We start from the raw sequence: 71868 nt of genomic DNA on the forward strand, positions 1-71868 counted from the left end.
GATTACCATTCTGTTTGAGTAACATCTAGCAGATGTTTCAAAAGTATTTCTGGAGTTCTGATAATCTTCTACTACTTCTATTATTACTAAACATGTAAAACAAAATTCTAAGTCTTACAGCATGGCCAATTGTGAATTCCAGTTTTTTCTTTAAAGTGTCTAGTCCTCATGATTGCTGAGAACAGACGGAATATATGAAGGTAATGCTTGGTTAAAAGAAGCATTTGGAATGGACAGTGGCAAGGAAATGGGAGACCATGTCTCTCCCCCCCCCCATTTCTCATTTCTTTAGGCTGCAATCCTATATCCACTTACCTGGAAGCAAGACCTATGGTACAAAATTGGAATTACCTCTGACACATATAGGCAACCGAATACACCTGACTTGTAGACGATTGCACCTTTAGCTCCTAAATCTTGTCACTGATATCTGCTGTCCTTGCACATGCATTTATTGCCTTCTATGACTCATACTTTAAAAAAAATCCATTCAGCAAAAACATTTCCCCCATCAGAATATTGTATGCAAATAATATACTTATCTGCAATCCTCGTAATTTTGGGTAGTCTATTCTGAGCCAATATTTGGATTCACTTGCAGGGTGGCACAGGAGTGGTTGACTTGTTATATACGGCATGCGTAGTTCAGGATCATTTTATATCGGTGGTACCCAGGGCTAGCTTGAGATAGGGTGAACAAGGATCTACATCAGGAACCAGGAGGAAGCGAAGATCTACACTGGGAATAAGGGGGGAATAAAGATTGACTTTGAGGTCTGCTACCCCTGTGGATCCTGCAGCCAGATGTGTTCACCTCACCAGGCCTCATGTATGGGCTGACCCTGATGCCACCCAACCCCCAACTCTGGACGACCTTTTCCAGCTGTTTTCTGTAGATGCTAAATAGCATGGGAGACAGCATGAAACCATGAGAGATGCTGAAGTTCAATGGGCCAAACCACAGCGCCCAGCACCACCTTCCAAGAAAGCCCTACATGGTTAGGGCTCATCTGCCCCCACATTAATAAAAAGTTAGTGCCTACTTTCTTGCCTTTTTCAGGATAGTCAACTAGTGGGCCTAATGGTAACTTTTCAAACAAGATAGTGCCATCTCCTGGCCAAATGTGATTATTCACAGAAAGTACCACCTGTCCTAGGAATAAATGTAAGAGCGAGCCTTTGGGTTGCATTCAACTTACACTCAGGGTACACCTATTGAAATTAACAACCGCGGGACTACTCTGTGTAAAAGCTAGTTGACTGCAACCCTTTGAGAATATTTAAATTATAGTAGTTTAAACACATCAAAAACGTTGATTTTTTTTTAAAAATAAATTTATTAAAGATTTTATTGGTTTACAAAATTATGTGCATTGTCCGAGGATTCAAAAAACAATTGGAGAATTTTGGGTTGAGATGGATCTCCAGTAGTACCATCGATAATGAATTGAGAGAATATTTGCACCAATTTGAACAATCCTTTGCAGAAATTTAAATTAAGCACTTAAAAAACCACACTAACAAGGCTACCCTTAAAAAATACCGTACTTTTCTGTGTATAAGACTAGGTTTCTTTGCTTAAAAATTATGTGAAAAACTGTGGGTTGTCTTATACACAGATAGTGAATGGTGGGGATTTCCTAAATTGGAGTCCCTAAAACTAGGGACTTATACCCGGAAAAATACAGTATATATTATGAAGGTGCACATTGACATTATTTCTCAATTAAATTAATTAGATGTGCCTTCCACTAACATTGTTGTTCTGTACAAATATTACCATCTTAGGATTCATCATATACTCTTTTGTCTTTGCTGGCCTGTTGCTTGAAATGTCAGATTTGGCCATGGTGACACCATGCCTGAGTGGCATCCCAGTTGGACTAACATAATGCACTTCTTGGCTGCCTTTTAAAAGTGTTCAGAAGCTTCAGCTGGTCCTGATGGCTGACTGGGCCTGGTTACAGGGAGCATGTTACTCCTGTTAAAACTCCACTGGCTACAACTGGTCTATTTCCTGGCACAATTCAAAGCGCTGATTATTATGACATATAAAGCCCTATATGGCTTGGGTCCAGGTAACCCAAGCAATTTATCTCCCTTTACGAACCTTGCCCGGGTGCTAAAGATCCTTGGTTGAGCACCTTTCTTCCTTCCCATCACCATCAGAGGCCCAGTTGGTGGTGTAATGAGACAGCTTTTTCTGCTGCTGCCTGCTACCATATGGCGTGGAACTGCCTCCAAGAGAGGTTACATTAGCTCCCTTTTTGTCCTCTTTCCACAGCTTCCTATACTGCAATAGGTGCAGACAATCTTTATTGAGCTGCGATCAGGGCAATCAGTACTTTAATGCTGCTTCTAAATGTATTCTATTGTATTTTGTTTTGAACTAGCTTGTTTTTATTACTCTGTACTTTATACCAATGCTTTTAAAACGTTGTACGTCACCTTGAATTCCAACCTGGGAGAAAGGTGGGATATAAATAGATTAAATAAATAATATCAATTGAGAAAAGCATTTCACCTTTCCTCTTTAGTATGTCAGCATGACTGGATGGAAATAAATGGAGACAAACATGAAACATGTTCTGAGGAACTGCTCCATTATTATCATCTTCAACCATTTTGACTCACATTTAAGAGAGAGGTTTTGTCTTGAATCTACAGGACCCTGAACTCTTAATATACTACTCAGCTATAGTTCACAGCTGGTAAGTGTTCTGAGGAGAACATAGGCTATAAAATGCCTGCTTGTTTGTTTTTAAGGCAAACACATTGCAAATAATATTCAGTAATATACTATATTCAGCAGCAGATGATTATGTTTTCTGCTTTGTTCTTGAAGACGTTCAAATACATAATTAAGACTTTAACATGATCTAGCCTAATGAATATGTCTCAGTTCAGTTATAATATTTTGAAGCTTCATGGCAGCTCCTTTCCTTCCACATGAGGTACATTTTTATTTATTATATACAGTTGTGGAAGTGGGATGACAGGGAAATGGGGGAGGCTCTTTTTGGACACAGGTCCTGAGAGATCTACATTGGCTCCCAGTACTTTTCCGAGCACAATTCAAAGTGTTGGTGCTGACCTTTAAAGCCCTAAACGACCTCGGTCCTGTATACCTGAAGGAGCGTCTTCACCCCCATCGTTCAGCCCGGACACTGAGATCCAGCGCCAAGGGCCTTCTGTCAGTTCCCTCACTGTGAGAAGCAAAGCTACAGGGAACCAGGCAGAGGGCCTTCTCGGTAGTGGCACCCGTCTTGTGGAACCCCCTCCCATCAGAGGTCAAAGAAATAAGCAACTACTTGACATTCAGAAAATACCTGAAGGCAGCCCTGTTTAGGAAAGTTTTTAATGTGACATTTTAATGTATTTTAATATTTGTTGGAAGCCGCCCAGAGTGGCTTGGGGGACCTAGCCAGATGGGCGGGGTACAAATAAAATAATAATAATAATAAATGAGATTGTATAAATTTAACAAGTACATATAATAAAAATAAATACAGCATTTTGTGCAAGGTCATAGAGTTATGGCCGGGCATGGATTTGAACATACTGTATGTCAATAGCCAGAAGTACAGAACCATGTTAAGCCAGTTCCCACCCACGCCCAGCAATCACAACAATATTAAAATAAGCCCAATTCTCCTATGTTTCCTGGTAAGACTTCCTTCCAAGTATTAGCTATGATGGGTAAATGGAACAATCAAAGGCAGTGAGGTGTTTGGTGGAATGAATAGATAGGGAAGGTTGTTGCCCTCAGGCTTTGCATATGGGGTTCCTGGGGGCATCTGGTTAGATAGCCTAAATAGATCTTTGGCTATTAGGACTTTTCTGGTGTATGTCCAAGAACTGGATACAGTCAACATGCAGCAACCAGTGTAAGGCCTACCAGGAGCGGGCAGACTTCAGGCTGGTGGGATCTACTCTGTGTGTGTCTGTGTTTATAGAACCCTGAAGTCCACCAACAGGTGCAAAACATTATTATTTTATTTTTATAATCATTAATTTATTAATTGCCTTATACACAATTGTCTCAAGGCAATTTTACACATGTGAAATCCAGCACATGCTCAGCCCAAGAATTTCTTTTCAATACCAGAATGGAGCTCACACAGCTCCTTCACACAAATATCGCCTCCTAGTTTTACCCCAAATTTGAGAATAAACGCAGGAGAGGCCTGCGTTTCGCCTAGAAAAGAGAAGCCTGCTTGAGAGAAGGTATGATATGACATCTTCAAATATCTATCACATGGAAGATGGGAGCATGCTTGGTTTCTTCTGCTCCTGAGGGTAGGACCCAAACCAACTGGCTTCAAGTTACAAAAAAGGAGATTCCAACTAACTTTTTGACAGCAAGAGCTGTTCCACAGTGGGATGGGCTCCCTCAAACTCGGGAGGGTTTTAAAGCAGAGGTTGGATGGCAGCCCCTGTTTAGGGGAGTTTTTAATGGTATTTTATTGTGTTTTCAATTTTCTGTTGGGAGCCTGTTGTGTACCTAGTCCCCGGATATAACAGAGCCGGCCAGAGAAGCTTTGGCAAACCGTCGTCGTCGTTGTTGTTGTTGTTGTCGTCGTCGTCGTCATCTGCCATGGATGTTTTAGTCGAGACTCCCGCGTTGCAGAGGGATGGACTAGATGACCCTTCCAAGTCTACAATTCTGATCCCGGCGCAGAGCTGTCAACCTTCCCTTTTTTGCATTGGGAAACGGCCATAGCTGTCAACTTTCCATTATTATTATTTTTTGCAATGGGAAAGGGCACTGGAATAAGGGAATTTCCCGCAAAAAAGGGAAAGTTGACAGCTCTGTCCCGACCAGCAGCCACTTCCCACCCGCCCTTGGCGGTGGCCACGGGCGCAATCCTGTTCCTGCCTTAAAACGAAACTCTGCAGAGGTGCTTTAGGGCCGCGGGATAACTCGGGGCTCCCGCCGCTCTCCAACCCAGCCTGGGACGGAGGCGCCGCGGACCCTGCCCGGGAGAGAGGCTTCCTGCTGCCTCCGAGGAGCCGAGCAAGGGAGGAAGGAAGGAGAGGGCGCTTCTTCCCGCCCCCGGATCCGCTCCCCGCTGGCAGAGGCGCTGCTGGGCGGACGAGAACAGCGCGCAGTCCTGGCCCAGGAAGGAGCCTCGCCGTCCCTTCCCCGCCCGGGGCCAGGCGGAGCCAGCAGCGGAGGCAGCAGCAGGAGGAGGAGCAGCGGGTGAGAGGTCGGCCAGCTCCGGTCGCCCATAGAGACGGCGGAGTCCCGAGTTGCGAGGGCGGCGGCGGCCGGAGAAGGGGCTGAGGCGTCGAGGCGCACGGTAAGGAGGGCAGGCGCGGCGCGGAGTCGCCGCCGCCGGAGGGAGCGGGAGAGAAGGGAGGAGGGCCTCCCCGGGCCACAGGCAGCGCTGGTCTTTCCTGCTTCTTTCTCTGCCCGGGCACTGTCCCCGCCTCCCGCCATTGCAGCCGCCGGGACGAGGACTGCCCCCTCCGCTGCATTTCCTCGGCCGCCCGAGGCGCGCAGACCCGTCGTCGTCGGGAGCGGGAGAGCCTTCGGCTTGCTGCCCCCGCCGCCTCTTCCTGGCCACGGTGCGGTGCGGTGCGCTGAGCGAGGCGTGGCTGCCGCGGGCGGGCGGGCGGGCGCCTCCTGGGCTCGTTAGGCCACTGTTTCCACGCCACCAGCGCCAGGTCGTGGGGAGAGGGTAGGTCGGCTCCTTTTTTTTCGAAACGAGGTGTGCTAGGGAGTCCGCACCCGGAGGGTGGCTCTTGTCCCGTGTTAGAGAACATGGAGGGTGGTTCTGTGTGTGTGCGAACGTCGGAAGAGTTTTCAGGCTGAAGGTCCGTCTTGTTTCAAAAGTGGCCTGTTTCCAAAATGGCTAGCCAGATGTTTCTGGGAAGCCCCCAAGCAAGGACCAGAGTGCTAATCTAGTAACTTGCCTATAGATTCTAGTTGATTCTAGGGTTGTTGTTGTTCAGTCATTCAGTGTGTCCTACTCTTCGTGACCCCATGGACCAGAGCACGCCAGGCATCCCTATCCTCCACTGCGTCCCGCAGTTTGGCCAAACTCATGCTAGTCACTTCGAGAACACTGTCCAACCATCTCATCCTCTGTCGTCCCCTTCTCCTTGTGCCCTCCATCTTTCCCAACATCAGGGTCTTTTCCAGGGAGTCTTCTCTTCTCATGAGGTGGCCAACGATTCTCCTCATGAGGTGGCCAAAGATTCTAGGGTACACAACACCACCACCACCACCACAATATTGATAAAGAATCGCATCAACATACCTGTCTTAACAGTAAAACATGTTTCAGGACCTCTAAACCTGGAGCTTCCATTTAGCTATTATGACTGTTATGGTAGTGTTGAACCGCCTATCGTGTGTTTCTAGAATCCCCATTTAAAACCATCTTGAGTTATCTGCTGTTGTCACATCTTGTTGGCTCTGATGGGAAGCAGGGCAATGTGAGGTTGCCCCTTGGGTTGCTGGATGGGTCTGTCTTCCAGAATTGCACAGAGGCCAAAGTAGATATGATGGACAGGTCCAGCCTTCTCCAACCTGGTGCCTTCCAGATGTTTTGGACTACAACTCCCGTCAGTTGGAATAGAGTACCAACCAGAAAAGCATTGTTGAGTTCTCTCACCGTGCGCGTTATCTGCTTTCATTGCTGAGTTTCAGTTACCAATGAGACCTCACAGTAGGGTTAGAAACAGTATCAGTGCCTCAAACAGCAGGCAAGCACTGCATACAGGGCTGCTATCTTATTATGCTGCAGATCGGCTTTTGTTTGATGATGGATATTCGGCACTGATAAATATTTATTGGCTAGAAGATAATGTGGCTGGCTGTAATGTTTAATAAAATGTTGGTCACCTACATAACCATACTGCATCGCTGGTGCTCCTTGCCAACCATTATGGCTTAATGATGCTAATTATTCCCTTTTAGTTCTGTGGCTTTCTTAGTACAGTGTGGCTGCTCCTGGTTTCCAGCGTGTCCAAAAGATGATGAATGGTGCTGGCCTGCGCAACACTCCCAGCTCATTTTTGCTGATGGTGGGTGCTGAGCTACATTGTGGTGACTGCCATGGAGAAAGGGTCACTAAAGCAGGGGGCCCTCCAAGATGTTGGACTCTAGTTCCCATCAGCCCCAGCCGGCATGGGCAGTGGTCAAAGATGATGGTAGCTGTCGCCCAATCCGCCTGGAAGGTGAGCGGATCCCCACCGCTGCACCAAAGACACGTAGTCAGCATTTACTTAGTGGTGTTTGAAATCTGCATTTCCGTAAGAAACATGCCGTTCTTCTGTTGGGAGTTTCAGAATGGTAGAATTTGTAAACGAAAGCAAGAAATTAATGCACAGTTGTGCAGAAGTGGCTCACCAGGTGGGGGAGAGCTGCTGGACTTTCCAGGATGTAGGTCGCTGTTGCTTACCAAGAGGGGCAGGGGGGACAAAGTGGCAAAGAAGTTGGTGTGCCATGCCTCCCTCCCTCCCAGTAAGCAGTAGCATCCAGCCTGCAGGGAAGCTAGTGCAACAACTCTGCCCCACCCAGTGAGCCACCTCTGCTTCCGTGGAAATAAAATACAAGGAAAACAAAGCAAGCTATGGGGTCTGGGGTGAGGTTTTCCATATTCTCCTGCTTCTTGAAGCTGCTTGTGTTTAGTTTCTACCAAACTCCCATGCTTTTGTGAAGGAGAACCTGATAAAACTGCTCCCATAAGTCATCCTGATGCTGTTGCAAGCAAAAGGAAAAGAGTGGTAGTTGTTCTAGCCTGAACTTAGTGTAACTATTGACTGTGAGCTCCTAGAACAATAATAAGCACCATATAGCTGGTGTCTGCTGGATATTAAGTGCAATTTTGTTCCGAAGGAAACAGCATGAAAGGGAAGTGTCCACAAAATGTTGGCTGGGCTTACTAACCAGCCGTACTTCATAGTTGTTACTGACTCTCTCCATCCCCTTAGCCTTCTGCATATGCTAGAGAGCTTGGGAAAGGAAGAGGGCATCTCATATCACACTGGGAGTGGGCTTTAATCTTGCATCCACAGTATGCTTCTGTTTGCTCCAAAGTTCAGTGCAATGTGAAAGAAACACCCCTCCCTGACTGCAGTGTGTGTGTGTGTTGTCGTCGTGGGGGCGGGAGTGTCTCTTAACACTCCCCACAAGCACTGCACAGTGCGAAGGCCCCCTTCTTCCCTCTCAAGATGAGAGAAGCAGGAGAGGGTTTCTCAGGTTGCACTGAGTAGGGGCCCTTGACCCAGCAAGCTGGCAGGTGGATTTATGGACGCCTACTGATCGGAAAACCTAGTCACAAGAAAAATCTCACAGCGAGAACATAAGGGAGTTTATTTAACAAGTTCTGTCATGTTTAATGATAGTCTTACTTGCTATGGAGGTGAAACATAAAGCTTACTGGATAGTGAAACCTTACAGAGTGGGATTAAACTTTGCTTCTTCTTACACTTTAGCTGTTTCAGACCCAACATTTTCAATGCCGGAATCTTCCATTTTGTACACATTTGCTTCGTGTTCTTGTAATCTTCAACTCATTTTTACCTCTTTCCGCTTGAAAACGTCCCCCCTCCCTTAAAGCTTTCTCTCAGGCTGGGGAACCCTTTTCAGCCTGAGGGTCACATTTCCTCATGGGCACCGGGCTCACCTGCTAGCTGTGGGCAGGATCAGAGACAAAGAAAAGTGAGCTGAGCAATAGGTGTAACTCTTACAGTAACTTGTACTTTTAGCTACAACCCCCCCCCTAAGGTTTTTGCATAAACACTCCACATGCATTGTTTTTGTTCGTTATTTTGTTATGTATATTTTATACTGTAAACCGCTCTGTGAACCTCAGATGACTGGCGGTATAGAAATTTAATAAATATTAATAATAATATTTTTTCGATCCTCCAGTCAAGGCAGAGGCAGAAACACAGTTCAAGGACACATTCCAGTTGGCAAAAGCACTTGAGGAGAATGCAGAACAGGGATGTTAAGGAGCAGGGTCCTGAACAGGGATGTTAAGGAGCAGGGTCCTGGGATAGGGGGCATGGACTGGGAAGAGTTTTGAAAGCCAAGTAGAGAAGCTGCAGTGTGGTTCTCCCCACCCGGGCCTGCAGCTTTTATATTTTTATTAACTGTTGTCAAAGCTCCAGAAATGGAAAGATTTATGCAAGTACCAAATGAAGTTTGTCTCGGTTTTGGATAGCAAACTTTATGCCCTTAAACATAGTGAGATTCTGAATAAATGCCTGCCTCCTCTAGATAATAATGTTAAAATCATAACAAATGATTCACAAAATAGTGAGCAAGTTCTCCAGAACTCTTTATCAGGCTAGTTCTTAAGCAAAGCAGAAGGGGGGGGGGTGAAACGAAAACAGTACAAAAAAGTAGAGAGATGTTGTAGCCATGAAGTCTGTGTTTAGAGACTCTCTTCCAAGATGGAGATTGCAGAATAAATTGCTGTCTGCTAGGTGCTGCAAGTATCAGGTTTCGTCTAGGGTTCTGTGATAAAGAAGCAATGGGTGATCCCGGCTTCTGAAAACATTAATCCTGGCAGTTATCCAGAACTGTGTTGTGTCTTAAGCAACATGCGCAAGTTCTTGGTTAGGAACAAAGTTAAATATGTTCCAAAAAGAGGAAGATCCATAGCTCAGTGACAGTGCACATGTCCCCCCCCCCATCTAGGCCATCAAGGCAGCTGACAAGATAACTCAATAAAAGAATAGAGCTGAAACTAAAGAAGACCACAGCGGGGGGGGGGGGATCAGGAGTGGTTATATACAACATTTGTTCCAATATCCTACCCAAAACAGCTTTTTACTTTTCTAAAGTTTAGTTACAGTATATTATCAAGCAGTCATTGTATTTAAAAACAAACTGCAAAATATATAATAACTAAATCTTTGAATAGAGCAAATTAAACAAACAAGTAGAGTATGGTCTATTGGAAAATTGTACTTAAAGCTGTAAAATAGGTACATGTTACAAATTCAATAACAGTAAATAATCAAATCAGTTACCCTACCATGTCAAGGGAAATTCATCACAATATTAAGCTTACATTTGTTCATAAGCAGGATGAGTCTCAGATGAGTCAGAGCAAAGCCTCTGATGTTAATCTGAGATCTGGGGTAAACTCTTAAGGTAGGTGTCCTAAAGATACATCAGCTCAATGCAGAAAATTAGCCCCCAGAGACATTTTTCTGAATGTTTCAATATTTTACAGATTTATAAACCACTTCACATCTAGAAGCCATTGAAGCCATGTACAATAAAATAAATGAGATCTGAAAATTATACAGTCCCTAAAAACAATAACACATTTTCTACAATTGTGCAGTTAATATTTCAATAAATGTCTGGGCTGCAGTTCCAGGAAATTACAGATATCAAAGTTGTTATATGCTGTCCACGATGAGCCCCAGTTTATACTGTGACCATTGTCTTTTGAATCCATTGTACTTCGTGAAAACTCTGCAGATGGCAGCTCTACATAAAAGTGTGTTATTGTAGTCTAATCTGGATGATACTAAGACACGAATGACAGCGGCCAGGTCTGTTTTATTCAGAAAAAGCTATGGCTATTATGCCCGTCTAGGCAGAGCATTCCAGCCCCTACCTCATCCCGCAATTCTGGGCTGTGGGGTGTTTGGATCGAGTAGAGGTGCCCCTCCTTTATTCAGCACACCCAGGGACAGTGTCAGATTCAGGAGCAACCACAAACTACGTACCTAGTTTTAAAGAGAGTGTGCCATTCCTAGGCTCTGGTTTAAAGCAAAGCTGTACTCTGAGCAAATCTGTTGAAATAATCGACTAAAATTAATCGTGACTAATTTAAGTCTGTTTATTTCAGTGGGATTATTCTGAGTGTAATTTGGGGAGGTGCTGCTCACTGGGGTACATAACACCAGGCTAGGTGGGCTAATGATCTGATTCCCCGCATAATCGGTATAAATCTCTGGAAGGCTTTTTTTTTTTTTTAGGAACTTGTGATTCACAGTAGGAGCATGAATAATAATAGTTCCTGTGGGTTGAGTGGGTAGAGAACAGAAGGGGAGAATTTGTTAAATTGGAGATTATTCTGTTGAAAATTACCATTGTTACATGGTGACTTTCATAAAGCAATGGCTGAATTGTTATCAGTATTCTTGTTTGGATAAAAATAGCTTCTTAGGTTTGTGAAAATATTTACAAAATAGTTTAGTTATGGGTGGCAAACCAGCATTGCTCATTATCAGCACTGGTCTTTAATACTTCTGCAACCACATTCTTTACAGCATTAGGGACCTATTCTTTGTGTCTGTGAAGTAATTGCCTAGTTGTTTTTGTACATGATTCAAACATCTTTGCTCATGTCAGCACTGGGAGAAAGCAATTTTTGGGTTATCTAATGTGTCTGATGCAGTAATTAGGGCTATGTTGGCTGTTTCATTACAGTCCAATCCTGTGCATGTTTACTCAGAAGTAAGTCCCAGTGAGGCTTACTTCCGGGAAAGTGTTTAGACTTGCTGTCTGAAAGTAGTACTCATGCTAAGTTTTTATCTATTATGATAACTAATTATACACTCAATATATTTCCAAAGCCTATTACTGCTTGCCTGTTCTAGACAAACTCTTGCTCACACACAAACTGGTATGCAGTTCAGTATCTGTTGCTGTGGGACACAATAGTACTTAATAGTATGAAGGACAGGGCTATTGAACAATTTTTAGTGGCTCATCCTACTTTAAGCTTACTACAATTTGTTTCCATGTCAGGAGGCTTGGGGGTTGGTGGTCCATGGCAATACACGCTGCACAAAAGCAGCTGTCTTAAGCTTAACACGGGGCTACTGTGTACTAAAGTTCGTCCTGTGTTGATGAAAATTGTGGAATCAGTCAATTATTCGTTTATGTTGTCCCCATTGCTTGAGAACATCAGTAGCATTTTTGTCTGACTTCCAGACAGCAAAAAATAATTACAGCTCAATAAAATGTATTATAGTGAATTGAAGCATTTGAAGATAGCCCACCACCCAGGAAATTTAATTTTATTTGTCACATGAGTATTCTTCAGTTCCTCCAAAGGTAACATACTTGGGATCATGCTGTTTATATTTGCCCAACAACCCTGTGAAGTACAGTTGGGGAGAGGCAATAACTTGATCAGGCTGCCCATTGCATTTTGTGGTTAAACAGGGATTTGAATCCTGATTTTCATCTTAAATCCAGCACTCCTTGAATGCCACATCACAAATCTTCATGCTACACTGTACTTAGGTTTCGAGATAAAGAGGCGCATCTCCAAGCTGAAAAATCTGTAACTAAGACTAATAAAACCGCCATATATTGTGCTAGCACCTAGAAGGCAATTCTTGTTCTGGGATTTCAACTTCGGGTGCCACCATTACTGAGGAACATGCTCTTCTGCTTTTATGTTCCCATCTTCTAAAGGTCTCATTATGCTTCACATGTAGAAGTTCATTACGTCTCAGGGACATGAAACTATGCAAGAGCCTCTCTCTGGAAAATCCTTGTAGATGTAGATCTGAACATGATACAGCTGCCTTGATGTGATGCTTACATGAGGATTATGTACCGGGAAGTCTTGTCCCAAGTGTTTAAATTTCAGCTGGGGTTCTGTACAACAGAAATAGAACACGTAATATTTTTTGATTTGTGCCTGCTTTAATCAGATTCCTTTTTGGCAGTTTAAGAGTACTACATTTTGTTTGCCACAACTTACTTTCACTTTTAGCGACATAAAAAAACAAGTACCGGTAGTTTCAGTTGCTCTTTTTTCCTCATTCCTGTTCTTGTTGTATTAGAGATTTAGGCACTGGTAAAAGTTTATGCTTTGAGTGTAGGTCTGGAAGAAGCAAGTATCGATTTGATCTTGTGTTAGCAGTCAGAAAATAAACAAGTGGCTGATATGTTGGCTAAACATTGTATTCCAAGGCTCAAAAGACAGGTAGAGTCAGTTAATGTGCTTAACTGTTCTCCCATTTCATCATGCACCCTTGCTAAACCAGAGTTGCAACAAAAAAAGACTATGAATAATCTTGCATTTCTAATCGGTTGTAATCTGTGAATGTTTTTGTATCCAAACAGATACATATTGTGCCTATACCGTACCTTCCTTTTCCTTTTATCCCATTCCACCTCACCTGGAGGAATAATAGGATGCATTGTATGTAGACAAATAAACTAAATGAGCCACTGACATACTTGGATGTAGAAATACCCAGGCTCAGAGCCATGCGTAATCATTAAGGTTCCTTTGTGTTCTTGGTCAAGTCTCTTAAAGTTCTGATATGCAGAAAAATACAGTGGAACCCCGGGTTACACACACCCTGGGTTGCAGACGTTCGAGTTAAGAATGCCCGCAACCCGGAAGTGTTTCCAGAGAGCGCGCGACCCCCAGATGTGCAGAATGCTTCTGCGCAATTCGCGCATGCGCAGAAGCGCTCAAATCACGCTACTACCAGTTTTTCGGGGGTTTTTCCGTGCGTTCGGGATACGCACACACGCGTTATGCACAGCAACCCAGAATGGATCGTGTGCATAACCCAGGGTTCCACTGTAGTTGTAAGTTGGGTAAAGACAGGCTTGAATATATTCAACAAAGTTCATGTATACAGGGTACAGATCAGTTCATGTATCGGGGTGCAGATCAGTCTAAACCCATTATCCCTAATAAGATAAAAGGTAAAGGACTCCTGGACGGTTAAGTCCAGTTAAATGTAACTAAGTGGTGCGGTGCTCATCTTTGTTTTCAGGCCGAGGGAGCCAGCGTTTGTCCACAGTCAGCTTTCTGGGTCATGTGGCCAAAATGAATAAACTGCTACTGGTGTGCAGAGGACTGTGACGAGTGCCAGAGCACACGGAAACACTGTTTACCTTCCCGCCGCAGTGGTACCTATTTATCTGTTACCTTTACCTTTTTACCTTACCTATTTATCTACTTGCACTGGTATGCTTTCGAACTGCTATGTTGGCAGACGCTGGGATAGAGCAACAGGAGCTCACCCTGTTGTGCAGATTCGAACTGCCAACCTTCCAATCAGCAAGCCCAAGAGGCTCAGTGGTTTAGACCACAGCGCCACCCGCATATCCCTAATACAATATACTAACTTAGCAAATGCAGATATTTTTATGTTATTAATTTAGAGGGACTACACTATTGGCTTGTTTTTTTTCAGGGGATGCTTGTTTGAATCAGTTCCAGGTCTGTGTTTGTTATTCGTCGGAATACTGGAAAATCAAAAGAAGTGTTTGCATGAGTATTGATGATAGCATCTTGAACTGTATTTAATAATTGCTTCACATTCCTACAGCCAGTAGATATTATTCAAAAGGCAAATGTGAGGCTTACATTTTTAACAGCATATTCCTAAGGAAATAATATCTTCTGCATTTTAAAATCTAAAGGAATAGGAATAGGAATAATTTTATTGGCCAAGAACCTACATACTTGGAATTTTTCTTCGGCTACATTGCAATATAAACGTACCTTATACAACACTATTCCACTCACAATACAATAACACAGCATAAATTGTATGAAACATTGATAATGTTGCTCTAGGAATAAATCACCCATTGGCAATGGCATGCATTAGCTGATCTCTTATTAGTCTATTCTAGTATAGCATATAAATGTATTTGTCCTCATTATTCTACAAAATAACTTGAGTACAATTGTTCACGAGAGAGAGCGGTTCCTATCCCATTTCTGCCCCAATTTAAGTTAATTACATATCCACTTTTCTGCTGTAATATTCTTTTGACCTTAACCATATTCTTTTTAGTAATGGCATGGGAACACAAACACTTTTGGGTTTTTAAAGCTTGTATACTTTTCTTCTATATCTATTCCTTTAATGTGACTTCATGAGAAGTATTTGTAATGCATTATGATAGCGTGTAAGGTTAACAACAATACATGTTTTCTTGCCCTTTGACATTTTTAAATGGATGTTGTCAGTCTGTCCTGACCCAAAGGTTCTAGAACTTTAAAACACTTTAATGAGCAATAATAAGCAAAGGTAGTCATGTTGGCCCTTAAGAGTTGGCCCCAGATTGTTGGCCCTAGGCCTGTAAAAGATTTAGCCATCACTGTCTTAAACAAAATGCAGAGGTTACTGGCATAGGCGGAGAGCAGAAGTAAAGAGAAACTTGGCAGTCTTTAATTTAGCAAAATCAGGGATTACCTTTGGATGGTGTTGTAGGTACCGGTACTAATTTTAATTTTCATATTAAAATAATGTTAATATTAACTTTGGATGGTTGTCACGTGCACCACCCAAAATTAATCCCTTACTTTGGTAAATGAAAGACTCTCATGTTTCTCTTTATTTCTGTTGTCTGTGTAGCTCAGGAACTAGTGTGTTTCATTTACCGGTAATTTTGAGATATCAGTGTACTTAAAATGAGTACTTAAAATATTATTTGCCCTAACAGCAGCCCAGTAATCAGCATCGTTTGTATGGTGAGTGTCCTTGGTGTGTAACCTGATACCTGTAACCTGGTAACTGGAAGGGACTCGTCAGCTTGCCGTCTCCATCACGAAGTCATCCTGACCTCATGGCTACAACATCAACCTAATTTTTGCGCTTAAAAAAATTATCATCTCCCTTGGCCCCTGTTTTGTTGTTGTGTCTTGCTTGATTAAGAGTTCTAGAGAACTCTAAAGCTTGCCACTCTTTTGTGAACAATTTGACTAGTCCCAATAATTGTATTGCAATGATTCTTCAACACCAACGTCGTTGGATGCCTGATTTTATCGTCTTCCAAAACAACTATTGTACTCTGTTCCCAACTTAAGTATGGAAAACAAAATACTGGTGGACAACAAAAGAGATTTAAAGAAGCTCTCCAGGCAAATCTTTTTTAAAAATGCAGTACAGTGGTGCCTCGCTAGACAAAAATAATTCGTTCTGCGAGTGTCTTCGTAGAGCGATTTTTTTCGTCTTGCGAAGCACCAATGCAAACCGCTAGTTTTCGCTTAAAAAAAAAATTCGTCTTGCGAGGCAGCCCCATTGACTTTTTCGTCTTGCGGGGCAGCCTTCCGCTAGCGAATGCCGTTCATCTAGCGAGTTTTTCATCTAGCGAGGCATTTGTCTAGCGGGGCACCACTGTATAAGCACTGATAATAGAAAACACTGGCCTGCAAGTGCTCCAATTGGATAATAGCCTCTACCAAAGGCATTGTGGATTTTGAAGAAGCACAAATTCAGGACGAAAGGGAGAAACGAGCTAAGAGGAAGGCACATTTGGCAAATTCTCACCTTGATCAACTCCCACCCAGAAACCTACGTCCCCACTGTGGAAGGACGTGTGGATCCAGAATTGGCCTCCACAGTCATTTATGGATACACACCGCTAAGACTGTGTTCATGGAAGACAATCTTACTCAGCCATGAGTGATCACCAAGAGGGAGGGGGGGGGGAGAGATTGCCCATCTAGATTTTGGAGATTAATGACCAAAGCATCCTCAAAAGTCAAATAGAATTAAGTTCAATTTAAAGTGCCAAAAAGCCTTTGAGCCACAAAATAATTTGTTTTATGCCAGTACTGGTGACTAGTACCGGTAACCTATTCTGGGAATACTCTCCACAGTAGGAGTTCCATTCATAAAAATGGCTGCACTTGCAGTAGGGCAAAGTAAATCAAGAAGTCTCCTCGGGTTTGGCAGCATTTGCTCCAAGTAAAGGAGAGATTACCAGTTTAATCTCTGAGCTGTGGTCTGTGATGAGACTGTTAGTCCATCTACCACTTAAAACAATTATAAGGTATGTTTTAATGTTGCTGTTGTTTCTTGCTCCCACTCTGCTGTTTTTAGTATTTTTTAAATATCCTTGATTGTTTTAATTGTAAGACACCCTGCACATTGTGAAACCGAATGATGGGATATAATAATATGCTTTCATTAAATAACTGGACAGTGGGAGATTCCGCCAATGCATCTAGTGTTCGGGTATTAGATGTATATTTAAACGATACTGAGGCAACCTCAAAATCCTTACCTCGCCGAGTTTTCAACCCTGATAGGATATGTTTAGGTTTCTGGGTTCCAGTGCTTACAAATTTTAATTCCTACCATTGGCTGATGTCTATAAATCATATATCTTCTTGGGGGGCGGGGATGTATGAAACTGCCTCCTACTGAGTCAGACCACTGGTCCATTTAGCCTGAATCTCTGACTGGTGAAGACTCTCCAGAGTACCAGATGGGAGTGTTTCCCAGCTCTGCTGCCTTAGATCATTTTAGCTGCTGTGCCCTGGGATTCAGCCTGGGACATTTTGCATATGAGACACTTACTCCATCACTGAGCAATGGGCCCTCTTTCTCCTCCTTTGTGTTTAAAAATATAAATTCTGAATGCAAAATTCCAAAGCTTACTTTAAAGGAATTTAAGCAGAATTGAGAAGGAAACAAGATGGAAGAGTAACCTGAGAAATCAGATGAATCAAAACCTGGACTTCAAAGATTATTGAGAATTTCATTCTTACATTGGTGGTGTATACTGTTTGTATTTTCAGATTCATAGGCAGTTTATGGCAGAGGGCAGGGGTAACCAGCATGGTGCCCTCCAGATGTTGAAATACAGCTCTTGTCAACCCTGATTATTTGTCACTGATTATTTGACAGTGCCCTGGATGCTGCATTTGACTGGGGATTTGTGATCAGCACCTGTCTGTAAGAGTGGCCTCCCATTTAGCAAGAAAACTGCATGGGTTTGGCGTCTAGCTTGATCCTGAGTGCCATGTTTTAGCTTTACAGTATGTGCTGGACTTTCAGTTTATCTTAAGTTAAACATACATCCTGGGACATATTAAACATCAGGAAGAAAACCTCACATTTCCCAAACTTCATTGTTTCTGTTTTCTCATTCCCATGACTACCTTTATGATTTTTGAATACTTTTTCTTGTATACTTTATCTGTTTTGGTCAAAATAGTATCCATTAATTAACAAGACCTGCTCTAAACTGTGGAAGTGGGGCTTTGGCTTTGGCTTTGCCAGGTGCTCTTGAGAGTAAACTAAACCCAATTTTTCCTCTGAATCTTGTGGGTGGGTAGGAATCTGGGATCATCCACTCAGCTCCAAAATTGGAAGGGAGTCTGGGGCTCATCATACTTGCCAGAGACCATGTGACTACTTCCTATATGGTGAGTGTGGCTTGCAGAATTATGGACCTTGGTTACTGCTTGTGGTTAGTTCAGAGAAAGTTAAATTTTGAGCCCTGGATTTGGACAATATGCTAAACAGCCACAATCATAGAATCATAGAGTTGGAAGAGACCACAAGGGCCATCCAGTCCAACCCCCTGCCAAGCAGGAAACACCATCAAAGCATTCCTGAGGAGCCTGCAGGTTCTCACTAAACCATCATTTGGCTTATCGCAATGTGTGAACCAGAACTCTTGTTTTCTGGCTCCTGGTACAAAAGTGCTGCCTAGTCACTGGGTGTGCTAACGTGCTGAAGCTGTGAGGATTTCTAGCAGCAGAAAGAGAAAAGAGATAAGATTGCAGTTATTTCTAGGAAGATAAATATTTGGGGGTCAGGAGAAGAGACATGGGATTTGGGATATTTTGAAACCGGGTGTGGGTTACAGAGATCATGTATAAAACTAATGAATGGAACACATCTTCATTATATTATTATTATTATTATTATTATTATTATTATTATTATTATTATTATTTGTACCCCGCCCATCTGGCTGGGTTTTCCCAGCCACTTTGGGTGGCTTCCAACAGAAATTAAAATAATGAAAATATCATACATTAAAAACTTCCCTGAACAGGGCTGTCTTCAGATGTCTTCTGAATGTAAGGTAGTTGTTTATCTCTTTGACATGAGATGGGAGGGCGTTCCACAGGGAGGGCGCCACTACCGAGAAGGCCCTCTGCCTGGTTCCCTGTAGCTTTGCTTCTCACAGTTAAGGAACTGCCAGAAGGTCCTCGGCGTTGGACCTCAGTGTCCGGGCAGAACGATGGGGTTGGAGACGCTCCTTCAGGTATACTGGGCCGAGGCCATTTAGGGTTTTAAAGGTCAACACCAACACTTTGAATTGTGCTCAAAAACATACTGGGAGCCAATGTAGGTCTTTCAGGACTGGTATTATATGGTCTTGGTGGCCACCCTCAGTCACCAGTCTAGCTGCCGCATTCTGGATTAGTTGTAGTTTCCGGGTCACCTTCAAAGGTAGCCCCACGTAGAGCGCATTGCAGTAGTCCAAGCGGGAGATAACTAGAGCATGCACCACTCTGGCGAGACAGTCTGCGGGCAGGTAGGGTCTTAGGCTGCATACCAGATGGAGCTGGTAGACAGCTGCCCTGGATACAGAATTGACCTGCGCTTCCATGGACAGCTGTGAGTCCAAAATGACTCCCAGGCTGTGCACCTGGTCCTTCAGGGGCACAGTTACCCCATTCAGGACCAGGGAGTCCTCCACATCAGCCCGCCCCCTGTCCCCCAAGAACAGTACTTCTGTCTTGTCAGCATTCAACCTCAATCCATTAACCGCCATCCATCCTCCAGCTGCCTCCAAGCACTCACACAGGACCTTCACCGCATTCACTGGTTCTGATTTAAAAGAGAGGTCGAGCTGGGTATCGTCCGCATATTGATGGACACCCAGCCCAAACCCCTGATGATCTCTCCCAGCGGCTTCATATAGATGTTAAAAAGCATGAGGGAGAGGACGGAACCCTGAGGCACCCCACAAGTGAGGGCCCAGGGATCTGAACACTCATCCCCCACCACCACTTTCTGGACATGGCCCAGGAGGAAGGAGCGGAACTACCGTGTAACAGTGCTCCCAGCTTCTCTAGACGGTCCAGAAGGATGTTTTGGTCGATTGTATCAAAGGCCGCTGAGAGATCCAGCAGAACTAGGAAACAGCTCTCACCTTTGTCCCTAGCCTGCCAGAGATCATCAACCACTGCAACCAAGGCAGTTTCAGTCCCATGATGAGGCCTGAATCCCGATTGGAAGGGATCCAAATGGTCCGCATCCTCCAGGCGTGCCTGGAGTTGTTCAGCAACCACCCGCTCAATCACCTTGCTCAAGAATGGAAGATTTGAGACTGGGCGATAGTTGGCCATACTGGCTGGGTCTAAAGATGTTTTTTTAAGAAGCGGTTTAATGACTGCCTCTTTCAGCAGGTCTGGGAATGCTCCCTCGCAGAGGGAAGCATTCACCACCCCGCAGAGCCCATCGCCCAGCCCTTCCCGGCTTGCTTTTATTAGCCAGGATGGGCAAGGATCAGGGAGACAGGTGGTTGGTTTCACACGTCCAAGTAGCCTGTCCACATCCTCAGGGTTAATGGATTGGAATTGATCCCATGAAACATGACTAGACAGGGCTCTAGCACTCTCCCACCCCGACCATGCTCCCACGGTGGAGTCTACCTCCTTCCGAATCTGAGCGACTTTATCTGGCGAAGGTGGTTCTGATAGATTGCGAACCACCTGGGAGAGTCCCTGCTGCTTTTTTCTGCAGATGCAATAGAAACGGCGAAGAAGGTCCTCTTCGCCGTCGCCATTGCCACTTGGTAGGCTCCCTGATTCAGAATGAGTTTTCCACCACCGGCGCTGTAGCCGTCTCAGCGACTGTTTCATTGCCCTCAGCTCTGGGGAAAACCACGGGGCTGTCCGGGCTCCATGCAATCGGAGAGGGTGCTTCGGAGCCAGACTGTCAATAGCCCTGGCTAACTCCACATTCTAGTGGGCCACCAGGGAATCAGCTGAAAGGCCATCAGCGTGGGATAAAACATCCCCTACCACTCTCTGGAAGCCAGTTGAATCCATTAAGTGGCGGGGGCAGACCATCCGAATCGGTCCCACCTCCTGGCAGAGGGGAAGGGTCGTGGAGAAGTCCAGTTGCACCAGGAAGTGATCTGACTATGGCAATTCTGCAGCATTATTCTGCTGCAGACACTTTTTTTTGGCCTATATCTTTCTTAAACATTCTATTCATTTGGAGTTAACTAAGGCTGCTTTTCTGATATTGGGTGGAATTCAATGTCACACTCATTCGTTCTGCCTGCGCAAGCATTATAGCTTGCTAGATGCAGCAATGCCCCTTTCCCCTGTGCAATGTTATGGGTCATGTTCCAACCCTTCCAGAGTCAATTTTGGAGGGAAGGGGAGGAAAGCCCCATTGTGCATGCAGAAGTCCTTGCACATGGCTTCTGTTGACAGGACTGGTTAGCTGAATCCCATCCTTTGCTTTGTTTAACTTTGTGTTAGGGTGACAGTTCATAAACCCTTTTTTTTAAAGCACCAGGTCTTTTAATCAGGCAACCATGTTCAGCACTAATAATATTGGTAAATTTGTATATCCTAAGAAGTAATTTTATACTGTTGCAGTAGGAAAACACACTCTCTCCTTTCCAGATGCTACTGTCTTCTTTTCTCATCATTCCACTTAATATCTGTTTTCCAGAATTTTCCAAAGGCCAAGTGCAAGATTTGTCGCAGAGCAAGAATTGGAAGCCAATTATCTGATTCCTAGTTGGTACTTGAATAGCCAGACTGTTCCTGTCATTCACACTAGAAGGTAAATATTATACCACAGCAGAAACTTATTTTTGAATCCAGATATTCCTAGTATCTTTATAGATAATTAACAATTTTTTATATTCAGAGATGAGGTTTATAGTGCCACCAGGAGGTTTCACAAGCAAATCTTCCATAAAAATCTTAAGTGCAATTCTGTGATGAATTCTAAATTTGCCTTTAACTAATACCATACCAGCCTAGGGCTTGCCAATCAGAAGGTCGGCAGTTCAAATCCCCGTGATGGGGTGAGCTCCCGTTGCTTGGTCCCTGCTCCTGCCAACCTAGCAGTTCGAAAGCATGTCAAAGTGCAAGTAGATAAATAGGTACCGCTCTGGCAGGAAAGTAAATGGCGTTTCTGTGCGCTGCTCTGGTTTGCCAGAAAGCGACTTAGTCATGCTGGCCACATGACCCGGAAGCTGTACACTGGCTCCCTCGGCCAGTAAAGCGAGATGAGCGCCGCAAGCCCAGAGTTGTCCGCGACTGGAGCTAATGGTCAGGGATACCTTTACCTTTACTTTGCACAGTACTACAAATAGGACTGTGTAGATGCATATGGAATATGTGCCCACGCTCTCTCCCCTCGACTAAAGTTTATATAACTTTTCACCTGTTTTGAAAGACAAAGAAAATGTTTTGTTGCTCAGTTTTCACTTTACAACTGCAGACAGGACAGTAATATTTAATTCAGATAGTGCCTACTCCTGACAAGATTGAGCCCATAGGGTGGTTGGGAGAAAGTAGAACTAGCAATTGGTCTTCAGCTGATGGGAATTAAGTAATCAGTGCCTTTGCGGAGGCTGCGTATCGCGCCAAAGCTGAGTGGTCAGACATCCTCCAGAACCTTGGACATTTCTTAGAGACCAAACAACTTGTTCTGGTGGGTTTCTAGTTCCAGACAAGCACTTACATACTCAGTCTGTTATGTTCACTATGTATCCTAGGGTCAATCTCCTTCCTGAGGGGTGGAAAGCTGTAAAAGAGCAGTCTCTAATAATTTCATGCTATGTGTGTTGGGAAGCAGGCATTGCAGCGAGATACACTCTTGGTAGCAAGAGCTCCGGGGTTTCGGGGTTACTATCTCCACCAGGCCAAGCTCAGGAGGTGGTGTTGAGGCCCAGGGACATCACCTCTGCAACTTGTGTCATTGGTCCTTCAGACATAGCTGGCCTCTCTCACTGTGTGTCAGTACCTGGGTTGCTGCTTGTAGTTGGGTTCATGAAAGACCACAGAGCGGTTCCTTGAGCTCCTCTGCTTGTCCCCTATTCTGCTGGCAATCTGCTCTGTGACTTCTGAATTAAGCCTAGGGGGTTCCCCTCTCCCTTCAGTAATTTACGTTATGTTTATCCATCAAATAATTTATTATCTGTGCAGTAGATAAATACTGATTTTAAAATGTGTTTGACTTTTTCACCGCACAATTTCAGCTCTTATTTTATTCTCATCTATTCCAGTTTAATGTAAAATGGAATTAATTTTCTGTTCATTGTCAACTCTGCTGAATTGGCTCTTCCATTTGTCCACTAGAGGTCAGTCCTCTGCTGATACTAAATCAACCTTTAAACAGTTATGCAACCAGAATTAGACTAACTTGGGGCTAGAATCCAACTTAATACAGGAAGATAGCTGCATAGTCAGGGGTCCCCAAACTAAGGCCCGGGGGCCGGATGCAGCCCAATCGCCTTCTAAATCCGGCCCGCGGACTGTCCAGGAATCAGCGTGTTTTTACATGAGTAGAATGTGTGGTTTTATTTAAAATGCATCTCTGGGTTATTTATGGGGCATAGGAATTTGTTCATATTTTTTTTCAAAATATAGTCTGGCCCCCCACAAGTTCTGAGGGACGGTGGACCGGTCCCCTGCTGAAAAAGTTTGCTGACCCCTGTGCATAATCATACGTCACAACAGAAGAGTACATAGATTTTGCCACTCCTGAATTATAATATTCTGATTATAATATAATATTCTGAAGCAGGAATTATAATATTCTGATTAAAAACCTTTCCTGCAGATTATATATATATACACATATATATACTGATAAAATATTTATTCATATAAAATATTACTTGATAATCCATCCTGTTTATCATTTCATCATCTGAAATGTGATCATTCGTCTGAAATCAGTGCTTATTTTTTTTATTTTGATGAAGAGTATTATAGTTCATGAAAGATTTGTGGAGTTGGCATAGAATAATCTCGGGGCTGCCAGTCCCAAAAGTTTGAAAATCATAAGATAACCTTTAGAAGAGGTGGTTGTTGTTTTTTTTTAGTTTGACTCAGATTTTTGTTATATTATGTATTTTAGTTTTGAGCCTTTCTTGTATATATTAATTGCTTTTTCTACACCCCAATTGTTTCATTAAATCTAAGCACCTTTCATTATTTTGTAATTTTTTCAGTGTACAGCTAGAAATTTGATTGTTTTAAAGATAACTTGTCTGATATTCTTTGGCTACTAGGGAGTTTGTAACAACTGCTGTAAACAAAGCTTTCTCTTTTATAATCTACCCACAAAGGTTTGAGAACTAGTATAGAATATAACTACACATAGCTCCAGAGATGTTAGGTGCAATCTTTATTTCAAAGCATAGGAGACACAAATTATACCTTTAACTGTACCAGCACACCTTGTTCTAGGAGTGTATGGATTTCTTTTTGATATATTTTTTTTTTCAGAATGCCAAACCCAGAGTTTTTTTGCTTGGCCATTATAGTTTATCATGTTAAAGTCAAGAGTGTTTGTACAAATAACCAAACTAAAAACTCTAGACTTTGCGCTCATTGTTCTGGGAATAAGACAAAATGTTTTGCAGTATTTCTTGACATCTTGAATAATTGAATGATCCCCACCAAGAAAAAAGAAGGGTGAGCTTTCGAAAGCTTATTAGCGTAATTACCTTTGAGTCATATGTATAATAAGTATCATTCCTTGTTATGGAAAGGTCAGGTGCAATTGCATCGGATGGCTTGCTTTCTAGCCTGAACGTCCATTGGGGATCTACAGAATGCTTGATGCTGATTCACACTACCTGTCCACAGAGGGGGGCCTATATGTAAAAGATTTGAGAATTTTAAAAATCCAACCTAAAAGAGAATTGGACAAATTCATGTAGATTAAGGCTGACAATGGCTCCTAGCCATGATGGGTATGTTATACCAACAGTATATGCCTCTGAGTACCAGTGGCTGGGAATCACAACTGAAGAGGGTACAGTTGCACTCAGGTTCTGCTTGTGGGTTTATGGGCATCTGGTTGGCCACTGTGAGAACAGGATGCTGAATCGTATGGGCCTTTGGTCTGATCCAGCAGCGCTTTTCTTATGTTCTTAAGCTCTTACCCTTCATGTGCAGAGAACCAGCTTTTTCTCAGTGCAGGCATTTCCCCAGTATTCTTCCTTTGACTAGTACTTCCCTTAGGGGATTTCAATGGAATAAACAAGATAGACTTATAACAAGTTTGTCAAGTTCCACAATTTACAGGCGTTTCTGAAAGCAACACATTGGAGTTTAATTTTTGTTGCTGGCCATTCGGTATTGTGCCACTGTAAGGAGTTTCAGTGGTTGCTCATGAGAAATCAGGCAAACGCAGAACTTCTAAACACTAAGTTCTTCCTCCACTGGGGGAAGATGACGAGCTGCTCAGCGGAGATGGGGGTTCCCGGTACTGAAACAGCCCCGGACCCGCTTGCAGCTTCGGCGAGGGCGATTTCCTGACAGCCACATAAGTTTTCTCTAATAATTATTTGATGAGACATGAGTCTCATTTACGTATAAAATGGCAAAATGTTATATGGACTATGGAGCCTAACAGGGTTGGGGCTCGAACCTTTTGATTTAGGGTGCTCATTGGACACAGTTTTCTAGAAGTTTTTACATAAGGGAGAAAGGCTGCTGGTCAACTGGCCAAATATCTAGGGAATGACAAGATTATACTCCGCAGAGAATTTTCCTGAAGTTCCTGTCTTTGTCCTGTTGCCTGAGCTCCTTAATCCTAGTCTCTCTGCATCCCATTTTTGGTATTCCCAAATTCAGTTTTAACCAGCTCATATAAAATCTGCTCGTTAATGCAGCTTTGCAACTAATAATAGAAGGAGCATCCAGTCCTCTATTATCTGATAAAGCCCCTCGCCTCCCTCTGTAGCGATAGCAATACTTAGAAGGGAGTCAGACCAGAGAAAACTACATATACAATCTTCCATGGTCTGGTGCTGTATTATAGTTTCATAGCTAAAGGGCATTTGTTCATTGTAACCAGTGAGACAAGCAGCAAACTTTAAAAAAAATCCTGGGATTTTGCAAAATGTATTTTTGATGAGGAGATGACATCCTGTGACGCGTGACACATTTTCTTCTACTGTATTAATCAACATTGTGTAAAATAAAATTTTTGAAACCTGAACTTTCCACCCAACACTAAATCATGGATTGTGGATGACAAGACTAGTGAGTATGAACAGGAAATGGTTGCGAAAGCACTATGCAAATAGCAATGAACGAAACTTGTAATATGTAAAAAAAAAGTTTCATGTAAAGATTGTCAGAGGGACCTTCAAAAGAGCACATTACTAAAACGGCTTTCACAAATACTTAGAAAGTAGTAGAAATTTTACTACTGTATTTCTAATAGGAGGCAAATCCGCTCCTTAAATAGAGTTTTTGGAAAGTACCGGTAACTAAACTCAGAATCTCCTTACATTTTACCTTTACCTTAATGTCTTGGAACACCTTAAGAATGAAAACTGCCGATCTTACTTGGTAATAACAACTGCTAAAGCAGACTGAACTAGATTCCATTCCTTTCTGTTATTGTCAGCAGAACTGTTTACCCGATCCAGGAGTTTAGTAATAGCACTGCACAGGTGTCTGCATTCATAACTGGAAGGCCACAAGACACCACTGAAGGAATTAGTTTGCCTGCAGAACATTTATGGGGGAAGAATGAGACAACAAGAGTTGAGTCTAGACTAGAAAGCTTGTGTGACTTGCCTTTCCCTCCCACCCACCCCTTTTAAAAAATTCACTCTTAAACTTACCCTGCATGCCAGTTTATGAATAAGCTGTCTTAGTTGTGCAGGGGAAATGATATTTTTCCATTCTTACTTTATACAGTATACTGTGAATTGGAGACCTAGACTAGTTTGTGATCAGTGTATTTCTTGCCCTTCTGGTTAAAGGGAAATACAGTGGTCCCTCAGTTTTCAAACATAATCCATTCTGGAGTACCATTTGACTTCTGAAACGTTCGAAAACCGAAGCATTTACTTCTGGAAGCATTTACCGTACTTCCGGAAAACTCAATACGGAAGCCGCGTGGCACGTTCGACTTCCAAAAAGCGTTCGAAAACCGAATCAGTTACTGGTACTTCCTGGTTTTTGGCATTCGAAAACAGAAACGTTCGACTTGCGAGACGTTCGAAAACTGAGGTACCACTGTAGTTAACAGTTGATTTCAATGAAAAGGGGGTGAGGAGCAGAGAGAGAGATCATGGACTTGGCAAGTTGATTAGTATTTCATTTTCAGTAAGCTTTTCATTTAAAAAAAAACTCAAGACAGAAGTGAAATAAGGGAAGACAGGGATAATACATCTAGCGGAATTTTTTGCCTCTTGAAACATGATTTTTTATAGACTTAGGCTGCCTTTTTCCTCTTGGGGTCCAGCAACTCTGCTTTCAGTGGCCAACTCTACCTGTCACAGTGTTTTCATTTATTTACAGGACCATGAGTTGTATTCAGCTAAGTCCCACACAGAGTAGAGTCATTAAAATAAATGAACTTAAGTTAGTTGTGATTATTTACTTCAGTGGGTCTACTCTGAGTAAGTCTAGCATCAAATACCGCCCTATATAATCTCCTTGCTGTAGACCATTTTAGTATTTCTGAGGAAAAGGCTGAGATAAGTAAGTGTGTGTGTGTGTGTGTGTGTGTGTGTTGCATCCCTTTTTTATTTTGGAAAAATTATTTATTAATAGTTATGATGTATAAAGTACCATACATTTTCTAGGCACTGTGGGCCTCCATCGTTATGACACCAGGATGAATGTTTCCTGTAGCAGTCTTCAGAAAACTAATTGTCTGATTTGGAATTGGGAAGCCATTTCCTTCTGGTCATTGTGGTTTATCTCACAAAGAGTTTTTGCTTTCTGCGTGTGTTTTATGCCACACATTTTCTGTCTTAGATAAACCTTTTTCTGTAGTGTACCTTGGCCCCATCTGTTTTCTCTTTCTGGCAAATAAATTATGGGAAATGTTGTCTAGTTTGTTAGAGACGTTTGTATATAGAGTTTGGTCCAGATAACCTTTTTGAAGCTCAGAACTTCACTGGAAATTGTTTTTCAAGAAATGTACAAATAATTCAGGGATCTATGATAATGGATTGTGTAATGGATTCAGGGATCCATGGAAAAGGAAGCTAAACTGTTATGGTGGCAGTTACCCTTTCGGAACACAAATAAGTTTTGGGATTGTCTAGGACAAAATGGGCATGGGCACAATATTGGTGTTCTTAATTGTAGGGTCCAATTACATTTTAATTTGGCTTGAGCTCGGGTTACTCATAGATCACGAGCTCCGTCTTCTATGAGCAATGAAGTATATAGTCCTTGCGAACAATAGACTGCAACTTTCTAAGTATAAACAAATTAGTCATTAGTAGGACTCTGTAGCTGGCAATTAAACATGAAGAATATACAGTAACTAACATAATAAGCTTATTGGTGAAAGGTTTTGTTAAAGTAGAGCTATTAAGTTCTTTTTTAAATCTCGTGTGTATCCTTGGGGTGCGTGAATTTAGGTACAATAAATGGATAGGCAGATGGTTTGAAATGCCAGCATTTAGTTAAGAAAATAGGAAACAACTACTATTAGACAGTACAGGTAACAGCCACTGTGTTAATCACACTCAGGGCCCATTGAAATAAATGGACAAGTTTACTCTTGAGTATGACTCACATTGGCTGGCACCTTGTTCGCTCTGTATTTAATATACAAGAACTTTGTTTTTGAAAAATCATTTAGCATTATGAGAATATTGCTGAGCATTGTAGCCTTAAACTTAGGTGTATTCTTTATAAGTAATAATAATAATAATAATAATAATAATAATAATAATAATAATAATTTATTTGTACCCCGCCCATCTGGCTGGGTCTCTCCAGCCACTCTGGGCGGCTTCCACCAAACATTAAAATACATTTAAAATATCACAGTTTAAAAACTTCCCTAAACAGGGCTGCCTTCAGGTATTTTCTGAATGTCAGGTAGTTGTTTATTCCCTTGACCTCTGATGGGAGGGCGTTCCACAGGGCGGGCGCCACTAGCGAGAAGGCCCTCTGCCTGGTTCCCTGTAGTTTTGCTTCTCACACATCCAATGTGCAGGAGTTGCCATCTTGAATTCAGGTGCGTCTGTGTGACACACCGGTACATAAATTAAATAGTGTTTCAACAATGCCATGCTTCCTCCACCCCACCCCATCCCAGTAGCCAAAGGTATCGGTGCCATGAGAATGCTGGAACTTCTGTGCTTCAGGTCTCCAAGCCCCATAAAGAGCTACATTTCCTTGGGGCAAAGCCCTGCACTAGTTCTCCAGGAAGGAGGGGATTTGGGTGTATGAGGAGAGATGGGAGTGCGATAATCTGCTGAGGACTCCTTTTTGCCACAACTTGGTTAAGGGAACTGTTGGTCTGAAAAGAAGTGTGCAGCCCACATTGGCTGGGATTTTGCAAATGCCGGTTCACATTTCACGGTTGAGAGGTGTTCCACTTTTTACCACACCCACCTTTTTGTGACTTCGTATTGCTAGATTGGCAGTTTTAAAATTGTTTTTTATGTAATTGTTTTTTATTATTTGTTTTGTAAGCTGCTTCAAAAAAAATTCTTAGGAAAAGTGGGGTACACACTTTAAAAAATAAATGATTTGGCAGTTGGCCAATGAAGAACATCAGAACTGAGCCAATATATGTCTGGAATTTGATGTTAAAGTAGAAGAAGTTATATTTTAATCTACCAGTAAAGATAGTTAGCCATACTTTATGGTTTCCTTCAGTCCTCTGCATTCCACTCTTAGTTGACAGCTGTACAGTAGTCCAAATTCATTTGTAAAAGAATGTGAGCTGAGCGTAGCCATTGGGCTATTAACATTTGCTCAAAGGTCGATTTGGAGCCAGGAAAGAGAAACTTGGAAGTAGTGCAGGCAGCATTAATGAAGCGGGAAAGGGTCACAAAAGTTTACAGCAAATGAATGCAGGCATTAAACAAAGATATTCATAACCTCCAAAGGTTCTATTCAAACCTTTAATTGGTTTCATAGCAGAATGAGTGTGGCCCTTTTATTGAATAATACTTAAAAGTGGAAGAGAGATTTTTGTTTAAAATTGAGAGGTAGCTTGCAAATTACAAGCCCTGTAAACTAGACACATCAGCCAGTTTATAAGGGCTGCTTCACACTTCATGCAACAGCATTACTTGTCGCAACTACAATGGTGTTCTCTCGGTGTTTCCTCCAGTAAACACATGAAGGCTAGATGCACATCCCTAAAAGCTAAAGGATGCACACCTGGGAACATCAGTTGGCTATATCTCCAAGAAACGGGGAATTTTGTTGGAGGCCCCCCCCCCCACCAAGTGTTTGTTGCATAAAGTGTTGAACAGCATTTAGTTTTGCTGAATTCAGTGTAGCAAGTGTGGATGTGTATACACACATGTAACATATGCACACAAGTACAGTCATACCTTGGAAGCCGAAAGCATCGGCACTCAAACATTTTGGCTCCCGAACGCCGCAAACCCGGAAGTGGGTGTTCCAGCTTGCGAACGTTCTTTTGGAACCCGAATGTCCGGCGTGGCTTCCTGCAGCCAATCAGAAGCTGTGCCTTGGTTTCCGAACGTTTTGGAAGTCGAATGGACTTCCGTAATGGATTCCGTTCAGCTTCCAAGGTTCCTCACATTCTCCACTTAGGAGTCCTTCCTGTAGCCTTTTGTTTTTTGTGCAAGTTCTTAAAAAAGAATCATTTCTTGTGATTCAAACTGACTGGACAACATTCACAAAGGGATTGTGAATCAGGTGGGGCTTACGGCTAGTTGCAGCCATTTTCCTGTTGAGATGACCGGGGGGGGGGATCTGCATGCTTTTAGTACAAGAGAGAATTTATTGCAGTCTCCAGGGAGGTGCCTACCACAAGGTTTGTAAGTGACACTGTGGGATGGATTGGTTTCATTTGATGCAGCCTGATGGCATAGACGAAGTGTTTGCATCTGTGCGCCTAACCATGTGCTCCCTCAACCATTGCCCCTCTTGGCTTAATGTGGTTGCACCTGTCATCTTTTTACAGTCTTTTTGGCACCTACTGAAGACCTTTCAACAAGCTTTTAAAATGGAGGCTGTCACCCCAGTTTTTACCTGCATTAGATTATATATGCAAATAATGTGTGTGTGTCATTCAATCACTTTGTGATGCTTCATGGGAAGCAGTTCATAAATAAATGTAACTTTATGTGTAACAGTACTTCAGATTTTTGTTTAACTGCACCTGCCAAGATTCCTCATCTGCATGAGTTCAGGAACCCTGTCTTCTTTTGCAGCTGGATACTCTCTTTTCTGAACTTCCCTTTCTTTAGGTGTTTCATTTAGTGCACAGATGGGGAGGAAGGATGGCTTGTGAATTATAAGACAGAAGGGGAAAGTGGGAGTTCATAGACTTATTCTTGACTTCAGAGGTTTCCTGTGGAATAAAATGAGTCACTAAATCTCTTCTTTAAATGGGTGGTTCCTGTCTGCTTGCCAGAAACTTGGTCAAGGGTTAATTCAGGGATACTCACTGGGCGCTGACATCTTTAGACTGGTGGGGCCACCTCCTTCCTGGCTGAGGGTTGTGTTAAGGCCCCTGCTTTGAAAGAATCAGCACCAGGTTCATACAAGTATTGCCTAAGTCTGACACTGAATCCACAGATTATTGGCTTCTTCTAAGCTTTTTGCTTTCAGACAGAATTAAGTGATCTTTAAATGAGTGAGAGCTTCACGTTTTTACGGTGGTGGTCAGGTGAATAGACACTGAAAGATGATGTTTATACACTGAACACCAAATTGCTTTCTTCTGTTCTTGCAGTCTGAAATATTGGTCTGTAAGAAGGAGGAGTACGGTAAGTACTAATAGCATGAACGGTAACATTTTAAAGAGTACATGATCATATGTTTTGGAGAAAGAATCACTTCTGCTCTGTCAGTCTGTGGTTGTGTCACTTTAGTTTTGCTTCCATGAGTAAGCCCAGAATGACCAAATCATGCTGAGTAATGCAAGACCAGAAATGGAGCGTGTGAATTGCCTTATATGGAAAGGCTTATGCTGCAATCATAAAGCAATGCCATCCAGAGGTTTTTATTTTTTATTTATTTATTTTTTGGGGGACTTGGCTGATAATCTTTCCATAAAGTTTAAACACAGGGGTCATAATCCAGTCAGAGCTAAGCACTTTCAGATCTGCTGAGTTCAACGAAGGCAGCATATACTGAACCTAAAAATATTCAACTCGGGCTAGATCAGGAATCTGGACCAAGGTTCATTCTGAGTGTGCAGATAGCAGTTCACCTTTGAAAAAACCCCAGAGAAGACAGATATGTTTTTGAACATAGTGTGCTGTTGGGAGTTTTCCTGTTTTTGTGAAATCTGCCACAGGATTGTTTCTCACAGTTATAAAATATTGTTGCTATTCACATTTTTGAGACTCTGTTAATCCTCAAAGGAAAAGTTAGTGAGGATGCGTTAAATAGTGAAGGTCACAGCTGCTTTACCTTCCTGTAGCACCATCCTGCTCTCTGAAATAACTATGGCTGAGAAAGAGAACCCAGCGCCAAATCTGAACTGGGAGCAGAACCCCATTCTCATGCCTTGAGCCATTGAGCCACTTGCAGCAGTGATACTGGACCTCGTTTTTCCATTGTTACCAAGTTATCACTGTAAGTTGGCTTCATATCAGACCAAAGTGAAAGCTTGCAATTAAAGGTAACTAACTAGTCTTCTATATTTGTCTTTTGTTACAACCCAGTTTCTAGTTATTTGATTTAGAAAAGTTGTATGAGCTAAACGTTTGTAATTGTAGTGAACAGCAAGGCTGCCCACAAAGCGACACAGGCATAATTCTCCCGCATGCTTTGTCATTGTGAGTTAATTGCATTTCACTCAGCAGGTAGCTTGTACATTCATGGTGTAAGAGAGTCAGTAAAATAAGCTAGGTTGACCTTGTAAATTTTGAAATTTATACCTAAGGTGAGTGTTTTAAAAAATTGCACTGTGGCTTTGGGAAAATTTCACATAGTTTGTAAACAAAAGTAGAACCGTTTCTAAAATTAGTGCATATGGTTCTTCTTAAGAGAAAAATACACCAAATGAACATCCCTGTGTATGTGCCTTGCTGAACACAGTGCGGTTTAGTATGTAATGTTTATTAGCTGTTCTGACAGTTAAATCAAGAAAAACATGGAATGGGAACTTGAATTCTTCATGTATAGAAAACCTTTTTCTAAAGGTTTCTTAGAGTGTATGAAAAGAAAAAGAAAAAAGCTTTAATGTGTGAGTGAGTTTGAAATGATCTGGAATTGCTTTGAATTTCTGGGAAGAGCAAGTACCCGGTAATTTGGTGGTGTTTTAGTGTTTAGAGTTTCACAATCCAGGCTTCCAGCTCTTGTTTTTTGCTCTTTGATTATTATTTTTAAGAGAGGATGAGGAGGAACAATTATAATGAGCAATAGTTTATGATGCATATGACTATTCAGCTCTTATGCTATAAAATCCTTTTATAGCTCTTATGCTATAAAATATCATCCTCTAGTTTGTCATTTCCACAAAGCTTGTCTGGTCAGTTTTCCTCCAGTTGGACTGTATAGTGAAATTAGCAAAACACTTCCAGTGGGCACAGTGAGGTTAACTAATGTTGGGTACAAAAACATATCATTAAACCGGTGCTTTTTGGGGGTGGGGACGACGCAGGGGTATGCATACCACCTAAACATTTTGTGAAACTATGTACTTTTGTCCATCTACTGTATTTATTTTTCCCGATTTGAACTATAAAATGGTGGTTTTCTTGAGTCAAAATTAGAGTACCCCTAAACTTTTTTTAATAGAAAAAATGTCATGCATTAAACTATAATTAAAGTATCTGCTACTGGATGTTTAAAATATTCTATTTGGCATTTCTAGCTTTCTGGGCAAGTTGACTGACTAGAATTTATTACTGTATTTCATAATTTCAAGTGGTGGGTATGTAGCAGTTAGTATGGGTTGTTAGATTGAATTCCTATTCTTGAGTTCTGACTAATGTAATTACATTGCAATTGGCTCAAATGCAAATATTTATCTGAAAGTACACTTGCATTTCTTCCTGCTGAAAACTGATCTAATTTCCATAGTAATTGAGTCATATCTTTTGCTCTCATGCTTCTTTCCCCTTCCTTTGAAAGGTGAAGTCATATGTACTTTGAGTATCTATAAAATCTCCTAGGAAGCATATAGTTTATAAATAGTAGTAGAAGAAGGCTGTAGCTGAAGAGTTGGTTGGATTAATCCTCCACTCGCTTCTTTTGTCCTCTTGGGGTTCATGAGTCATACTGCTTGCAATGGCAATAGAAGCCACAGGTACAGAATTCTGTGATCAGAATATAAACTCTATACCTAGCAGCTTGTGCCCTATGGCCCACATAGCCAAGCCTGCTTCCTTCCTTCCTTCCTTCCTTCCTTCCTTCCTTCCTTCCTTCCTTCCTGCCAGTAGGGCTACAGCTAGTCTTACTTTCTCCTTGATTCTTCCCTCGCCCCACCCTTCAGCTCCCATTTCCCACACCATAGAATTATAGAGTTGGAAGGGACCCCAAGGATCATCTAATCCAGTCCCCTGCAATGCAGGAATATTCAGGTGGTCTAGGTAGGGTAAAAAGGTAAAGGATTCCTGGATGGTTAAGTCCAGTCAAAGGCGACTATGGAGTTGCGGCGCTCATCTCACTTTCAGGCCAAAGGAACCGGAGTTTGTCCGCAGACATCTTTCTGGGGCATGTGGCCAGCATGACTACACCGCTTCTAGTGCAACTGAACACCGTGATGGAAGCCAGAGTGCATGGAAACGCCATTTACCTTCCCACCGCAGCGGTACCTATTTATCTACTTGCACTGGCATGCTTTCAAACTGCTAAGTTGGCAGGAGCTGGGACAGAGCAACAGGAGCTCACCTCATCACGGGGATTCAAACCGCCAACCTTCCGATCAGCAAGCCCAAGAGGCTCAATGGTTTAGACCACAGCACCACCCGTGTCCCCATCCATGCCCTATGTGGGGATTGAACCCATGACCTTGGCGTTATCAGCACCATGCTCTAACCACAAAGCTAACTCGTGTCATTATTCTTCATATTTCTGCTTTTCAAGCTGCCATCTGCTTCTTAGCTTCTCTTCCCACCCCCAGTGGACCGTTCCAGGTGAGAAGTGTTGAAAGATTTCTCCAGTCCTTTTTCATTCGCCGCCTTTTGCCTCCTGTTTCCTCGGCTGTTTATATTAAACCTCGTTCTATACCTGGCGGTATAAGTTCCCCCTCTTGGCCATTCACTTGCCTACAGGGTACCAAACTTCCTTCAACTTCCTTGGCTTTGACATCTCCATCTCTTAGCTTCCCTGCATTCTGGAACTTCTTTCCCGTCCTCAGCCTGTTTGTGTTAAAGCAAGAGTGCAGCTAAAAAGACAACTGTCCGTCGCACAGAAGTGGATTTTAAACTTATTTAGTTTCCTAAGCAGTTGAATGTTTCGTGCCATCCCAGCTGCTCAGCCAGTCAGTGTCAAGAATCTTCACCAGCCGTGTAGATTTTATTGAAGCAGTGACGGAACAAATGGTGGTGTGTTGTTAAGGATCTTTTTGTGCCCATAAAAATAAAACGGCTTAATGGAAAATAAAATGGCTTTGGAAACTGAATTGGATCTTCAAAAACTGGCTTGAAAAAATGTTCACAAATAAGTCAGAACTGTGTTGGGTTTTTTTAGGTTGTGGACCAGATTGTTGGTATCTACTGTTTAAAAATTCTTAGGAGATAGATTTTGTAATAGTGATAATCCCGTAAAGTGTTGGTTACAAAAAACTATAATTAAACTATAATGGAAGTATCTGGCTTTGGATGTTTAAAATGTTTAGTTTGGTGTGATTTTTAACATTCTGGCCACATTGACTAGAGTTTAATATTTCATAAATTGAATAGGTGTAAAGAGGTAGGGGTTTGTATGGGTGTTAGATTATTCTATCTTAAATCATTAAAAATGTATTTGTAAAGCTAGATACAATAAAGTGAAGCAATGCCTTTTAAACCTTACTAGCTTTACAGTGCAATCCTATATAGATTCTTATTCACCCTGTTTAAGTCCAGTGAACTTGCTCCCACATGAATGTGCCTGGGATTGCACTCTTAAATTTTGTAAAATTCCTTAGAAGCAGGGCATTAGAGACATCTGTTTAATTAAGATTCTGACTAGAGAGTATAGCGTGCATTTCAGTTTCTTCCATTGAATTCAATGGAAAGTTAAAGTGATGAGCTCGGGCTGCATTATGCCCTGTGGTTTTAGAGTACTGGAGAGGTCGTGAATGGGCACAAAGCCAGATTTTCTGCCCTTTGAAAGCAATGTCTCCTTCTAAGTTGTTGTTGTTGTTGTTGTTTTTAATAGTTATAAGTCACTGTCTGGTAATGTTCACCCCCCTGACTCAACTGGCCAGAGAGTAGTATAGTTATACTAACTGTGTTACTGGTAGAACTATAAACATACCAGTTCAGGTGCTGCCCTTGGGACAGTGGCAAGAGAACTTTGGCAGTAGGCAATTGAAATTCTCGTAAGGAGTCTTTTGAAGACGGTCCTGATTACGCACACTGGGGCAGCCGGCATTCAGACTTTTATTTACTTAGTTTCACAACAGGAAATGTGATCTTGTTACCGGGGTTGTTGTTTTTTTGTGTCTGTGAACTGCATGCACTCCTGATTCTGCAGTACTCAAGCATTTTACATCCATAGCTAGCACAACCTCTAAAGTGAGTCAGTAAGATTTTAACATTTTACCCTTTCAACAAAAAAAAATTATACATGGTATTATGCATTCTTCAGTGACTAAAGTTTTTGTAAAAACAAAACAAAACCGTTGCTCTGAGCAGGCTTATCATCCATATATCTGGAAATGAGCAATTTCTGATTAATTGTTCAAATTCCAGCGGTAAAAGCAGTTCATTAGGTCAAATGGTAGAGCCGCAATACTTGGCATAGTTTGATATCACCCCTTCCTCCACTCCATCACTTGCACCACTGCAATAGCATTAGCTCTGTATGGGATCCCAATCAGCTCAGGGTCTCCTCTCCAGAACAGGACTACACTTTTGTAATAAATGTATAGCTGTTTTCTATGCCTCCAGTTTTATAGTAAGTTTCAGTGTCAAGAGTACCCTTAGATCCCAAATCTAACAATGATCTCATTCTCCAAATGCTGAGCTTTATGTAGCCAAAATGGCAGCATCATATATTGGTAGGTTTGAGAGAACTCTGTGTTTTGTGGAATTACAAGCAAATACTTTTGTTTTTTTTTAATTCCACCCCCAGCCAAATGAGGAATAGCTTGAAATGGTGACAGTCTGTTTGGAGAGGGGTAAACTGGGCAGAGAGAAGAATGGATTGAAATGCTCTGGAAGACACACACACACACACACACACACACACACACACACACACACACACCAGAATATTGGGAAGTGTAATTTGCTAAGAGTGCTGGGAACCATAGCTATTTGAGAGGTAAACTACAGTTCCCAGGGGAGAGGGACTTTAAACATCTGGTATGCACACAGTCCTGGTTCCCCATTTCGAGAGGTAGCCATGTTAGGCTGCTGAAGCAAAAAGAACATATGAGTCCTGTGGCACCATGAAAAAACTAATCACAGAAAGCAAACAAAATAAATGTGATAGGCTTTATGGTGCCACAAGGCTCTTTGTTCTAGTTCCCCACATTTTTTATGAAATGAGTTTTTATCAGAAGACCTTTAACCTAACATGCCTATCCTTTGCTGTTCAGGATTATGGAGGCAGCCAGTGACTCAGTCGGAGCTGAAACTTCGGGTGTGGCAAGCTGCCATCACAACTTGTGGCAGTGGTCTGGCATGCAAGCCACGCAAAAGCTGCACAATTTGTGACCCCCGTGTATGTCACCATTAAGGTTTGGGTGTTTGTTTGCAGTAGTGAGCACTCCTCTCTGGCTTTCTAAAGTGAACCAAGTTCATCAGATGAGGTTTCCTATCAAAAAATAAAATAAAATTGAAAGTGGCCCTCCTTCTCTTGTAAAAAATGGCATGTCCTATGCTGCATTCCCTCTCACCTCCAACCCACAGAGAGATTACTTTGCTAGGAAGGGGTAGGAACTGAATTTGCTGCCAGGAAGCTTGGACGATGACACATTTGTGCAGTCTGGCACAAGCCGTTGCTGAGATCTGATACTCTTAACAGCCACCTACACTGCAGCTGATCCCGTTAATACATCTTCTTACTGCAGGGCTTTGGATCACAGTACTCCCTCCCTTCTGGACACTATTTCTCATGGATTATACTGGCTGTGTACTTGTCTACACGTTTTGTTATGGAGCACTGCTCTTTTTCTATAGATATCATATGCACAGAATTGGCATGTGTTCACAAATCATATCAAATTACATATTGAAAAGGCTGATCTCTTGGCAGAGTTGTAAAGGCTCAAGTAAATGGGGGAAAGAAGAAATAAAAGCAGATATAAGGGCATGCAGACAGAACAAGGAGCAAATACAAATTTTGTAACGGGGAGGTTGAGAAGCAACCAGGGGGGGGGGTAGAGAAATCTCCCAGGGAGGGGGGAAAGGGGAATGAGTGTAAAAAGGATGTGAGATGTATGTTTTTGTCTTTGTCTATGTAACTTTTGTGTATTTTTTTTCTATTTTTGACTCTGTAAGGCTAAAAATAAAAGGTTAAAAAAAAACAACTAGCTGTGCCAGTGGAGGTGGCTATAGAGTGCCAGTGTCTCATATTGATCAAAAGGGGCAAATGCATCTAATAAGTAACAAAACAACAACTAAAAACAATCAAGACAGAAAAAGGGGCTGGGTGATAGACGCACATAAAACAAGCAACAATTTTAATATTTTAATTGTGCTTTTCCCCTTTCTTAATCCAATGTAGACTCTGCAGAGTGGAAATATAATTGTCCAGGTAGATTTCTGTCAATCCTATTAATGCAACACTATTTGTGTTTAAGTGTTACTGCCTAATCAAAAGTCAGCCTGGTTTCCCCCCCCCCCCCTTTGTCAGCAGACCAGATTTGTTGGTATTTTTTTTATTAAAGATTTTCTTGATTTACAAAGGTAGTGCAATGTCTCTCTCGTATTTTTCCATATAACATTTTTACAAATCAGTTTTTGTTGTTGAGACATTAGGAAGAAAAGGGGGAGAGAGGTGGGTGAGATAGGGAGATTGGTGGGGTAGGGTGATTTTTCTGTTTTACTTAATATGAGTAGGGTTTGGTGTCAGCGTTGTTTGTGTAGGTTGTCTGTTGTTGGCGTCGGGTGTGATTGTGCATTTGTGGTTGGCTGTGGTGATCTTTGGTTTCCTGTGTGAGTGGGGTTGGTGGGTGTTTTGGATCAGGTTAGCCATATTGATTTGTATGCTGTCGGTAGATTTTTTGTCATTGTCTTGTTGGGCTGTGTGTGTGATGAAGGGGAACCATACCGGGGTGAAGGTGTCTTCTTCTGTTTGTCCCCTAGTCAGTTTCAGGTTACTGGTTAGTTTTTCTAGTAGGGCTGTTTCCCATACTACTTGGTACCATTGGTCCATGTTTGCTCCTGTCAGGTCTTTCCAGTGAGCCTGGTTTTTAGAGGGCCAAAACCTTATTGCTGGATTAGCTGATCTTCTGCCGCTTGGACAAAACTTCAGTTTGTTAGCCCACATCCAATCCGTTACTAATCTTGGATGCCCATTAAGAATCTCCCCCTTGACTGAGTTGGACATCTCAGTAAGGCTATGGCTTTTGAAGTCAGCTCTGTAATTCAGTAGGTTTACAACATACAAAGTGTTAGTATTACTGGGGGGAAAGCCGTAACAGAATGCACTATTGTGAATATAGTGATGAAAAAATATTTTCAAAGCCTTAAGTGATTTACACCTTACTGTAAACTGCAAAAGGGTGAAAGTACCAGCTTGAGCTCAGACTGATAATGTCTTTGTGCTGCAGTTTGGTTTTAGGAGTTGGGATTTTTTTTTTTATCTTTTCTAGTCAGAGCCGGACTTGGTATTGTTATTGTTTTTCTGTGGGGGGTTTTCTGCTTGCTTACACAAGATGCAAGAATCTTGTTTATTACTTCATAGAATTTGGCTGTAACAGAGCATCTACGCACGTAACTATCAGTAAACATTTTAGTATTTGGCACCGTTTCAGATATAACCTTGAAATCTGTTCAGGAATTGCATTTTAGCCACTCATATGCCATTGCAGAGGCTGTCATGTGCTACTGTGGTCAGACTTTGGCTAAACACGATGATCAAAGTCTTGACGATTCATTGGAAGGCAGCCAGTTGTAGGATTGTTAAAACCCTGTGACTCAGTTGCTTCTTTGAACTCTTGTTCTGGGCTGTGCAGTCAAGTCCAAAAGTGAGGAAGTATTTGGATTGGCCAAAGAAAAGGGATTTGAGATATATATATATATATATATATATATATATATATATATATATATATATATAGAGTGTCTTTCTTCTGCTTTTGAATAACTTATATTCTCACATCACTGCAGATTTCCAACACAGAGACACCTTCTGTAGATGTATTTAGAGCTTAGAATTTAGAAGAAATTACATAATATTTTGAAAAATGCCTTTGAAATATTTTTTTAAAAGATGACGTTGTTCCATTCCTCTTAATTGATACTGGCACAAGCAGATGTGGGCAGATGAGATAGTGGGGATCACAAACCTAATTTCACAGAGGAGCAACTGAAGAATAAAACACTTTGTACATTCATGTTGGAGAACTATTGCTGTTGATGATAATGATGACTTATTGTCCCTTCTTATTTTTTTAAGGTAGTGAAACAGGTAGATCTTAAACAGAGGTCAAATTCCCTTGGAAGTTTCCCTTTGTAACAAATTTGAAAATGAAAATGTCTGTGGTTATGAACTGGAATAGCTGTTAAACTGAAAATTTATGTCTATAAACACAACATTCCCAATAGTTTTTGCTGCTTTATTACAGTACTGTACTGTGAAATCGTTTTTTCTTTCCAGCTTAGTAGCAACCACAGATCAAAGACCATTTGAACAGATGGATTTTCTGAACAACCATCGCCAGTGTTAATCAGAAACCATTGTTGATTTGTAGAAAAATAACCAATTGGCTTTTCTTTACAGTGCTTGAAAGAGCTCAGTGAAAATGTCTAGCAAACCATCCGGCACAACAAACAACATAGCTCAGGCCAGAAGAACTGTTCAGCAGTTGAGAATAGAAGCTTCTATAGAAAGAATAAAGGTAAGAAGAACTTATTCATACTCACTGACAATTGTTTAAAGCAATACATTTTAGTTTATTTAAATCTGCTTTAGAAAGCAAACAATCCTTTCCCCCGCTGCTTTATTAATAATAATAATAATAATAATAATAATAATAATAATAATAATATACTGCCCTGTACCTGGGGGTCTCGGGGTGGTTCACAGAATAAAATCAAGATATAAAACCACAAAAAACCTAATAGAAATCAAAACAACAACCCAATAGCCCCCCACCCACCCACCGACAAAAAACACATTCTGAAAGGGTGTCAATAAGATTAACCACAGGCCAGATTAAAAAGGAACGTTTTTGCCTGGCACCTAAAGGTGTATAATGAAGGTGCTAGGTGAACTTGCCTGGGGAGAGTATTCCACAGACGGGGAGCCACTGCAGAGAAGGCCTGTTCTCGTCTTGCCACCCTCTGAACCTCTCAAGGAGGGGGCACACGAAAGAGGGCCTCAGAAGATGATCTCAGGGTCTGGGTAGGTTCATAAGGAAAGAGGCGGTCCTTGAGGTATTGCAGTCCTGAGCATAGCTGTCAACTTTCCCTATTTTGCGGGAAATTCCCTTATTCCAGTGCCATTTCCCATTGCAAAAAAAGGGAAAGTTGACAGCTATGGCCGTTTCCCAATGCAAAAAAAAAGGAAGTTTGACAGCTCTGGTCCTGAGCCGTTTGAGGCTTTACAGGTCAAAACCAGCACTTTGAAGTGGGCCCAGAAACTAATTAGTAGCCAGTGCAGTCGGAGCAGGATAATAATAATAATAATAATATTTATTATTTGTACCCCGCCCATCTGGCTGGATTTCCCCAGCCACTCTGGGCGGCTTCCAACAGAAATCAAATACAAAAATATCAAACATTAAAAACTTCCCTAAAAAGGGCTGCCTTCAGGTTTTTTCTGAATGTCAGGTAGTTGTTTATTTCCCTGACCTGTGATGGGAGGGCGTTCCACAGGGCGGGCGCCACTACCGAGAAGGCCCTGTCTACTGTTAAGAACAGGCAGTCCCAGAGAGAAGTGATATCTTTCTCTTCACATATATTGGGATTGTGTTCACATATGTATGTGTGCCATCAGTGTGAATTTAGTCGAGAATTGTACTTAAAAAAGAATGCCACTGTGTGAAAATTGATGTACATACTGAGTAGAAATGTACACCAATTAAGAACACCAGGAAGAGATTTTGTTTATCGCCCTGTCAGTGCACATAATCTCCAGTGATAAAATGAGGAATATGCAAAACATCTGACCATCAATTGATTCTTTCACATCTTGTTTTCTTTGCTGGTTTCTGCTGCTTTTGATTATTTTACAAAGGCATGCGGTATTATTCTAAATCCATGTAAGGCTCAATCAACATGAACTTTTTTCTGCCTCTTGGGAATTCCCCCCCCCCCACACACACACACAAAACGTAAACATATCACTTCGAAATCTCATAAGATTTTGCTTGTTGGCTGTTGTTGGCAACCTGCTCCATATTTACCGTGTCCCTTCTCACACATTCCTCAGGTGTCGAAGGCATCGGCAGATCTAATGTGCTACTGTGAGGAGCATGCCAGGAAGGATCCTTTACTAATGGGAATACCTGCTTCGGAAAACCCCTTCAAGGATAAAAAGACCTGCACTATCCTATAGGCTAAGCAGCAAAATGCAAAATGCCTTCAAGACCCTCCCCTGCAACCGAGCAGATCCTTAGAGAAGTAACCCGAAGGTTACCTGGTATCAACCGCATAAAACAGCAACTCATTTACATTTTGTGTTAAAATGAACTTTTAAGTTTTCTAAAAAGGTCTCTTTTCTTTATAGCATTCTAAATGGGGATGCAAGGTTTATAAAGTTACTTCTTGTCAATGGAATGGTTCTAAGAGCATAGTTGGGAATTGGATTATGTTGGCTTTGGGGGTTATAAAGAGAGGGTTGGGTTGGGTTGGGTTGGGTTTTACTTAAAAGTGCAATGAGTGTTCACAGTTCCAGGTGTGATGTTGAACAATCAAGACCAAAGTTGCCTGAGCTTCATTTTCCGACTAGTGAGGCAGACCAGCGTAGAGTCCTAATCAAGCTTATTTTTAACATTTTGATTTTATACCAGCATATAGCCTTGTATATGTAATTGGTGTCTGTATCTATGGTCCGTGCGTATGTTTGTTTAGATATATACACACATTACCAAGTGCATTCTTTAAATACTCCCTTCAAAGTTTATTGCTGCATTTATCAATAACCCCTGCAGTTCATGCCTTTTACCATCAAGTATGTCTTAAGCTTTTTCACAATGTCTTAAGGACTTGTAGACTTGTACTTAGTATAAATTCTTGTTCTCGAAATGATTTTGAAAGGTAACATTTATAGCCTTTGGTTCTTCTGCCTTCTCGCATTTCCTCTGAAATTTGGACTGTCACACATGGATTCTGAAAATGGAGTCTAGATAAGTTTCTCCTTTTTCGTTGTGCTTTAAGGGGGAATCTGCCACATACCTTTCCTACACACTTCCCTGTTGTGTTAATTTTTCGGTAAGCATCCAGGATATTTTCTCTCTCTCATTGCTAAATTCACGCCTATCAAATGCCAAATAATATCTACAGAGGAGTGGGAGACTCTGGGTGCAATCCGTGGTGCTATTGCTTCTGCACGAGGCCTATGGAAAACACTGGTGGTTGTGCTGAGGAAATGCTTGAAGGGTTGCAGCAATGCACAGTACTAAATCTCTGATGAATGTAAATGGTATTAAAATGTTTGTGTAGCCTCCCTGTGTTGATGGAATACTGAGTGGAATGAATCAGTATCGACTTCTTCTAAGCCCAGGTATGTATCGGTATTCTGTGCGCTGCCAGTCCCTTCATGTTTTTAACTTTGTGGTCTGCCATAGCTGTATATTTGCAGAATGTGTTAAACATTTGAGGTTCAGGGTTGTTCCATGTGCAAGGAGACTTGAGATGCATGGCTAGATACAACCTTAGCAATGCTCAGGTAGCACAGAAAGCAATGCCACTCAACGTTGTTTTTACAGCAAGGCCCAAAGGTTTCCATCTTCAGCCAAACCTCCCTAGTTGCAAAGAACTAGAATTCTCACTTTAAACTAACAGGAGTAATAGCTGGTTCGCGGCAGATGGGGGACGGATGGACCCCAAAAGACCTGACTTCACTGTGACTGGATCCTGAGAAGCTGGCTGCAGAGCCAGCAAAGCAAGGTGCCTATTCCACTCCATAATGCTCTGCAATATATTAACTTGAAATTGCAGGAGCAGGGTCTTGCAGATTTCTGTCTAAAGGCAGATTTGGCCTTAATTTCTTTCAGTACTGCTCTATAAACTTTCACGCTGATTTTGCTTGCCATATACTTCAGTCTGCCCTCTCAAAAGGAATGTATGTTTGTTGATAATATTAATTAATTTGACTGCAAATAATCTGTATTTGTGCTACCCATTGCGGCCATTTCACTTGCTACCCAAAACGTAGTTAATGGCTACTTCATCAAGAACCAGGATAACAGGTCCTACGAAACAAATACTCCCGATTACGCATTTTTAAATAGCTGCCTTCCTTTCTCTGTTGGTTTATTTCAAAATATAGGGCAGCTTTTGATTTGTGAGATACCCAGATCTGTCTTTCTAAAGGCTGATTTACACATTCATAATATTACATGGGCAGTCTCGCATTTTCTGTAGGCTTGTTCGCATTGAATCAGTCATGCCAGTACAAGCATGGGTCTGAGTCATGACTTTACTACATACGAAGATCTTTAAAAAGTATGTCAAATGAGGATGCAGTGTCTTGCCATCTTGATACCCATTCATAGAACTAGTTCAGCACCTACAAATCAATGGGGGATAAGTGCATATAGGGTTGCAGTCTTAAATGTGGAGAAGTGCATGGGCACAATTGTTATGTAACTGTTTCCTCAGAGTGTTTGTGTCTTATACTGGACCAAAAGCTGGAAGAAAAAAATCCTGTCTCAGTGTCTTAAAATGATGCTAGCTCCTTAAAAAATGGAATTAATCCTAGGAATGTTATTCTCCTTACCCCCAAGCTATTGCAGTTTTTAATTCATTAAATTAATGGAGGGTTGTTGTTGTTAAAATAGAAAAACAAAAAGATAGTTTTCGATGCATTAATCTACCGAATTGATTAATGCATCGAAAACTATCTTTTTGTTTTTCTATTTTAACAACAACGATCCTCCATTAATTTAATGAGTTAAAAACTGCAATAGCATATTAAAATGAAGATGCTATGTCATCATTTGCAATCATTTTTAATTGCTTGCATATTAAGTTTAGGTGTTTTAATTCCACAAAGTGCACCACTACACTGTCACCAGCAACTGCTGCTGTATATGCTTTATTGCACAATAAATTTGGACACATTCCATTGTTGCAGGCGAGAAATTTAAGCTGCGTGCTTTGCTCCCTGCCTTCCATTTACACTCCATTTTGCTTGAGATAAGCCATGTCCTTAAACCTTACAATCAAAGAATCAAACATGACACAGTGCCAATAGAACCCATTTAAAATATCTTCAAATTACAGTATTCAGTTCCCAAATATGTAAAGCTTAAATGCTGCATAAGTATTGCATACCTATCGTCAAAGTCAGTTCCGGCACTTGCCGACCTAGGCAGCTGGCATGGTTCCAGCTGGACAACCATTCTCTCTGTCAGAAAACACTCATGCTGGTTAGAGTAAGATTTGCAGGAAAGATGGAAAAGAAGTCTACGGAAGCTGCATTGCCACTGTCCAATGCCTTTCCTATTTTCTAATCTCTCATCTCCACTCCCACCCCCTAATTTTCCTTATGTATGCCTAGAGGTGCGTACCCCTAGATGCCAGACCCATTTTCTGGGTTTATTTTGTTTTCCTTGATACCAATGCTATTATAATCTTAAGTGTATTTTAAAACCCTTTTCGCGTGTTTGGCATGCTCATGTGTTGCAGCACCAGGACAAAATAGCTTGGATCCAAAGGTGCTCTTTCGCACATGGCAGAAGGTGTTTTGTGCTCCTAGATGGGCACTATTTTATACCTCATGCTAAAGAGTTGCGCAAGAAAAGTGAAATTATGGCTGCAATCCTGTACCTGCTTACCTGAGAATAAGTCCCACTGAACTCAATGAGACTTTCTTCTGAGTAGACAGGTATAGGATTGTGCGGTGAGGCTGCAATCCTAGATACACTTACTGTGGAGTAAGCACCACTTAATCATAATAGGACTTACTTCTGAGTAAGTACATAGGATTGCCGGGCATACCTAAAGCTGATGGTTCTGTTTAGACTAGCGATTGCATGAGAACTGTTCTAGAACTTGACTGTTGGAACACTCTGCGACCTGCCAGCTCTTACAGCACAGAGCTAGTAGCTATTTTACTTCTGCTCACGGTGCTTTGGATCCAAACCAATATTTTCACCAGCAGTGCTTTAGAACTGTATTATACATAATGTATTTTACTAACTGAAGGAGAGTATTAAAAATGTCATGTTGTAAGCTGTGGGAACACAATTTTAATTAAGTAAAAATTGTGCCAACTTTGCATGCAGAAATGCCTTTTGACTTTCTCTTTAAAACACATGGTTTGAAAACTTTCACCCCAGTATTGGTTTCTTTTTCAGTTTTGGACCTTTCATGGTTTTTAGTCACAGAACAGCTGTAAACACAACACCAAAATACAGCTAGCTGCTTCAGGACACTTATCAGATTTTAGATAACTGCTAAATGCATTATCACATTTTTCCAGCCTACCGATAATGGCATATTGAAGAGTCAAAAGCATACATTGCTTTTTTGTGTGTAAAGCAAACTTTGAAGTGATGGTTATAATCATAATGCAAAGCGTAGAAAATACTGCCGTCATATGCAATCCCACTTCTCATTTTCCATTTATTTCTGTGGGGCTTGTATGAGGCTCCCATAGACCACAATGTTGCTTAGATAATTGCACCTACTAGAATTCAACAGGGAAAACTGAACCAACCAAAATAATTACTGCTAGACCACTGAGGTTTTGAAATTACAGACTATGATACTTAACAAGAGTTTTCAACAACTGTACCACTACACTGCGTCTTCATGCTTTGATTAGAAATGCCTCAGAAGTAAAATACTACTCCAGTAAATGCTTTGTTTTCTTTTTTGGTCTTTTATTATTTTAAAAAAATTGTAATCTGCTTACTTCTTACAGGCATCTTCTCTGAATCGTTTTCACAAAATATTGCTTGTATTATCTTTGTAATCCTAGATTGACAAGAATAATACCATGATTTGCCTTTGGGGCGGGGGGGAGGGGCAGAAAAGGATTTGTGAAATTATTTTAATAGAGCTAATTTGTTTTGTTTTGTTTCTGCCTTTCACAAGCAATCGTTCTCTAATAAGATTGCATACCTTGTGCATCTGCATACAACCTGATCTTTTCTTAAAAGATGGCTTCTGGTTGCCATTAATAGAGGGGTTAAAAAAAACCAACCCTGTAATTAAGATACTTGTTCACAATTAATATAGTACCATGGATATGAAACACTTTAATTAAACATCACTTCTTTTCATACGGTTCTCTGTTTTTCATTGTAGTTCAGTTGACTTCAGTTATGCTGGTGGTGACCTGCCTATATTCTAACACTGCTGATGTGACACCGTGTTGTGGCATTGTGGTGCAGCTTTATCAGTTGCGAGGGCTGGGGAGTGTGGCTTTCTGTGTTGTGCATGAAGGCCAAATAAGGCCAGTGGAGTTGTGAGTTCAGAATCCTGTGTTCCACTGGACTTCTACAAATTTGACCTGTCGTTTGCTTTGAATCCATGAGATTGTAGGTTCAAATCTCAAAAGAGTCCTGGCTAAAAGGGAAGCTGGTTTCTGTTCCTCAGAACACATCCTTCCAAGTTCAGCCCCTTTATGCAGACTCCCAGAAGAAAGAGCCACATTTGCAATCTGTGTTCCTGAAAGTGCAGTGAACAGGCGGGAAGAATGACTGAGTGGCATAAAAAGACCTAGAGCAAAATGAGAGTCATACACAGGAAGGAGCAGTTGCATATATGAGGTTATTGTATCCTCACTGACCTATTCTTCAAGGTGACTCGTTTTTCTCCAGCCATCTTCATCCCATCAATTTAACTCACTCTCTTGCGTTAATAGATTTTGTGATTATGTCCCATGCATTCATCAGTACATACCTGGATTTCACCTCCATGTTTTGCAGCAGGACTGCTTGATTCAGGGAGACGTTGAGCTGCTTGGGCCTGCACACAGTCATTCTTTATGAATGTTCCAATGGGACTGCCATAGGTAACATACATCCCGTCAGACTTAATACACCTGGTGGCAGTAAAGTCAGTGTGCCTCCTTCCATTCTGTGTGCCCAACATGAAGACAGTTATGGTGAATAACAAGCTGGAGGGGCGGGGGGATACTAGCCATCCAAAGAACAGAAATGCAACTGACCCAGACAGTTTTTATTGAACAGCATCAGTGATGGAGTGAATGCTGACAGCACCACATGGGGAATGGGATTGCCACATTGCTGTTTCTGCAGGGCATCTGTGCCTGAGAAAGCCGCTTGCCGAAGGAGCAACAGGTTCAGCTTTCCCATTCACTGTCTTCTTGTGCTGGGTCCCAGTGTACCTGGCACACTGCTGCCTATCAAGCTCTCTAGAAAGTCACTGAGCCCTGAGAAGATAAACACCACCCCCACCCAAGGGAGCAGTTGCTTCCCCACTGGTGGTTGCCGCTGCTGAAAGCTTCACGTGCAGTCTGCATGAAACTCTCGATGTGGAACTTCCTTCCATGTGTGCATGTTGGTTGTCCACCTAGTTTGTGGGAAAACAAAATCCTTTGGCGTTAGTAATGACCAACAGGTAGAAACTGCAACATATTGTATTCTGACGTCTGGTTAAATGCCCATGACCACACACAGGTGCCTTCCCACTTGCCCCAGATCCATTTCTTACTCCTCCTATTGATAGCCTCCTGGTGTCAACATTGAAGTGCTACCTGTTAAGCAGGCTGATATGGGCATCCAGTAGTTGCTTATTCAACCTGTGGTTGCTGTTCTGCTCGGTGTGCCTGCCTCTAGTCCAGCAAGAAAGAATGGGTTGGGGACAGCAGTGGCAATCGGTGGAGTGGAATACATGGTGTCTGCTAGCAAAAGTTGGGGACATTCCATTGCTTTCACCAGGGCATGATGGGAGCTCACCTGGATTTTGGCAGTCTGCAGCCTACAGAGGTCCCTTCTTACATTGCATATATTTCTGTGTGAAGGCTCCTGCTGCAGCCTGTTGTGTAAAAAAGGCTTGTTAAGCTAGCCTTTCCCCTGCTCTCAAGGCAGTAGGAGGCAATTCTCTGACTGTGAATAATCTGCTTGCTCATCACTGTGCAGGGGGGGAGTTGGAATGAATGATTGAGCTGCAGAAGTCTTCTGAAAAAGCAAGTGGTGTTCATTTGCCCTTCCCATCTTTCCCCCCCTCCCTGGCTCTGGCATATTCGTTATTTGCATCCAGAGAATGCATGCTATACACCACTGGTGTATGTTTTGTGCATGCGGCTTTAACATGTTTCAATTAGACACGCCTGCAGTAAGATCCAAGGGCATTCTCCTCCTGCAGCATTCCTAATGTGTACAGAGCTCCAGTTCTGTGTGCACGGAGGATAAGATGGTCGGAGCTGATACCTTTCAGGTTTTCGTTTCGGCAGTTTCAACTGATGTGATGACTTAGCAAACTAGTTTTCAAGTTTTTGCAGCTACACACATAATTTAGCTGCAGTTTCATCAGCAGTTAGTCATAGTTCTTTAACTGCGTGCAGGATTCTCGGCCATCTGGTTCCATCCATCTGGCATATGCTGCTGAGCAGTCTCCGTTCCTTTCATTCAGGCATGCAGCATTCCATACCAGCAATCCTTGAATGATTGCTCTCTTGCTTACTACCAGCTTAAAAATAAATAAAAGTTTCACATAATTATTTTAATGTGCAGCATTTCTGCCTCTAAATTTTTAAGATTAAAATACAATGGAAAAATATTTTTTGAAGCCCAGTATGCCTTAATTGTATATATTTCAGTGTCTAACTGACACTTAAAACTGCACGCAAAGCAGCAATTCAAGGTTTCAAGGGACAGTGTCATGTTTCAAATAATTGCATGCTTTCTTTCATTGCTAAATTTTTTGTTCTTTGTGCTGCAGTTTGTGTTTTTGCTTCTGCTTTCGATCAAGGCTCAATAGCTTAGGGTAAGCTGATGAGTGATATGTGCTTTTTTTTATCCCCTTGCACCTAAGTCTGGCCTTTGTGCAGCATAACTTCCTTGTTCGGTGCAGCATCCAAACCTGTGCAAGACTGGTATGGATAACCAGCTCTATTGTATCATTGTATGGGACACTCGTGTGAGATACTACTTTATCAAACACGTTGCCCGAGGAAAGATTTGCACAATTAGGCTGCTTCCGCATGTCCCATTTGCACGGGGTGGGGAACCGGTGTGCCCTTCAGATGGGACAGAAATAGCCTAGCTTCAGTTGTCTGCGCTAAGTTGTATTACTGCAATGCATTGTCCAAGGGGCTGCCTTCGAAAACAGCTTGGAAACTGCAGCTGATGCAGAACTCAGCAACCAGATTGCTGACTGGGGCAAGACAATCTCCTGCCTCAACTGCACTGGCTGCTATTTAGTTTCCAGGCTCAACCCAAAGTCCTGGTTTTGACCTATGATGCCTTCCGCAGGCCAGGACTCCCAATACCTCAAGGACCGCCTCTCTCCACATGAACCAACCCAGACACTCTGTTGTGTACTCTGTCCAAGGGAAGTGCTGAGAGTGGCGACTTGGGAGCAGGTCTTTTGAGTGGTGGCCCCTTGCTTGTGGAACACTCTCCCCAGGGAAGCACACCTGGCACCATCCATACCTTCTGTCCTTAGGCACAAGGCAAAACTTTCTTCTTTACCCAGGCTTTTGGTTTTTAATGGGGAGGGTGTCCATCTTTTAAGTGGGGCGGGTAGGTCACATTCTTTTAAATATATTTTTGGATGAGTGTTTTCGTTTTTGTTCATTTATACCTTATTTTAATGTCTTTGTTATTTCTATTTTTATTGTGTAAGTCACTTTGAGCCACTGGGGTGCAAAAAAAAAAGCAAGTATTAAATAACAAGAGCAACGGTTATTAGGCTGCCACTCCCATCATACTGACCCACAGCCACGCTGGCTGAGACTGATGAAAAATGGAAGTCCCAACATCCGCAGGATTACAAGTTGCCCTTTAAATGTAGTTGCCACAGCCTAGGAAAAAGCTAAGATCCGGACATATTCTCTGGAGTATATACTGCAATGTATGAGAGCAGCAGAAGGCATCTGCTATGGGGGCAGCTGTACCATTACTCAGGATGCAGGTAGTCTGCAGCAGATACAGGATTATGGGATACCATTAAGAGAATTTCTACCTCATACACGAAAATGCATTGGGCTGTATTTGGTCTTGTATTGAATACAAAGAGCATCTGCTGCTTTTGTAAATGTGGTTTAGCCTTTAAAGTTCTCGGTTGAGTGCTCATACCCAGAAAATTGTAAATTTGATTTCCTGCTCACTGACCTTCACAATATGCCCTGACCTCTGTTTACAACCCTAGTGTTGTTGATCTTTTTGCCTTGTTCCAGAATATTTCCGTTTACTTTCAAAGGCTTCTGCAAAGTGTTTGCCTTTCTTTTGCTTCTCATGTGTATAAACCGGTACTTAGGCAGTGCCCTCTTCAGAACATATCTCTTGCACATAATACAAGCAGCTCAATGGGTCTTTCCTAACAACCTGTAAAAATGAAATCATAATGTATGTAGCTATTGGGATGGTTTTCAACTTGCCTGATCTCTATGAAAATGTTATGCGATGTAGCTTACTGAGTTTTGTGCATGCCATTCCTTAGATTACACTCAATTTTGAAAAGATCTTTCCTGATTCAGCTAGCTAATCTTTTAAAGACATTAATCAAGTGGCATTTCTCTTTCAAATATCATCCATCCTAGACTTTCAGAGAACATTTGCCATTTGATTTGTTGCTTATCCAACTTGCAGATCTTAAATAATGAGAATTGGCCCTTCATAGATATTTAGGTCCTTTTCTTATCAGAAATGTGCCTTTATTTAACACAACATACGTTTCCCCAGCATTCCAGCAATGCCGCATTTTTATTTTTTCCAGATACGCTGTGTAAAGATTTGGTTTCTGGGAAAATAAATTTCCTTAAAATAATCCATTTGCTCTGATTGTATACAGTTGAAGTGTGTCAAGAGGCACCATTTAGCTACTTCCTAGGATGCAGGTAGTGACAACTTCTTCATGTCCACACAAATTCTTTCATTTTGTTTGTGAATTGTTCAACTTTTTTGCAGGAGTGGCCATCCAGTTCATGATAATGAACATCTAGGACCTTTCCAGCCAAGTTTTGTACACCCTGCGCTCTGTGTGCAATGTCCCAGAGGCATGGTCCTAGATCAGCATGATCCTGGCATTTGTAGTTAGCAGCTTTCCAAGAACTGCTTTGCCAAAACCAACTCCTTCTGGTCTCTCTTACAAAAGCAAAAACACTGATTTGCCATAGCTTTGAAAATTTTATTTCAGCGAACACAGTCCAGTTTCAAACAATTTATTAAAAGATAGCAGTTCAAACATTTTTAATACAAAGGGTGCAAGCAGGATTGCTCTTGAAAATCCCAAGCATAAATAAATCTTTCATCGGTATCATAAAATAAGTTAATATTTCTTAGAATAAAAACTTAATAAATCAAGCATGTTGGAACAAAAGATTTAAGAATAATTAACCCTTTTAGCTCTTACAAGTGAAAGGCATTTAAAAACGGAAACTAAAAGTTGCTCTTCTACAACTCCAACAAAGCACATTTGGTGTGTTCTGAAAGGAAATCAGCACACTGTTTTTGCAACCTTCTTGCAGAACTCAGACTTCCTCCACAAGGACTTCCTATTGCTCCCCCAACATAGCTCTGCTTCGGGTCCATCATCATCCAACAGCAAAGTCAAATGTCTCTCCGTTTCTCACATGTATTCAACCTCAACTTGACATCAGTTATTGTAATCCTTGTGTCAGGCTGGGAAATTGCTTCCTGAGCAAGCTACTAAAGTATTTTGAAACTTCAGTGCAATTTTTCTGTTCAATTCAGCTTCATCCATATGCTGTCATCGTTCAGGAAGGTTAATCACTGGAACCCACTGATCCATGTAGCGGCTTTCCCGGCAAAAGCAAATCAGTTGACTTAAGGCTGGATCCTTCCATTGAGAGGCATGTGGATTCTGAAAGGGGGAGAAAAGGGAAAAGGATCATTGTCAGCATGAAATAAAATTAAATGATACTGCTAAGAGTAAAAGAGACTGAATATAAATGAATATAAATTTTGTGTTTGTAGCACATTCAACAGGGTATTTTAGAATTAATTATTTTCTTTAAAACCAGTCAAAGAAACATCATTTTTCCAAAACAAACCAATGTTCATGTGCTACGGTTAACAAGTGCACAATTCCAATTCAATTGGGTGAATTGAGTAACAGTGACGGAGTCTTTTCATCACAGTTCAACTGAGTTATCTAATAATGACCTCTGAGCCAATTAGTAATAAGGAAAGACAAATATAGACAGGGAGTTACTGTAGAAAAGTGACTCATGGGGTTGTTTTCTCCTGCTGACAGCAGGATGAAACGTGTTTGAACATGTCTTTGCCTCGAAAATCCCTGTGAGCAAAGTAGGAAGCGTGGTATGATTTGTGCAGGGGAAAAGGTTAGTGAAGGAGGTCATGCTGATCTTTCCTTCAAACCACAGAGGCAGAGGTGCACCAATGCAAGGACAATCAAGAAACCACTACAGTTTTTGTTTCTGTTTTAAGCCAGAGTGAGATTAGAGTATTTAGACAGATTTTTACAATTTGCAATTCAGCTTCTTTCAAAGAAATGCTGTACAGTCCAGAAGGAGACTCTGAAGCAACAGTGAGGTCATGCTGCCTGGTTTCTATGCCCAACATGTTAATGAAACACAGCACTTACTGTCACAAGCACACAGTGCAGGTCTGCAGGCTGCTCACCCCCTCCACTCGCCCCCAAGAGCAGCAGCTCCGCTAGCCGACTTGGGTTGCTCACTCTGAGTATGTTAATGTCATTCTCGCAACAGAAAGCTTGGATCAGGGTGAAGTGAATTTGTAGAGCAACATCCTGGTTGTCTTCCTCATCGGCTGCCAGCAGACAAAGCACCACATTATCTGGATCCCTGGAGGGATAAAACAATGCCAGCTAAGTTAGTCACAGCCCCAACAAACAATGATGCATTTTTCAACTACATAAGGGAGACAAAACAGGAACCAAAGTCACAGGGCATATGAACACATGGTAACGTGAATGTCTATATACTATACACCAGGGTGGGGGGAGTCCTATTATGTTATTTTCTATGGACTGTATTCGGCTAAATTTCACTCGCCACTGAAATCAATGAACATGATTATTATATCTATTTCAAGTCAAAATTCACTATCACTCGATGCAGTTGACCTTTCACACCTTGGATTTTAAGAGCTGAATTTTCAAGGGCTATGTATCTACAACTAAGGCCTGTGGAGCAAGGGGGAGGGTTTTTGTTGCACTTTCTCCCCCCCACACACAAAGGGAGGGAACCCGATTACATTTCAGCACCAAACTAAAGGGGACGGGCACATTTTCAAAACTGCTGTTCAGCAGTTCCCATTGTGTCAACTGTCACTAGGTGCTTGGAACTCTGGCATTGTGGGTAAAAGGGGGAGAGGTTTTTTTCCTGAAATCTGCCCCACAGAAGAAACCCTGTGCCTAAGTGGGGGCAGTTATGCATGATGGGTGATCAAGCATTCAATGTCCACACAGCTGCCCGGAGGTTTTCCTATTCGCACAGTGCAAGTTTGCCCCTTAACTGACCTAGTGTTTCCTCAGAAAAGTCCTCAGGGACAGCAGCCTGAAGAGAGTGGGAGGACCTGCTTCTTGTTACTCATCTATACAAAAGGGCACCAGAAAGCCAGTTTCTCACTTACACGTTGAGCAGCTTGGCAGCCTCATACACTCCAATGGTGATGCTTCTCTGAGTCAGGGCTTTGCTCAGGACTTCCTCCAGGGCATCCCCTACCTTCTCCATGCTGATGGCATCCGAAGAAAAAATAAAAAGGGGTGTGGGGAAGCAGCGAGAGGCTCTAATTAGCGTTTTTATTTAAATAAAACACCAAACAAATCCAAAGGGGGGGGGATGGATCACCTTGCCTTAAGTAGCGACCCCCCCCCCCCAGTCCACATTCCCTCCTGGCGCCCTCATGCCCTGCAAAACTGAGGGGAAGCTGAGCTGGAAACTCCCCTGAATGGGATCTGTTAGAAATAAGCGGGAGCCAAGTGCTCCCACAGGAAAATCGCTTCCAAGCGCAGGTTATTTGGAGTTAAGGGTGCGCTTGCTTATCCTGTCAGGAAAAAGAAAAGAGGGGAAAAGGCTACAACCCGCCACGCCTCTCTCTGTGACACACGCACACTCTGCAATCGACTCCCGGTTTTCTTCCTTGCGCGCGGATCTACTTTCTTCCGCAGATCCCCTCCAGGCATTTTTTATTTATTTATTTATTTATTTTGCACCAGAGCACTTTTTTCTCTCCCTCCCCGCCACCGATCCCAGCTGTGAGGCGACTGGCGGTCGCGGCGGCGAGCTGGGCGACCCTGTGCTGCCTAGATCCGGAGAGCTTAGCGAAATCTGCAGCAGGCAAACTCCTGTCCCTCCAACCTCCACACCGCCCGCAACGCATCGCAAAGCCGATCTGCAGCTGCTGCCATCGCGTACCTTCCGAAAGTCTGGTGCTCCCCAGCGAGATCTTCCAGAGTCATATTGCAGCTGCAGATCCCTGCAAAGAAACAAATCCAACGGGGGGGGGGGGCGGAACGGGAGAGGCAGCCTTCAATCGTCCTCCTCGCCCTGCTCCCTCTTCCTTGCTTCTCTGCTCCTCCGGCTGCCCTCAGGGGAATCCGCAGTAAGTGTCACTCCAGTAAGTCAAATCCTCAGGGCGGCGGCGCTGCTGGTGCTGCTTCGCTTCGCCCCTTCGCCTTCCTCGCCCACCCGGGCACTTGCAGCCCCGCTGCTCAGGCCGATCCCTTCGCGCACTTCCCCGCTCCCCCCTCTCCCCACACGGCGCTGCCACTCTGAGGGACAAAGGGCTCCCCGGGCCGGAGTTATCCTGCCAACCCCCAGCCAACCGTCTCCCGGCTCGTTTGCATGAGGCCACCCTATTGGGGCATGCAAATGAGCCGGGGCGTTCGACTTGGGGCCACCCTTGGAAAAAAAAAAAAAGAGAGAGAGAGAGAGAGAGATCCAGGCTGGGAAAGCTGGGTCAGTAACTTTCCCTGCCCTCGCCCGGCGCTGATTGGCAGAGGGAGAAGTTTTGGGGGTGGAGTTTGCTGCGGGTGCCTCGTTGCTCTCCCGCCTCAGCTGTTTTTTCTTTGCTGGTTGCATATTCCCCCCCCCCCAACCTCCACCCTCGCTGCCTCGCTCTCTTTGTTTTGAGAAAGGGGAGGGGGGATTGCGCGCGAGCTTCTGTTTGTGGGCTTAATGCTCTGCAGATCACCCCAGACAATAAATAGTTGTTAGTAAGCAAAGTTGCAAAAGCCAAGAGCGAGCGAGCTCGCAGCAGCGGCTGTTTTAACTCGATCGGCGCCTGGTGCTCCTGTAGATATGGGAATCGTCACCCCGGGATGTGTTTTCCAGCTCCTAAGGACACTGTGGGTTGTTAGGATGGCACGTACGGCAGAATTTTGTGGGCGCTTTTAATTAGACAGGCTGCGGGGATTTCAGTTTCGGGCTCTTGTTTCTTAAGCTGTGACCTTTGGGCCATACGGTGCGTGCAGCTTGATTTAAATGGGGAGGAACTGGTCGCTTGCTCAAGATCCGGGATGGGGAACTTGCCCTCAGGTGATGTTGGGCTCCTGCTCCCGCCTCTCCCAGCTCCGGGGTGATGGGAACTGAGCAAAACTCCCAGAGAGTACCACAGCTTACCCAGACACCCACTTACACCCCAGCCCGCCTACCTACTGTAGAGGTGAATGTCAGGGAAGCAAACCACTTTAGCCGATGGAGAATAGTGCTTATGCTGCAGTTTTCCAAGTGGGTGTAAGGTAACCAGCTTTGGAAGAGGCAGGGCGGCCTCCTCTTGCCTCAGCTTTGTCTCGGGTCAGCTGAGGCCTTTGCACTATCACTCGATGACAGCTGCCTCAAGTGAGGTATTGCATGTGTGAAGACAGAGTGAGCCATCAAAGATAAAGCACTGCGCACACACTAAAGGGCATTGGTAGCTGTAGGTCTGCTCTGAGGGCTTCTCCACACTTAACTTTTGCACTGCTGTTTCCAGGAAGATGTCTGCACTCCCCCCCCCCAAGCTTTCTTGTTCCGATGGACCATGCCTGACAAGGGTGCCAACTTGAATAAAATATAGGGGGGCGGGGGAGTTCAGCCCCATCCTGCATAATTACAAAATGTGGCACGTACACACCATTTGAATGGCAATGCCCATCAACTTGGGGGCAACCCCCTCAAATATTTTATTTGGGGGCCATGCAAGGGACGTCAGACCCTAGGAGTTAGCTCCCATGGTGCCTGAAAAGAGCAGAGAAAAGGTAAGTGTGGATAACCCCTATGTTGGGGACAACTTAATGTAGTTCAGTCTATCCCATTAGCTTTTTCAGCTGCCTGATAAAAGGAAGCATGAACAACATGTACCGCTTCACTCAATGAGAGAAGTTACACTCCACTTGGCAGAATTCCTCTTGCCCTACCTCCCCACACCTCTGCATGTTTGCAATGTGTGTAAAAGGGCTCTCCCCTGGATACTGGTATATGTGGGTGGAGCTGCAAGAAACGAAGGGCCACGATTGGGCCAAAGTCCAACTCTGGGTGGAGGAGTTTTACCTGCACACACCAGTATCTGGGGAGAGCCGTTTCCCACACCGTTTGAATGTGTAGGCAGCGGAGGGGCAACCCAACAGTGAGGCACCAGTGTAGCCCCCAGACACCCTCCCCAATGTTTCGCCACATGGGTAGGGTTGTGTGAACACCATAAGTTAAATACAATCCCTATTGTACAAATAATATTTTTGTTTATTTGTTGCATTTCAATTCTACCCCTTATTTTGTGCAAGGAGCTCAGGTTCTCTCCCCCCCCTCATTCTATCCTCACAGCAACCCTGTGGGGTAGGTCTGGCTGAGAGACTGTGACTGGTGCAAGGTCACCCAATGAGTTTCATGACTGAGTGGGATTTCGAACTCTGGTCTCCCAGGTCCAATGCTCTAACCACTAAACCAAATATTATAGTTCTATACACTGAGATCGGGGGGGGGGGATGAGAGCAGCTATTGAAAATCTGTCAGCAGATCTTCAAAAGACTGATAAGGCAAAAGCATGTTCCCTTATTCTTCCCAGCAAGCACTCTGAAGCAGAATGAAAACCCAACAGTTCTCTAGTAATGCCAAGCAATTGGTGTTTTTTGGTTTGTGTTTTTTGTTTTTTTAACACAAACTGTGTGAAAAATATGTTTGATTCAATCATTCGGTGCAGGAGAAGCGGAGAATACGAACCAAACAGGACAAAATGATCATGAAGTACACGTTCTTTTCTCCCTTCCCTAATTTACATTCTTCACACTTCACACTGTTAACTGGGGTTGGGGTGGATCTCTATGCATAAATGCACATGGTTTCAACAGATAATTTTGCAAGTTAATGACATTTTAAACCTGTCATCTCAGGGCAAAATATGCAGGTTGGCTTGGTGTAAAATAATTTTCCTCTCCCGTCCCTTGTGCATTCAGGCCAATGAGGAAAGCTTCTGGTCTGATTGACAATCAAGTGAAGCATTGAAGAGCCCGCCTCTCCAATTGAAAGGCCAATAGAGGAGAGGAGTTCTCTGCTTCCTATTTGCTTCCTAATAATATTACTGTTGTTGGCCAGAATCTAATCACCTCACATGGAGGTCACAGGTGATTGTTTTTCAAAGACACCTATTCCATGAGATGCCTAACGCAGGCACAGAGCATTTCCACATGACTAGGTGAAACCAAGAGTAAAACACATTTCAAACATTACAGCTTCTATGTTGAGAACAAGCTAATGTGACTTTTGTTGTTGTTAGTAAATCCCTCATGGTGGCCTCGAGGGCTGAGGCAGCTGTTAGGCCCGGTTCATTTCAAAAAGGAGTTGCATATGAGGAGATGGTTCCATGTAGAACATGGTTTGTGTGAATTAGCTCCTCACATGGTTGTGACAGTTTCAGCCACACCAATGGAATCCCCTCCCCACCCAATTTTTTTTTTAAAAAAAGAGTCACAACTACCTAGTTCACTCCAATTGTTTTACACATAGGGTTGCCAGGTCTGCTTCCAAAAAATAGAGGACAAGCGGGGGGGGGGGATTAAATTAAATTATATATTTTCTTACAAACATTTTAACACGTATTAAAATACCATTTCATCATAAAGCTTTTGAATAAAAAAGTCCACTATTTTGTGGAAAAAAATAGTGAACATAATGTGAAAAGGTGGACTGTCCACTCAAATAGTGGACACCTGGCAACCCTATACATTAAATTTACACATTTCCCTTTTAAATGGCAATCACACCACTGTATTAAAGTGGTCATTAGGAGGCCTGACAGAGAGCAAGAACAACTCAAATGTGCTGAAATGTCATGTCCGATTGGAGCAGTTGGACTATAGTTACTGGGGAGTGTTATTTGTGCCAGGTTTTAATTCCTGGATCTGGTTTTGAATGTCAGGGCTAAGCTTCGGCATTCATTAAGTGATAAAAGGTGCCTCTGAGCATGTGCAGTGTGCACTGCCCTGACCACTATAGTGTGCCTTTCTGCAAATATCCGAGACTGGTGACAGGGGAGCAAGGCAGGCTCAATGCTGCATGAGCTCCTTCCTCCTTTGCAAATGCAACCAAGTAAGAAAAGATAACCTCCAAATGAAAGAATACATACATAAAGGATGTAATGACTTTAATATGCCTCTAGTCAGTCTCAAAACTCTTTTTCTTTTCGTCATCGTCCCCCCCCCGCCCCTATATCTGGTTGCTTTCTATTCCATACTAGTTTTTTATTTCCTCTTCAAGGCCACAATACCCACTTCCCAAATACTAATTTCCGCCTGGGGTCCTATATTAAAAACCAGCACCATAGATACATAAACTCACACTTTCAAACTATAGAGATTAAAAACCCACACAAATTATATATTTTTCTATATATGCAGCCTAATCATATATATATATTATAATTTCTTATCCAGCCTTTCATTAGTACACTGGGAAGTGTTAACGAAGGAAACACAGGAGATGTTTCAGGGTGTTTGCACAAGACCCAGTTGAGAGAAAACAGCTGAAAACTACCAGATGGCACTTTGGCTAGCTTGAGGAAGGTAAGGAACCACTAAGCAGTGAAAATTAAAGGGGTGGGAGGAATTCTTTAAAAAAGGTTCCCCACCCCCTATGTTAGGGGCGGAAGAAAGTAAATTCCCAGTTTTCTGCTTCTCCTTTTCCAATCAGCTCTCAAAATGTCATGGCTCATAGAGACCATTGAGCATGCTCAGTTATCACTGGCTGTTTTTTTAAAGCTCCCCCCCCCCTTTTAATTTATAGGCATAAATACTTCAGCCTTTCTGGGCAATATCCTAAGTAAGGAGAAGCTACAATGCTATATTGGTTGGTTTTAAACTGGTAAACAATCCTCTCTCTCTCTCTCTCTCTGTGTGTGTGTGTGTGTGTAGAGCCTAATTCAATATACTGTATGTCTATTGAGAAGTAATTTTTGAATAAGGCTTTCTCCCAAGTAAGTGCAGAGGATTGCAGTCAGACAGTGCAATTCTGTGCGTGTTTACTCAGAAGTCAACCCTGTGCAGTTCAGCAAGGCATATGCCTTAGTAAGTGTGCTCAGCTTTGATTTGGTTTGGAACAGAAATGTGAAACATCCGTTTTTACTACATCATTGACTGGAATGAGAAAACTTCTTTTTTTTAATGGTGCTGCTATGCTTTCACCTGCTGTTGGAAGGTTCCCACGATTCACTGATGCATTCCATGTTAGGAAATCTGTTCTAACCAAATCCATCTGCTTCCTTTCTGCCCTCCATCTGGCATCTCATTTCTGTTTTCCAGATCCATAACTGCATTTGCAGGATAAAGTTCTGTCTCTTCTAATTACCCCGAGATGAATGGAGAGAGGAAACTAAATAAATAAAATAAAATAAATAAAAATAGGGCATGTGTGTGTTTAGAGCAAAGGACAGGTTTTGAGAACCATAGAAGAAGGAAGCAGGTGGATATACCCAGTAGCTGATTTAGGCTGTGATCCTATAGCCTGACTTGGGAGCAAGTCCCATAGAACTCAGTGAGATTTGTGTTGAAGTAGAAATGTGTAGGATTGCACTGTGTGTACCTGTGTACTGTTAAATGTGCAATTTCTGCATGCTTTTTAAAAACTGGTTTCAGTTCTGCAGCCTAGCTCTGCTGGAGTTTGGAAGCAATATACAGTACCAGTATCAGCTGTTTTTGTGTTTTTATCTTTGTGGTAATGAGACATATTTTACCCAACTTTTCAGTGCATGCTTGTATAGAGGGTCACAATTCAATTTGTCTTAACGGTTAACCAGCATCCATGCCCATGGTTCTCCTGGGGGATGTGACCCACAAAAAGTTGTCGTGGAACATTCCTCAATCTGGTAATGTCCCAAATTAGGGTGCAGGCTTCTGGGCTATTCCTATTGGTAGAATGAAGGGCAGTATGGAAATTTAAATAACAACAACAATCCAACAACAACAACAACAACAACAACAACAACAACAACAACAACAACAACAACACCATGGAGCCATCTTCTCCAGCACATCAAACAATGCTCTCTGCAAGTGGATCTGCTTGCAAATGGCAAGCTGGAGCCTTCCTCCACATCCTGTAGCCAGCAGGTTTTCTAGCCCACTGCTTTGTACGTCCGGATGCAGCTGCTCCCCACAAATGGGATCTGCTAGGAGAGAGCAGACCTTCTGGTGCAGAAGTGCTCTATCTTGGCTCTTTCCCATTTGTAAAGAAGAAGATCTGCAGTCTGCTGAATAGCACAGCCAAATGGAGCAAGGTTTTGAAAAGTGTGCTAGTGAGCTTCATACATACAAATAATCCTTTGCATGTGCGCACTCTGCATTCACAAAGGGTGCCCCAGTAAGGGGCAAGGAAGAACAAGTGCAAAGGTGCATATTCCTTGCCATTCCAGGAAGAAACAAGCAAGTGAGGAGACAGCCCTCATTTCAGGAGCAGGTTTAGGGAGTGAGGTGGTGTCACGAAAGGGCTGCACATTCTTAGGTATTTAACTTATTATTTTTGCTCTCCATGAGAGACATTTATGGGATTTTCTGCTTCATGTGACAAGATAACTGGGCCAGCCTTGGCTTCATACTTTCCAAAACAAAACTGGGACACGTGTCTTCCGGGACGCACTTCCGGGTGAGTCACGTGACCCTTGCCTCACCCTTGCCCCCCCAAACACACTTTTGGGGGTGCAAGATCTTACGAGGTGCCAAAAATGTGTGTTTTGGGGCACTGCACAATGTTGCAGCCCTGGAAAAGGCGCGTTTCCCAGCAAGATCATGGCACCCAAAATGGCTGCCGAGATCTTGCAAGAAAAAAACAGGATGGCCTGTTTTTTCCAGGGCACTTAGAAAATGTGGTATGTGGCTGCTTTAGATATCAACGGCTGTTGACCAATATGTTCCACCAGCACTATCACAGGCAGTATGACTTTGAATACAAGTTGCTCGGAATTGCAAGTGAGCAGAGTGCTGGTGAACTGGCCTGATTCAGCAGATTCTTCTTATGTTCTTAACTATCCACCTTGACATGGTTGGCGGGGGGCACTATTTGTTGTTTCGTCTCAGATAACAAAATGCCTTGGGCCAGCCATACCTCTTTTGTTGAATTTCCCCAACTCGGCATGCATAGACAAGCGCCCACATCTCAGCATTAGGGAATGGGCCACATAGCCTTTCGCACTGCCTTCCTTTTAAAAACGCACTCAACATCTTGATTTTCTCGCTCCCTTCTTATTCCAGTAAATTATTGACGTAAGAGCTGAGGCAGAAGATATGGTGAGAAACTTTGTACCTCTGTCGAAACAGGAAGGGTTGAGCCCTCAAGCTATTAATGTCACAAGGGTTGCTTTGAGAAGCCGGGTCCTGGAAAAAAGGATTAGGTATATAAATGGGTATCCTATTTTCTGCCCGAGAGAAGCACATAAGATTGTTAGCAAAGAATACAAAGGGGTGCATTTTGTTCAATACCTTTATGGGGGGGGGGCTACTTGTAAGGCAGGTTTTTAGATAACCAAGGGTTTGTGTGCAAAGGAAATTATTTTTATGTAAGTTCTACTTTCAACTTTGGGGTGTATGGGGTGTACTTCTTGTGGGGGACACATAACTGTCAGTATGCAACAGAGGTTGGGAAACGGCTTTTACTGGCCAGCTAAACCATGTGAGGGTAGCTGATAGGACTCAAACCCTCAGTGAGTTAGGTGGTTTCTACACATGCTGTAGAGCAGTGTTTTTCAACCACTGTTCCGTGGCACACTAGTGTGCCGCGAGATGTTGCCTGGTGTGCCGCGGGAAAAATTGAAAAATTACTTTATATATAGTCAATATAGGCACAGAGTTAAATTTTTTAACATTTTCTAATGGTGGTGTGCCTTGTGATTTTTTTCATGAAACAAGTGTGCCTTTGCCCAAAAAAGGTTGAAAAACACTGCTGTAGAGGGAAGTGAGGGGCAGATGAGGTTTGTCAACCTGGGAAAGTAAGCCATCTAGGAGAAAGAAAACTCTGATCCTAAGCCTTGTGGGATATCTTTGGGAGGAGGAGAAGAGACTACACAAAACTGGGGTGAAGTCTCTAAGACAGTTGGACGGCACATTGTACATCTCCTTCCAGCAACTCCTGCAGCCAAGGTGTTGCCAAATGTATTGCTCTGCTTTCCTTTGGACCACATCAGCTGAAGCTGAGGAGGGGGGTGTCTTGTCTAGTCCAATCCCCTGCAATGCAATGATGATGGGATTGCATCCTCCAGTGCACCTGAGGCAGGAGTCTAGTTTGCAGAGTAGGGGGAGCAGAGCAGGTCATCTAGTATATTCAGATGGGAATAGTTAGGGCTTTTAAGGGGGACAGCCAGCATCTGCTGCTGCTGCTGTCCAGCATCTGCACTTATCTCACTTTGTCTAATGGTAGGGCCGGCACTGGGAAGGGAAGAATGATTAGGTTTACTACCTATTTTTCTTTAAATGATATTTTTTTATACCACCTGTGCAACACTGCAACAAACCCTTTTCTGTGGGAACTTGATAACTAATCGAAACTCAAATGAACGATGTGGTTTATGGGCAACCCTCCTTTACTTGTAGATTTAGCCCCTGTTGTCCAATGACATTGACATTCCTTAGCTACATGTTAGAGGAGGTGCAAAGTTCTTGATATGCTCACCTGCATGAGTCAGCATTTCCTCCCCTTGGTCACGGCAAAGAACATTAACACAGAGGAGGGAAGCCAACTTCCTTCTATAGCTAGAATGCAGATTACAGAGGTACAAAGCAGTAAGATAAGAGTGCTGGTCGTCAGTCATCAGTCTTGTGTCTTCTGCTATGCTTCAGCTGTGCTCAAATACTTTTAGTCATTTAAATATTTGTCACCTTAAAAAAAATAAAAAAAATAAAAAAATAAAAAAAAGTGAGAGACTTCCGGCGGCGACGCCATCGCCGGGTGGTCGAAGGCTGCTTCGGGTCCGAAGCGCCTTGTCCATCCCGGGGGTTAGGAGCCGCGCTACCGCAGCGCGCGGCTCCGGTTGGGGTGCGGGAAGAGCGTCCCGCACCCTGGGCTCCCCGGCTGCGCCCGCGGAGGCTCTGGACCCTTCCCTTGCCCCCCCTGTAAAGGGGGAGTGGGGGTGAAGGGCAAACGGAGCCGGGCTTCGGGGACATGCCCCAACCGGGATGCAAATGCGGCGACAGAGCCCGCGGTGAGCGTCCAAGTTCTACCTGTGAAGAACGGAGCTAAAAGAACCCGGTGGTCGTGAGTAAAGAATTTGATTAGAAATCGTGCTTTTGGAACGATCCGGGGGGAAGGAGAATGGCAGCCTGCCCTCCCTCCCTTCGAGCTCAAGAATCTAACCAATTTGAGTGATTGCTGCTACAGAACTGGTTACAATGTATTTAAAATTGACACAGGAGACTGGCAAACTTTTCTTTTGGGAAGTTAACTAGAGGAAAATATCTCTTTTTAAAGTTGCGGTATTTGCGCTCCAGCTCAGGAAAATGGCGATGAACAAAGAGGGGAGTAGAAATATGACACCCGCTTCCTCCTCCTCTGCCAGTATGCTGGGTTTCGTCCTTGAACTGGCACTGAACTCTGGACTAACGGACGAACAGAGACTCACTGCCTTGAAGGTGGAACTGCTTTATAGAAAAGTCAAAGTCTTGTGTGGGGGTCTGAAATGGAACCAATTGCCCACAGAGGAGGCTTACAAAACTTTTGATACTTTAGAAGAAAGCCTTGCCAAAGAGCTGAGAGGATGGATGCAAAGATGGAGTGAAATGAATGAGCTACTTCGGAGAAGAAATTCGCCTTTTGGGGGTGGCAGCCCCAAGGCGACGTTAAGATTTCGTATATCCAGTCCCCGAGGTGTGAGCTCGGGGGCCAGGGACATAGAATTAAGGTATTTACAAGAAGAAAAGGAATGTTACAAAGAACCGAAGAAGCTGAGAGATGATGAGAGGGACACCTCTGAACTCGTGGCAAGGAGAGGTTTGGACTGTGCCTGGATCTGTGGACGCTTGGAGAGGGAAGAGATATGGAAGTTCAGTGCTGATGCCATCAGGAGAAGAATAATGGACAGAGGGGGTGTGGGGTGAAGCATTAAGTAAAACTGTAAGCAGCCTGATATGGTAAATTGAAATCGGAGGGCGAATACTGTCAACAACACTTTGTTATATTTTTTATTTGAACATGAAAGGAGATATTTCAAGTTTTTACGTTACTAGCAGCAACCTTAAGGATAGAAGAGATAGATTAGATGCGAATGATTTGCGAAGATCTATGAGGTGGAGTATAAGCAAAGTGAATTTAAGTGGATTAAGTTTATGGATTTAGAAGATTAAATGGTGAGGTATTATTTTGATGATGCATTCTTAGTAAATGTTGAAGATATAATTGAATGTAATTATACAATTGAAGTTAATGTTTTTTTGTAGGAGAAATGGTTATAAAATAGATCAAGGATACAAACTCGAAGGTGAAAAGGCAGGGGAAGTCAAAAGTCAAGATATGGAATTAGAAAATTTTTTTTTTCTAGAAAGATGCAATAAGAAAGCTTGACATTGTATGTATTTGTTTTATCTGTTTTGCATTTGTTTAATTGTAGGTGTGGGTGTGGGTATATGTTTGTTATAGAAAAATGCCAATAAATTCTTATTAAAAAAAAAAAAAAAAAAGTGAGATTTCAAAGGAGTTGAAAATATGAGGCCATCTGCTGAGAGGCAAGGGGGAGTGGAAGTTTGCAGAAGTCCATTTAAAAAACCACTATGGAGGAGTACCTACAAACCAGCTCAGTGAGGACTGAGCATTCTAAATAACCATGAAATGTTGAGGGTTGCAGGGGTGGGTGTTTGAAGTAGACAAATCAAGGCGAGAGTGTATGTTCTGTTTGATTGGAATGAAACTATAAAGAAAAAGACTCTTGCCATTCTTTATTCAAGCTATTTCTATACAACCTTTCATGCAAACATTACAAGGCAATGAACAAGAAAGCATTAAAAAAAAGGAGATTACGGAATAAATAAGAATAAAGGAATAATTATTAAGAGGGAGGTTACACTACCCGCAAATTTTCTTCAAAGTCCCAATGGCAAAATCGAGAGTGAGATCTTTTAACAGCATTTGGGACATTTGTACAGGAAGTATGATGAGGAAATGGAAGGGGTTTTCTCAAGCGGCGGAGATAAAGCAGCACGTCTGGTTTCTACGTCAGCGAGATGTGCAGATATTGGAACTCCTGAAATTACTGGTTACCAAATTCAGCTGTCTTCTTAGTATCACTGAGCTGCTGGTAGGAAGTGAGCAGTTCAGCCTGTGCCAGAACTTTACATGAAGGTTGTGGGTACTTTATCATAGAATCAGAGTCAAATATCGTTTTGCCCAGTTCGCTGCCAGTGTTGGAAACTGATTACCTCATAATAAAACCTCTAGCAAAGGAGAGTCTACCCCCTTCTGATAAGTCTACCCCCTTCTGATAACAAAAATGTTTTGCTGTTGAACAGGCTGTACTATCAAGACATTCTAATCAGTTCTAGCATTTCTCTCTGTTTTGAGTATTTTAAATTCTATGAATATTTCTGCGGACTTGGAACAAGGGTAGGGAACTTGGGGCCCTCCGAGGGACTACAACTCCCATCATCCCTGATCACTGCCCATCCTGGCAGGGGCTGCTGAGTGTTGAGGTTCAACAGCAACTGTGGGAGAGCACAAGTTCCCCATCGCTGGCCAGAGTGATGCTAGCGAGACTATTGATTTCCTGTTTCAGGCCTCCCCAAATCCACCGCCTTAATATCACAAGTGCAAAAACTGGAGAAACAATAATCTCAACAAAAATACTGTCTACCACATAAAATTATTATCTGTCCATGCCGGCTGGGGTTGATGGGAGTTGGGATCCAGAAACATTTGGAGGGCCACAGGTTCCCATCCCTGCCTAATGCTATCCCACTTTGTTTGATCATTATTTATTACATTTATATACCACCTTTATCTTTCAAGGAGCTCAAGGCGGTGTGCATGGTTCACTTCCTCTCCATTTCATCCTCACAACAGCCCTGAGATGTATGTTAGGCTGAGAGACGGTGACTGGCACAAAGTCACGCAGCGAGCTTCACGGCTGAGTGGGGATTCAAACCCTGGTCTCCCAGGTCCTAGTCCAACACACTAACCATTACACCACAAAGGCATATTTTGCTAGAGGAATGTCTTTAGGCCAGTAGTGGGTGGCATAGTGGAGGCAATGGCACTTAACCTGAGCTCTTGACAGCTGAGTCACCACAACTTAATGGGAAAGAGAGGGCATGGTGCCAGTCCAGGGCTGCTGCCAGTGTGCTGGCACCAGCCTCCCTGCCCCCTTACCCCCTTTCCTTGCCAATAAGCAGCAGAAACTCAGTTTTGGGGAGGCTGGGTGAATGCCGTCACCCCACCCTCCTTCTGCTGCTGTTCTGGATCTGAAACACTCAGTGTAGTCTAACATAAATCAGATTTATGGAATCATAGAATTGTAGAGTTGGAAGGGACCCTGAGGATCATGTACTCCAGCCCTCTGCAATGCAGGAATATTTAGCCCATACAGCAGGGCTGGCCAACTCCCAAGAGAGTCTACTCTACTAACTGAGTTAAAAACTGGCAGTGATCTACTCCCTTTTCTGGGGTTCAGGTCAAAGTTGTTGAGCTTTTTCAGGGAGGAGGTAAAATGTTGTGCTTTTTTGGGGGGGGCACAGTTGTTCAGCTTCTTTGGGGGACCCAATGACCTATCAGTGATCTACCGCAGACGTCCAGTGATCTACTGGTAGATCACGATCTACCTGTTGGACATGCTTGCCATACAGGGATCGAACCTGCAACCTTGGCATTATCAGCACCACACTCTTAACCAGAATATCTTTATAATGTAGTTCTTATGCACTGATAAGCTCCCTTAAAACCACAGTGTCCGTTTTGTTACCAGTAGATCGTGATAACTTTATTTCCTGTAACCCTGGGCGAATCAGTGATTATAAAGCAGTCGCTTCTCCCAGGGCAAAACACAGATCTGCAAACTGAGGGCCACACTTCAACTTTTGGTCTCGCTAGGTTAGCTCAGAGTATACGCTGCCGTCGTATTTCGTGACAAGATGTGACGTGACACACCGTCAAGCCTGATGCCTGGGAAAGCTGCTCTTGCAGCAGGTAGAATGGGAGCAGCAGATGGTAAGGCAGCAGTAAAACAGGTGGAGGCATTGTTTGAAGATAGCCTGAATTAAGCTTGCTTAATTTGTTGGATCTCTGCTAAATCCCAGCAACGATTGTCTCTTGCACAGCACAGCATCAGGTTTATCCAGTGGGCAAGCAGTCAGAACTAGACCATCTGTAATCACTTATTGTGCTAAATCTTCTTTAAAGCTAGCCACCAAACAAATGTCTTCCCTCTCGCTCATTCTAGGTGAGAACAGCCCCTGACACCAGGGCATGAGAAAATACGCTGCAAAGCTTGGAAAAATGTTTATTTTCCTGGGAGTATTTTCAGCTGGAGGGTAACTCCCTTCTCTTCTCACTTGGCTGAAGTGCAAAAGAGACCTCTGACAGTCACAGAGTTTGCCTTTCTACTGGGGCCCTCTTCCAAAAGGAGAAAAGCATTTTCCAAAACAAGGGCCTCCGAGGTTGCTGAGATTGCAGCCTTGATGTGGGAATCAACTTCAAGCCACTCCCACACTCGATAGAGCTGGAGTAGAAATAAAAAGGAGTGCTTAAAAAAAGTGTGACATGGCAGGAGCTGAAATGAACCTTTGTGTTCTCCTTGGCATGGGCAATTCTGTCTTAAACTTTGGGGCCGCAATTACAAGCCCTTCCACCTCCTCCACCAGGATATCAAGAGATGTTTCCCTGGATGGTGTTTTTTGCCAATAGCCAGGAGCAAAAGAGGATGATTCTTTGGAAGCAAGGTTCCACAAAAGACTACAGCACCTGTTTGCCCATCTCAGGTGTGTGCACCCCCACACTTGTATTTGGGGGAGTCACTGTTAGTGGTCCTCCATGGTTCGGATCCACCAGAAGCCATCCTTTTTAGTATGATGGGCCCAGTTTTTCCAATTCAGGTCAGACAGGCCTCCTTCTCTACTTAACTTCCAGAAGCTACTGAAGTTTTATTCCAGAATTTAATTCCAGCAGGCAATTTAATATTTCCCTCCCTAGTTTTTTTTTTTTAATTGTACTGTATCTTTGTAAACCACGTGGGCATATCCTGTAAGCGTCCCGGAAAAACTGGGACATTTTCGGGGGGGGGGTATCATGAGCGCGTGATGTCCCCTCCACAGTCTCGCATGGCGACCACAAATGCACATGCTCCCCCAAAGTGCTTTTTTGGGGGGAACCACAAGGCAAAATCATGTGAGATCATGGCTGCCCTGCTCTCACGGAAGGGGGGGGGGAAGGGAAGATGTTGTCTGTGAAGACGGCATCCTGGATTTTGGCTTCAAAATGTTGGAGGGTATGTGTGGGTACTATTGCAATTTGGTGGTGCATAAATTGTTTACATGAATGAATGAATGAAGTAAATAAATAAATGATATATAACAGAATCCTAGAGTTGGAAGGGACCCTGAGAGTCATCACCTCCACCCCACTGCAATTACTATGTGAAAACTTTGTGCTCTGAATGGACCTGCATAGACTGTTGCACCATGTATCAGGGTGTATTAGTGTGTGTGTGTGTGTGTGTGTGTGTGTGTGTGTGTAGGTAGTCGTACCTCTAAAGTCGGATGCCTTGTGACTCAAACATTTTGGCTCCTGAATGCCGCAAACCCGGAAGTGAGTGTTATGGTTTGTGAACATTCTTTGGAACCCAAACATCCAGCACGGCTTCCACAGCTTCCAATGGGCTGCAGGAGCTTCCTTTAGCCAATCGGAAGCCGTGCCTTGGTTTCCAAATGTTTTGGAAGTCGAACGGACTTCCGGAAGGGATTCCGTTTGACTTCCAAGGTACGACTGTATCCCAATTGCCTTGCCCATCCACCCAGAGTAGCGCCTAAGCTTTTTCCGAAGTCGCTTGACTGCCTGATGCCACATTTCAGGTCATTTGTCCTCAGTCAGCAAACCGTGCTTCTCTTGCGTAGGCAAGCAAGCTGATCTAGGACACCAGATCCCCAAACATGCCTATTTACCCTCCAGACAGGCAAGTGAGCATTTTATTCACACTCTGCAGCACCACGGTACCCTATGGCCCTTTTAAAAAAAAAACACTCGTATTTCACCTTTAGGAAAAGGAACTCTGCGCATGCTGAGAGGCATTGTGCCAGCATATCAAAAACAGTTGTAGGTGTGAGCCAGAAATAGACTCTAGAAAATGCTGTGGGAGAAAGGCAAGCTAGGTCAGCCAGCCCAATGTACATTAAAACCTCACCCTTAGGACCAAATTAAACCTGGGTGTGTAAACACAGATCTGGCTCGGTTTCATCAGCTGTGTACTACACATGACCGGCTTGAAATGCAGACAAGGTTGTTCTTTTCCTCAATACGGATTGAAGCTGGTTTCGGAGGGTAAATTTGTAAAAAAAGCAGTATTTTCATCAGAAACGACAGGATAGAATCGTAGAGTTGGAAGGGACCCTGAGGATTATCTGGTCCAGCCCCCCCAGCAATACAGGAATACACAGCTGTCCCATACGTGGATCAAACTTGCAACCTTGGCATTGTCAGCACCATGCTCTAACTAAGCGAGCTATCCAGGCTGATGATAGTGACTGACATAGGCGTAGCTAGGATTTATGTTGGGGGGTGGGTGGGACGTCATCCCACTCTGTTTAGCTCTGTCTATTGCTCCCGTCAGGTTGCCAGTTGCATTGCTAGAATGCACCACATTGTCATCCAAGTGACCGCAGCGAGCATTTCAATTTGAAATATTCTGGTTATTTCTACTTTTAGTTAAGCAATTTTATTTATTTATTTACTTGAT

At 42.8% G+C, this 71868-nt stretch overlaps 2 protein-coding genes across 3 annotated transcripts; one reads left to right on the plus strand and one right to left on the minus strand.

The window, feature by feature from the left end:
• Positions 1-5177: 5177 nt before the first annotated feature.
• On the plus strand, positions 5178-45033 carry GNG12 (G protein subunit gamma 12). 2 transcript variants are annotated; one of them, XM_033151847.1, is made up of 4 exons: positions 5178-5303; positions 21415-21528; positions 40956-41073; positions 42609-45033. In XM_033151847.1, the coding sequence occupies exons 3-4, from the start codon at positions 40978-40980 to the stop codon at positions 42732-42734; spliced, it is 222 nt and encodes a 73-aa protein (XP_033007738.1). In that variant the 5' UTR covers positions 5178-5303; positions 21415-21528; positions 40956-40977; the 3' UTR covers positions 42735-45033. The 2 variants fall into 2 exon arrangements, with proteins under 2 accessions (XP_033007738.1, XP_033007739.1); XM_033151848.1 differs by lacking the exon at positions 21415-21528 and having other exon boundaries at positions 5221-5303.
• A 7612-nt stretch (positions 45034-52645) lies between these two features.
• On the minus strand, positions 52646-56278 carry GADD45A (growth arrest and DNA damage inducible alpha). The gene is made up of 4 exons (XM_033151849.1): positions 55902-56278; positions 55117-55218; positions 54107-54326; positions 52646-53362 (listed from the first exon to the last, which is right to left on the minus strand). The coding sequence occupies exons 1-4, from the start codon at positions 55943-55945 to the stop codon at positions 53249-53251; spliced, it is 480 nt and encodes a 159-aa protein (XP_033007740.1). The 5' UTR covers positions 55946-56278; the 3' UTR covers positions 52646-53248.
• Positions 56279-71868: the final 15590 nt, after the last annotated feature.

Source organism: Lacerta agilis, chromosome 6 (genome assembly GCF_009819535.1).
Source record: "Lacerta agilis isolate rLacAgi1 chromosome 6, rLacAgi1.pri, whole genome shotgun sequence".
In the NCBI taxonomy this organism is placed as follows: domain Eukaryota; kingdom Metazoa; phylum Chordata; class Lepidosauria; order Squamata; family Lacertidae; genus Lacerta; species Lacerta agilis.

Coding starts and splice junctions, on each gene's coding strand:
- GADD45A (XM_033151849.1), bottom strand. CDS start 55,945: ATGACTCTGGAAGATCTCGCTGGGGAGCACCAGACTTTCGGAAG. Junction 55,219..55,901: donor GAGCACCAGACTTTCGGAAG/GTACGCGATGGC, acceptor GGATGCCATCAG/CATGGAGAAGGTAGGGGATG. Junction 53,363..54,106: donor TGCACTGTGTGCTTGTGACA/GTAAGTGCTGTG, acceptor TCCCCCTTTCAG/AATCCACATGCCTCTCAATG.
- GNG12 (XM_033151847.1), top strand. CDS start 40,978: ATGTCTAGCAAACCATCCGGCACAACAAACAACATAGCTCAGGCCAGA. Junction 41,074..42,608: donor CTTCTATAGAAAGAATAAAG/GTAAGAAGAACT, acceptor CACATTCCTCAG/GTGTCGAAGGCATCGGCAGA.